Source organism: Panthera onca, chromosome C1, assembly GCF_046562875.1.
Source record: "Panthera onca isolate mPanOnc1 chromosome C1, mPanOnc1 haplotype 2, whole genome shotgun sequence".
NCBI lineage: Eukaryota > Metazoa > Chordata > Mammalia > Carnivora > Felidae > Panthera > Panthera onca.
In genome coordinates this window covers 215106424-215176423 of record NC_138346.1, presented here as the reverse complement: position 1 = coordinate 215176423, position 70000 = coordinate 215106424, and the positions used below count along the sequence as shown (strand labels likewise).

At 52.0% G+C, this 70000-nt stretch overlaps 2 protein-coding genes across 7 annotated transcripts; one reads left to right on the top strand and one right to left on the bottom strand.

The window, feature by feature from the left end:
• The first annotated feature begins 7322 nt into the window (after nt 1-7322).
• On the top strand, nt 7323-27369 carry CA6 (carbonic anhydrase 6). The gene is made up of 8 exons (XM_060625018.3): nt 7323-7442; nt 9324-9503; nt 17039-17187; nt 18118-18210; nt 21593-21662; nt 23749-23906; nt 24831-24954; nt 27000-27369. The coding sequence occupies exons 1-8, from the start codon at nt 7364-7366 to the stop codon at nt 27098-27100; spliced, it is 954 nt and encodes a 317-aa protein (XP_060481001.3). The 5' UTR covers nt 7323-7363; the 3' UTR covers nt 27101-27369.
• A 13768-nt stretch (nt 27370-41137) lies between these two features.
• Nucleotides 41138-67615, bottom strand: LOC132672758 (solute carrier family 2, facilitated glucose transporter member 5-like). 6 transcript variants are annotated; one of them, XM_060625103.3, is made up of 13 exons: nt 67460-67615; nt 62282-62369; nt 54318-54416; nt 53630-53790; nt 51035-51159; nt 46598-46750; nt 44306-44431; nt 44025-44212; nt 43824-43934; nt 43246-43347; nt 42579-42654; nt 41976-42103; nt 41138-41869 (listed from the first exon to the last, which is right to left on the bottom strand). In XM_060625103.3, exons 2-13 carry the CDS (start codon nt 62309-62311, stop codon nt 41666-41668), a joined length of 1503 nt encoding a protein of 500 aa, XP_060481086.1. In that variant the 5' UTR covers nt 62312-62369; nt 67460-67615; the 3' UTR covers nt 41138-41665. The 6 variants fall into 6 exon arrangements, with proteins under 6 accessions (XP_060481086.1, XP_060481085.1, XP_060481087.1 ...); XM_060625102.3 differs by lacking the exon at nt 67460-67615 and adding an exon at nt 62464-62816; XM_060625104.3 differs by lacking the exons at nt 44306-44431; nt 67460-67615 and adding an exon at nt 62464-62816.
• Nucleotides 67616-70000: the final 2385 nt, after the last annotated feature.

Genomic DNA, 70000 nt, shown 5'->3' with positions numbered 1-70000 from the left:
GACCTGAGCTGAAATCAAGAGTTGGACTGAGCCACGCAGGCACCCCAGAGCATGTGACTCTTGATCTTGAGTTAGTGAGTTTGAACCTCATGTTGGGGGTAGAGTTTACTAAAAAAAATTTGTTTTATTTTCTTTTTTAAAAAAATTTTTAATGTTTTTTTTTTTTGAGAGAGAGCACAAGAGAAAGACAGAGAGAGAGAGGGAGAGAGAGACCAAGCAGGGGAGGGGCAGAGAGAGAGGGAGACACAGAATCCGAAGCAGGCTCCAGTCTCTGAGCTGTCAGCACAGAGCCCAACCCAAGGCTTGAACTCATAAACCGCAAAATCATGATCTGAGCCGAAGTCGGATGCTTAACTGACTGAGCCACCCAGTTGCCCCTAAGTTTTATTTTCTAATGGTCTGTTGCTGTTCTATAGAAATACAATTGCATTCTGTATACTGTCCTTGTATACATCAACTTTGTAAACTCACTTACTAATTATAATAATATAGCTTTGGATTTTGGATTGTCTATGTATCCAGTATGTCATCTATGAATAGAGAGTTGTATTTCTGCCTTTCTAATCCCTAAAACTTTCCCTCCTTCCAGGAGAATTTTAATATAATGTTGAGATAGCAAGTATCCTAATCTCTTTCCTAATCTCAGAGGGAAACTTCTGATATTTCACCATTAAGTACAATGTTTGTTGTAGAATTTGCTGTAGATATTCTTTATCAGACTGAGAAAATTCCCCCTTTTCCCTTAGTTTCCTAAGAGGGTTTTTTTTTTTTTTTTTTTTAACCATAGGTGGATTTTGATTTTCTCTTTTGGATGGTGAATTTTATCAACTGATGTTTTTTCTGCAGGTGTTGAAAGGCTTTTAATATCTTTTTCTCCTATTTTTTGTTACGTTGATTTCAAATGTTAAACTAACCCTGCATTCCTGGGACAAACCCAACCTCTGGTGTCATATTCCTATTTATATATCCCTGCCTTGGTGATCTCTGATGATTTCAAAGAGATTTTTCAAAAAAAACCTGTTTTGTCCAGCATTTCTAATTTTCTTGGTGGAAGTGTTGCTAAAAAATAAGTTAGGTTTCCTCTGCTGAAATGGAAAAAATCTTAAAGATTTTAAATGTCAGTGTATCTGTGATGTCCTCCTTTTCACTCTTCGATCAATATGGCAGAGGCTTGCAGGGCACAAAGCAAAAGACTCTATATTCCTGCTGCAGAGACCCCCCCCCTCCCCCGCACGCCAGATTGTGACTCAGGCCAAAAGGTGACTCCTCTGTCCCCCTTGATATACACCAGGGGGTGTGGGTCCTGCCCGCCCCTGGCAGATTGACCACATTGGGTCTTTGACATCCTTTCCTAAAGTGCTACTGTCACCTTTTTTCAGCTTACTGGGTTGCTGTGCTAATGCAACCAGCTGACTCTGGTCATATCATTGTGACCATTAAAAGCTCAGGGAAATGCCTGGCCGTAGGCATTCTGTCAACAGACCGGCTATTGTCCATCTTGCTCCTTAACAGCCCCCTCCATTCCTGGTGTGTTTCATGACCTTGCTAATTTTTTTTAACGTTCATTTATTTTTCAGAAAGAGAGCGAGAGCAGGGGAGGGGCAGAGAGAGAGTGGGAGAGAGGATCTGAAGCGGGCGCTATGCTGACAACAGAGAACCAGGAGATCATGACCTGAGCCAAAACTGGCCGCTTAACCGACTGAGCCAGCCAGGCGCCCCATGACATCGCTGATTTATTACTCTGTTCTTTAGAGTCTAAATCCAGTTGTCAGCAGCTCTCAGGTTTCATTTAGTTTGGTGGGTCCCTACATCCTTCCTTGGGGTAGGCTGAATATTGCCTCCACAGGTATCTGACCCCTGGAACCTGTGAATGTCACCAAAGAGACTTGCAGATGTGATTCAGGATCTTGAGATGGGGAGATTATTCTGGAATTCTTGGGTGGGCTCTGAATGTAATCTCAAGGATCCTTTAAGAGGGAAGCAAGATCAAAGGAGGAAACAGGAGGTGTGATGATTGGAACAAAAGATTGGAGGGATTCTAGGAGGGAGTGCGTGCCTAAGGGTGGGCGAGGGAACAGATTCTCCCCTCAGAACCTCCAGAAAGGACCAGCCCTGCCAACTCCCTGGCTTGAACCCAGTGAAACTGATTTTGGATTTCTGACCTCCATGTCTGTAAGCGAATGCATTTTTTTCTATTTTTTTGTTTACTTATCTTTGAGACAGAGAGAGAGAGAGAGAGAGCACGGCAGGGGAGGGGCAGAGAGAGAGGGAGACACAGAATCCGAAGCCGGCCCCAGGCTCCAAGATGTCAGCACAGAGACCAATGGAGGCCTGGAACTCACGAACTGTGAGATTGTGGCCTGAGCCGAAGTCGAAGTCTGACGCTCAACTGACTGCACCACCCGGGCGCCCCTGTAAGAGAATCAGTGGATGTCGTTTTCGGCGCTGACTCCGTGGCAGTCTGTTACAGCAGCCACAGGGAACTGATTCAGTCGACGTACATAACCACTCACTTGGGCGTAAGGGGAGAGTCAGGCAGGACCAGTATAGATTTGGAATTACTTACTGACCGGTTTTGGGGCGGAGCTGAAAGACACATACCTGCCCTACAGAAGTAAAGTGGGGGTGACGTACATGAAAAGGCTATAAGCGAGACTCTGACCTGCTCCAAGGAGTAGAGGGTCCAGCGAGCAGGTGCAAATGGGAGAGCCGCTTCCAACAGCAGGTTCTACGGTGAGTTTACACAGACGGCGGCTCAGAATGTCGATGGCAAGCTGAGCTGTAAACGTTGTTAGGTATTTGGTTCCTATTTTGCTAATACCTAAGCTAACAGTAGAGAGGGGAATTTCCACTCGGGTTTTGGTCTGGGTGTTATTTTATTATTATTATTATTATTTTTTGATGTGGGTTCCTGGAAGAAGGGTAGATATGATGGAGGAAAACGCCTGTTGGTAGACACCCTAAAGGATAGACATTGAATTCTAGGGGAACGGATGAAATGGAAAATACCCTGTAAGATTGAATGTCTTTCTAGGGAGGCTGGTGAGAGAATGCATGGGCGTCCCTACTGAGTTGCGGGCGGATATGGCTGAATATTCTGCAAGAAGATTATTTAATATGACAATTTCGTTGTGTTCCTGCTTCACGCATATGGACATAGCTGGAAGTCAGAAAGGAAATAGAAACGTTTTGAGTAGTCAAAAACGATGTTTCAGGGGCGCCTGGCTGGCTCAGTCGGTAGAGCAAGTGACTCTTGATCTCTGGGTCATGAGTTCAAGCCCCACACGGGGTGAGGAGATGACTTAAAAAAAGAGTGACATAAAGGATATGCTACAAAAAACAGATGTTTCAGGGTTTGCATATCTTGGCTTTAGTACAGACGGTGGCTCCCGGCTCTCGGGTCTTCCCGTTCTTCTTGTGCATGTAATTAATCCTAAGATGTGCAGTCGTCTGATTTCTGGCCAGATCAAAAACAGTAAATGAGAAGCCAGGAGATGGGGGCAGGTAAACAGACAACCGTAAGAGGCGACAGCTGGCAGGCTATGTGAGCCGCGCTTCTTGCAAAAAATACACATATACACGTTGCCACCTCCAGATGCTCTTGCTGCCAAGCCCTGCTCCAGCCTCCCGGTCTCCACACTGTCCACCAACTACGGGGTTCGTTCCTGGCAGAGCAAGGGGCTTCCAGAGCCTATTATAGCCCCAAGTCTCACTCCTGTCCAGGTTGGCCGTGCCCTGGCCTCGTGAATGTTAATAACTAGAATGTCACTCAGGAACATCGGTGTAAGTTGCTTTCATAATTACGCTCGCTAACTTCCCCCCTCAATATCTAAGAAGGCCAGAAATATAACAGTTAGGGGCTGTGTCATGTAGGGAGAAGAGTCTCATACAGTTATAGGCCCAGTGGGCTTTAATATATTACAACTCAGGATAATTGATTTTCATATTAGTGAGCCTCAGTCATTAGGAAAAACTTAATTACATTTGGCTTGATCTGAGACGGCAGGCATGAGTGCGATACGTTTCGGAAGTTTTAATCCAAAATGGACGAAACGTGCTGGTACTTAGGCCGGATTGAGCCTTTAACTATCCAGAAAGTTCACTTGTCCAGAATGATTCGTTCTGCGGGATTCCAGAGCTGGAACTCCTGAATGAAATAAAATGATGGCCCTTCTGTGCTACCACAGGCAGAGCATGCATATTCTTGTGTGGCCTGAACCATTCTTCCATGCTACCCTTAGGCAGAACTGAGCATTGGCTCACCTGGGCTGACCACCCCTCCCTGCTCACCTGGGCTGACCACCCCTCCCTGCTCACCTGGGCTGACCACCCCTCCCTGCTCACCTGGGCTGACCAACCCTCCCTGCTCACCTGTGCTGATCACCTCTTCCTGCTCACCTGGGCTGACCACCCCTCCCTGCTCACCTGGGCTGACCACCCCTCCCTGCTCACCTGGGCTGACCACCCCTCCCTGCTCACCTGCGCTGACCACCCCTCCCTGCTCACCTGGGCTGACCACCCCTCCCTGCTCACCTGGGCTGACCACCCCTCCCTGCTCACCTGGGCTGACCACCCCTCCCTGCTCACCTGGGCTGATCACCTCTTCCTGCTCACCTGGGCTGACCATCCCTCCCTGCTCACCTGGGCTGATCACCGCCCCCCCACCTGGGCTGACCACCCCGCCCTGCTCACCTGGGCTGACCACCCCTCCCTGCTCACCTGGGCTGACCACCCCTCCCTGCTCACCTGGACTGACCACCCTGCCCTGCTCACCTGGGCTGATCACCGCCCCCCCGACCTGGGCTGACCACCCCTCCCTGCTCATCTGGGTTGGTGGTGCTTCCCTGTTTACTTGGGCTGATAGCACTTCCTTGCTCACCTGGACTGACCACCCCTCTCTGCTCACCTGGGCTGACCACCCCTCCCTGCTCACCTGGGTTGGTGGTGCTTCCCTGTTTACTTGGGCTGATAGCACTTCCTTGCTCACCTGGGCTGACCACACGTCCTTGCCTCTTTGCCTCCGTGGGTCTCCGTCATGGAGCTGTGGTGGCACCGAGAAAGAACAAAGCTCCTTTCTCATTTTTGACATGATGTTGCGATGAAAATGGCACACCTGTCAACTCATCTCAGACAAGCCACTCAAACCAAAGGCCTAGAAAAACAGGAGTTTAGAATAAGACACAGCCTTGATGAGCCGGAGACGCAGTTGGATGAAGGCAGAAGCAAGTTCAGGGTCGAATGCGACACACGAAAAACGCAAATTAAAATGACACCAAACCAAAACAAAACCCAAAACAAGCAACAGGCTTTGCAAATACCAGAAGGCGGAAACGCATGTTCAAAGTCAATGGAAAATTTCATGGTTGAAGAAGACAGTGAGTTAGAGAGTAGGCAACAGAAGGGACCCTGTCTGTCTGTCGACTTTGCCATCGCAGCGGGCTGCACAGGAGAGGAAGGGACCCTCTTTCCGCAGCAACGCGCCCTCGTTAGCAGGCGGGTCCTGGCCGGTGCGATCACCGTGTTAACACAATCACTCACTCTGACCACCTGTTGTCCACGTTAGCCACCTGCACAGATTCCCGGCCCACCCGGCTCTTGCCCGAGCCAAAGATTCGGAGAAACCAGGGCAGGGATGTACGTCTGATGGGTGAGTGTGGTGTGCGCTCCACGGTGAGGTTGCTGCGGTTGCAGACTGGCAGAGGTGGCTATGCGCTTACCACGAGGACTCTGTGGGGCAACAAAAGCGCCTGGGCCCCCTGGGCGTTCCTAAGCGCTAAGCGACAGGGGAACCCGCGGGAAATGGAGCTGCGGGTAAGAACAGACACTCCCCAGTTTCCCAGCACCGGCTGTGGACACCCGCTCCTTTCTCTGAGCGGTCCCCGTCTCCTCACATGGCCCCGGGCCCCTTCCTCCCTCCCCCCCTCCGCAGGTCGCCCCTACCCCTCACTCAGCACCCCTCCCCCCTGCCTCCCCTGCTCTGGCTTCGCACCCCCAGCTGCCGTGACCTCTCCGACTCCCTCTGTGCTCCTTCTTGCCCAGAGCCCTGCTTCAGTTTCCCAAGAAAAACACTCAGAGCCTCGGTTTGTGATCTTCAGCGGCTACCCTTGCGGTCTTTGGCCCAGGTGGGGTCTCATGGGACCTACGAGGTGGCCCTCTCGACGGGGCCGGACGCGACTCACTTTGTGGCGACTGGAGCGTGGGTTTCCAACCTCTGAAAATATGCAAGAAAGTTCCATGAAGTTGGGGCGGGGGGCTGAGTCCTTCACTTTTACTTCCGGGTCCCTCTCTGGCAGGCCGGCCGGCCATCCTACGTCACTTTCTTCATATATGGAGGGGTCTGGTAGACAAGGTAACCAGGCCTAATTCCCGCTGCCACACTGCCGTCTGGCATCCCTGGCCCCCAGGGACAAGGGCGCGGAATGCTCTTGTGGGGGGCTGGGGGGGGGGGTTGGCTCTCCTCTGCAGAACAGGACGGACCCTTGTACCTGGCCAGCAAGAGGGGACACTGCCTGCCCCGTGCGTGGGAAACGCTGGCCTGTCAGCAGGTGTAAACTCAGAAGTTTCTCCCTCAGCCAGTTTCAAGGACGGTTTGCCCAAGTGGACACTTGGAGGGGTCAGGCGCTGGGCCGATCCAACACGCGTGGGTGTGACCGAGCACACTGCAGCCGTCAGGACAAATGCTCCCCACGGAGACACACGGACGCCCGGGCTAGCGCGAAGGCCCGAAGACACACACGGGGACGTGGCCTACGGGTGATCCGAGCGCGAGCAGGAGGGCACAAGGGGCCTCCGGGTAGGACTCTCAGGTCCACGTCCAAACGTGGAGGGGCTGGCGGGGCCTCCAAGGTCTGCAGCAGCGGCGGCCTGTGTCGACCGCCGAGGAAGGGCAGGAAATACCAGGCGGAATCCGGCTGGGCTTTCCCGGCCCTGGGGATGGCCCTCACCCGTTCCCAGAGCCCCGCGTGCCAGGAGCAAGGGCACAGGAAGTGCCATTGTCCCGGGAAATCCTCCCCATCCTGCTTCCCTCTGCCTTGGGCCTTTTCCCTCTCCTGTGGTGGCTCATCCACAAAGGGCGCACTGTGTGGCCCTTCAAGTGAGTTGTCATAAGTTAGGGCATTGAACAACCAAAGCCGTGGGCTAACCGCTCATGGTGATGACGCCAGCGGGGATCGGGCAAGGTCAGGCCACACCACCTGGCCCAGTCAACCAAGTCACAAGGGCCATTGTGGGAAGGCGTTATTGTTTTAGTGGGTGCAGCGGAGGTAGGTCAATCAACCAGACTCGGTAAATTGTTATTGACAGTTTCCGAGTGTTTGAAAGAAGAGCGTCCCCTGCATCAGCTTGATTCCAGACCTGCGGCTCCATGGCGGCCTTCCTACCCCTGCTGGCTCTGCTCTTCTTGGGGGCTCGGGCCCAGCATGGCTCCCAGTGGACCTACTCAGGTAAGCCCGCGCCTCGGGGGCTGTGCGCTTCCTCGCTACCCTCACCCCTGCTGGGGTTGCCCTTCAAGGCTACGGAGAGCACCCTGAACCCAGAACCCCCGATTAGGACAAGAGGAATTTGCTCTCCCTTCCCGGACCCCCACATCGTCTGCAGGTGCTTTGCCTGAGAACCTTTTCCGGCCACAGCGCTGGTTGGAGAGCCCTCTGACTGCAAAGCCCTTTGCTCTCTCCGTCTCTGCATGTGGAAAATGAAGTTGTGAGGGCTCCCTGCGGCCTCACAGAGGGTGTGAGGGTTTGCGAGAGCTTTCTTCGTGGGGAGCTCGTGGTAGGAGGTTCACCCAGAACATCTCCACTTTACACAGCCCCCAGGCTGCCACCTCCCAGTTGCCGTGGGCCTGCTGAGACCCAAATCTGCACATCTGGACACGAAACGTTCCTCCCACGGGGCACTGAGGAGAGCTCCTGCCCGTGCCCCCCCTTTTCTGCACTGCACCGAGGGATGGGGCTCTGGATGGCCTTCAGGGTCGCTGGCGGACCCACTCTGCACACGGTGCCCCCAGCTTCAGGCACAGGGGGAAGCATACATTCGGGGTGGATGTATGTCTGTTAAGTCAAGGGGAACGGAATTAGGGACGTCATGGGAGGCTCAGAAAGTCCACCTTCAGAGGGCAGAGCGACCCCCTCTGACCAACCGCCCCGCTCTGGGGCAGAGAAGTCCCCGGGCTCCTTGGTACTCGGGGTGGTTCAGAAGGACAAGCAAGGGGGAGAATTCCAACAGGCAGGTCTTGTCCTTCCCAGTCTCAGCCCAGCCTCTGAGACTGGGGGCCTTCTGGAAAGCCATCAGGGGCTCAGGAGCGCTTGGGGTGGCTACTTCAAATGCCTTTTGGGAATACTCAGAAAGCCACAACACTGCTAGGGACAAGGGCCCCAAAGCCTTTTGATTCATGTGGTGGGGGAGGGGGGCTGTGCCGGGGACCTCTGGCCGTGATCTTGGCATCCTGCCTCTAGGAAAGAATTGCTTAAATATTGGTTTATAGTATTAAATAAAGAGCAGAGAAATAAAAACTTGACTTTCCTGTATATTGCAAAACCAAGAGGCTGGGAGCGGCCCCTGATGCAAACGGCTTCCTTAAGACAAGCCACGCCCCCGCCCCCTGCAGCCACCGGGTGAGGTCGGGAGAGAGCCTGGATTCCCAACTGCAAGTGGGCGGGTATGAGCAGGACCCACGGGGACCCCCCTCCCCTGGCAATGACTAGCTTTCTTCCTTCTCTCCCCTAGAATTATTACCCACCTCCAAAAAGATACATTTCCTTACTTTGATTTTTTTTTTTTTTTTCCACCTCATCACTTTGGTCATCTTTGAACCTGATGCTTTCTTTCCCTTCCCGCCCTGAATCCGTAGAGGTCTTTACCATCCTGGGACCCAATGACAGGGGTTGGAGCGGGGAAACAGGTGGGCGGTCCTGCAGTGGGGGGAGGGAACTGCACTATTGTTGGGGGAGGGGAAGGAAAACTGTGCCATTGGGAGCAAATGGAGAGAGGACCCCTAAAGTAACACAGCAATGCCAAGCCCAGGGAGACTTCCAGAGCATTTATTAGTGTATTCCCATTCCAGGGGGGAACTAAAGCTATATAATAAAGACTTTCATTGTTTTTCTAAGCCCTGACTCTCTTCTCGGGGCCAATGACTGAAACAGGGGAGGAGTTCAAAGCCCCCAGAGACGACTTTGACGATGCCCCTCTTCCCTCCTTCTGGAGGCCAGGCTCTGCTTTCGAGAAGGCAGACCTCTGGCCTTGATCCTGGCCTCTTGATGGGCGGACCCTGCTGTGAACTGAGCCCCTCAAAGAGCTGTGACCCCTTTGGCTCTCTCCTGTCGCAGAGGGGCCACTGGACCAAACACAGTGGTCGAAGGAGTACCCCAGCTGCGGGGGGAGCAGACAGTCACCCATCGACCTGCAGAGGAGAAACGTTCAGTACAACCCCTCCCTGAAGGCTCTGAACCTGACAGGCTACAAGTCCCAGGGGGGCCAGTTCCCCATGACCAACAACGGCCACACAGGTAAGGGGCAGGTGGCTGGCTGCGGTCCACGGGCGCTGGGCAGAGGGAGCAGGTGCCAGATGATAGGGTGGCCCACGCGGAGATGTAGCACAGGCTGGGAGCTGGGGCCATGGTGGGGCCGGGGGGCGGGGGGAGGGTGGGGGCTCTCCCCAAGCTGCACAGCAGGGCCTCTGTCTTTTGCCTCAGCTCCTGGCTGGCTCCTTCTTTCTGCATTAGCCTCTCCCCAAGCTCACTCTGGCCCAGCCAGCGAGAACTCCAGCCGATGGAGACAGTGCTGCTGAGGCCACTGACCCGCCTGCGTGTTCTGTTGATCTGTGCGCTGGTCTGATTTTCCATATTTCCTGTATTGAGTCTGATGGGCCCAAAATGTCTGACAATTGGGCCAGTCAGTATTTCTCAGAGGTTTAAAAAGGAAGAAGCTTGGGGCACCAGGGTGGCTCAGTCGGTTAAGCGTCTGACTTTGGCTCAGCTCGTGGTCTCACAGTTCATGGGTTCGAGCCCCATGTCGGGCCCTGTGCTGACAGCTCGGAGCCTCGAGCCTGCTTCAGATTCTGTGTCTCCCTCTCTTTCTGTCCCACCCCTGCTCACACTCTGTCTCTTTCTGTCTCTCAAAAGTGAATAAACATTAAAAAAGATTTTGTTTAATAAAAAGAAGAAGGTTTTGTATTCTATTCCCTTCCAGGAAGGGGGTGGAGGTCAGACAGGAAAAGTCTGGCCTGAGTCTTGGGGACCCCCACTTCAGAAGCCTGGACTGGACAGCTGTAAAACCCATTGCTTTCTGTTTACTGAACACCCTGTTTTGATTTTCCAAGGGGGCCCATCTCCTCTGAGCCTCCCACCCCCCACAGGGGGCATCGTTTGGGGTGGAGGCCAGAGGCCTTGGGAGGCCGAAGGACTTAAGGTTATGCAGTCTCTGGTGGCTGAGCCAGACCCAGACCCTGGAAGCCTGGCCCCTCCCCACATCCTCCTCGGACACCTCCCCTCCACCTTCCCCCCCCCCCCCGTGCTGGGCCAATTTACTGCCCACCCGCTTAGGTGCATGGGTCACAGGACTTATATCTCCTGTTTGCACAATTGAGAAGATAAACCAGCTGCCCTTGATGAGACTGGTGAACACAGGAGAACACAGGTCTGTGAAAGGCCTCGGGTACACGTGGCCTGGATCACTGAACTCCACAAATAATTCACGGAAGCCTCATTTTATCATTAATGACAAGCTCCTGCTTCCAGAGTTAGCTCTGAAGCTTCCAGCAGGTTGGCCACCAGGAGCTTCAGCTGCTCTCTTTGCCCTCGATGAAGAGGGGACACAGGTGGCAGCTGAAGGCAGGGGAGAAGCTTGGTTGACCCACCAGGATAGCCAGCCAGGGGTATCGCGGGATCGAGCACCCCCGCTGGTACCTGGGCTGTTCCTGCTACATGCCTGCTGTGCAGGGCTCTGTGCTGGGGATCCGGGAGAGGGGAGGTGTTAGAAGACCCCAGCTTCCCAGGGCCTTGCGGTGACTGGTGGCTTCCTCCTCCCGGTTTGGAGAGGGCCCTGGGCCTTCCTCCGATGGACTGTGCCGGGCTTTCTGGAAGCTGGAGGCCTGTAGGGTCCCCAGGCTACCCGACATCATATCAAAGGTATGGGAGCGCACTCACAGCTCACATCACTTAGATTTTTTTTAACGTATTTTGGAAGATTTTCAGAACTCTTTACAATTGCTTATACATTTTCAGCAAGCTCCAAGCTTCAAGAGTTCTACGGAAGGAAAAAAAACCCTAATCGACAAATTTTCAAATTTAATAACATTTGATGAATAAGTTTAACAGTAAAGGTGGTATGATATACTTAAACAGTTATTAATTTGGGGCGCCTCAGTCGGTTAAAGCGTCCGGCTGTGGCTCAGGTCGTGATCTCACGGTTCGTGGGTTCGAGCCCCGTATCGGGCTCTGTGCTGACAGCACAGAGGCTACAGCCTAGAGCCTGCTTCAAATTCTGTGTCTCCCTCTCTCTCTGCTCCCCCCACCCCCTGCTCATGCTCTGTCTCTTTCTGTCTCTCAAAAATAAATAAACATTATAAGAAAATTTATTAATTTTGATTTTGTAGGGTTCTTTTTATATCTTGGACCTAAGATATGAAATATAATATCTTAATATAAATAAATATATATATTGTATGTATGATATATGTATTACGTATAACATGTTATATATAATATAAATAATATTTATATAATTTATAAAATATAAATTATCTATATTATAATATAAATATAAATGTCCTGATCTGAGGTTTGTCTTCTATATTTATATAGAATTATATTTGTAAATAAATTATTATATCTAGATTATATTTATACTACAAATAATACAAATAATAATTGCTATAAATAATAAAAATATAATGATAATAATGATAAATAATTATAATAATGATGATGATATAATAATGATAAATAATAATGACATAAATAAAAATATATTTATATATACATATTTTTTATAGACTTCATTTATTTTAGGGCAGTTTTAAGTTCATAGCAAAATTAAGTGGAAAGTACAGGGATTTCTCATGTATCCCCTGCCCCTACATAATTGTCTCCCCCATTACCAATATCACTCACCAGAATGGTGCATTTTTTTTCCCAAGGATAAACTGACCTTGACACATCACAATCACCAGCAGTCCATAACCTACCTTAGGGGTCACTCTTGGTGTTATACATTCTATGGGGTTGAACAAATGTAGGATGACATGTATTCCTTATGATAGTATGATGTAGTGTTTTCATGGCCCTAATTACCCTCTGTGCTCTGCCTGCTCCTCTCTCCCCCCGCTGCCGTCCTTGACAACCCCTGATCCTCTTACTGTCTCCACAGTTTCGATTTTTCTAGAATGTCATGTGGTTGGAATCCTACAGTGTGTAGCCTTTTCAGATTGGCTTCTTTCACTTAGCAATGTGTTTCCTCCGTGTCTTTTCATGACTGGATCGATAGCTCATTGTTGTTTTTTTTTTTACCATTGAGTAATGTCCCATTGTCTGGATGGACATCTTGGCGTCTTTCAAGTTTCAGCAATTATTATGAGTAAAGCTGCTATAAACATCTATGTGCAGATGTGTGAACATAAGTTTTAACTCCATTGGGGAAATACCAAGGAGCATGAGTACTGGACTGTATGGTAAGAATGGGTTTAGCTTTGCAAGAAACTGCCAAGCAGTCCTCCCAAGTGGCTGCACCGTGTTGCATTGAGTGAGTGAGCAATGACTTCCTGTTTCTCCACATCCTACCAGCATTTGGTGGTGTCGGTGTTCTGGCTTATGGCGGTTCTAACAGGCGTACAGAGGTACCCCATTGTTGTTCATTTGTGTTTCCTTGATGACGTACAAGGTGGAGTTTCTCTTCACAGGACTTAGTTGCCATCTGTATATGTTTGGTGACGTGTCTATTAAGGTCTCTGGCCCATTTTTTATCAGGTTTTTTGTTTTTAATTTAATTATTTTATTTTATTTTATTTTATTTTATTTTATTTTATTTTATTGTTTTAGAGACAGAATCTTAAGCAGGTTCCATACCCAGGAACACGGGGCTCGATCTCATTCACAGAATAGAAGTTTTGGATTTTAATGGAGTCCAGCTTATCGATTATTTATCTCATGGATCCTGTCTTTGGTGTCGCCTCGAAAAAGGCATCACCACCCCCATGGTCATCTAGGTTTTCTCCTGTGTTATCGTCTAGGAATTTTATAGTTTTGCATTTTACATGTAGATCTGTGGCCCATTTTGAGTTAACTTTGGTGATGGGTGGAAGGCCTGTGTGTAAATTCATTTCTTTGCCCGTGGATATCCAGTATTTCTGACACCATTTAACGAAGAGACTCCATTCTATTGTCTTTGTTCCTTTGCTAGAGATCAGTTGAGTATATTTATGTGGGTCTATTGCGGGCCTCTCTATTCTATTCCATTGATCTATTTGTCTATTCTTTTGCTAATACTACCTTGTATTGATTATTGGTCCTCCAGCATTGGTCTTCTTCGACATTGAGTTGGCTATTCTGGGTCTCCTGCCTTTCCATGCAAACTTTAGAATCAGTTTGTTGAGAGCCACAAAATAACTTGCTGGAAATTTGACTGCATCGAATCCATAGATCACGTTGAGAAGAGCTGACACCTTGACAACGTCAAATGTTTCTACGCAGGAATATAGACTATCTCTCCCTTTATTTATTCTTTGATTTCTTTCATCAGAATTTTTGTAGATTTCATATAGAGATCTTGCACACACTTTGCTAGATTTATATGTAATTTAATGTTGGGGAGTGCTAACATAATTGGTATTGTGCTTTTAATTTCAAATTCTACTCTGTATTTACATTTTTTAGAAGTTCATTTATTTATTCAAGTAATCTCTACACCCAACACGGGACTCGAGCTCATGACCCTGAGATCAAGAGTCGCACACTCTTCCAACTGAGGCAGCCAGGCCTATATTTACATTCTTATGTACCTCACCTTTTATTATTAGAGTCAACAGTCATAAAATTATATGCCAGTAAAAAGAAATTGAAAACACGCTTGGCTATGGAAACAACCTTAAATTGCTACAAAAGTTTCTAAAGCTCATTCTCACTTTCTTTTTTTTTTTTTTAACGTTTATTTTTTTATTTTTGAGACAGAGAGAGACAGAGCATGAACGGGGGAGGGTCAGAGAGAGGGAGACACAGAATCGGAAGCAGGCTCCAGGCTCTGAGCCATCAGCCCAGAGCCCGACGCGGGGCTCGAACTCACGGACCATGAGATCGTGACCTGAGCTGAAGTCGGAGGCTTAACCGACTGAGCCACCCAGGCGCCCCTCATTCTCACTTTCTTTAGTCGTGAACTAGCTACAGTTGGAGGACCAGTACTCACTGATTAATATATGTATCTACTTATCTTTATCTCTATTTTTTAGCCCCCCAAATATATATTCCTAGGCTCAAGAAAAGCTTACAGGCCTGAGGCACTGGGCCTCTAGTCTTCAGTGGGAAAAGCAACACTGTCCTCTTCATAGGTACTACCAGTCACTCTGTTTGGTAGGCTCCTTCAGGGGAGGATGATCTCTCATTCTTCCTTCTAGCTCAGTACGTGGCACAGAGCCTGACGTAGATCAGATGCTCCTGAGGGGAAAAGACTTCCGTGCGAAAGGACAAATCCCCAAGTCGGCGCCCACGAGTGACGCACGGTTCTCAGTAGGTTCTGACTTCCTAAGGCTGCGGGGAGCAGGGCTGGTTTCGTCGTTGGAAAACAAAAACAAAAACCCCTTTCATTTTGAAATAGTTTGAGACTAGAAACATTGCAGAAATAGTACAGAGTTCCCATATCCCCTTCTCCCACTTCTCCTAATATTTAAAAAAATGTTTGTTTATTTAGTGAGAGAGAGGGAACGCATGTGAGCAGGGGAGGGGCAGAGAGGGAGAGAGAGAATCCCAAGCAGGCTCCACGCCGTCAGCTCAGAGCCCAAGTTGGGGCTCGAACCCACAAACCATGAGATCATGCCCTGAGCCTAGATCAAGAGTCAGCTACTTAACTGGCTGGGCCACACAGGTGTCCCCCCACTTCCCTTGATATTAACATCCTAGAAACTTACTACCTTGAAAGGACATGATTAACTACTTAGATGGACCCATGTGAATTTCATCCCATTCTCATCGATGTCCTCTTTCTGGCCCAAGACCTAATCCAGGATGTCACATTCTACGTGGCCGTCATATGTCCTTAGTCTCCTCCAACTGGGGTCGGTTCCTCAGTGTTTCTTTGACCTTCGTGGCCTTGACCCTTGGCTGTCCTTTCTTGAGCACAGAAAATGCTCAGATCACATGGCTTTCCTGGCCCGGTAAGAACCTGGTTGAATTAGTTTCCAGTAAAGAAGAACAACTTTTGCTAAAAGTTACATCGATTTTCAGAATCTGGAAAGTTCAGCGAGTTGATTTTTGGGGACACAGGTATTTGGTCTCACCTTTTCAAAGGTGCAGGGACATGCTCTGAGTTGCTGCCATTTTCTGATCCAGCCTGTGTGATCCTGTTGATAAAACCTGAGGAGCAAAACACTCTGCGAGGAATCGTGTTTTGGGGAAACATACGTGTCGGGAACTTTGGTATTGCTCACATGGGGCTAACTGGCCAATTGGAAAGCTCTGGCCTGGTCGTCTGCTTTCCAATCTCTCAGCAGATGACTTTGTACGTCTTCTTTTGTTTTATTTATTTATTTTGAAAATATTTTTTAAGAGTTTCTTTATTTTGAGAGAGAGAGAGAGCTTGAGCACGAGTGGGGGAGGGGCAGAGAGAGAGGAAGAGAGAGGGAGAATCGTAAGCAGGCTCCACTCCGTCAGCATGGAGCTCGAACTCACGAACCATGAGATCATGACCTGAGCCGAAGTCAGACACTTAACCGTCTGAGCCACCCAGGCGCCCCTGTACATCTTCTTTTAAAGGCTCTTCTGTTTTTTTTCTTTTCACACGAGGATTGATTTGGAGGCAGGCCACATTTTAAGCACTAAATACAAAGTACCTGCTCTGCCCAAGGGCATGTGAAAATCTTTGGGGCCAGATTCCAGCTTTACAGCATGTGAACTTAATCACAGCTCCCTGCTGCTTTCGGCAATTTGGAAGGAAAGAAGGGGACATTTGACAGACATCAAACACCTAATCTTTCCTCTTTTTAAAAAAAAATTTTTTTTTGAGAAAGAGAGAGACAGAGCAGGAGTGGGGAAGGGGCAGAGAGAGAGGGAGACAGAATCCGAAGCAGGCTCCAGGCTTCCAGCTGTCAGCACAGAGCCTGACGCGGGGCTCGAACTCACAAACCTTGAGACCATGACCTGAGCCAAAGTCGGAGGCCCAACCCACTGAGCCACCCAGGTGCCCCAGATTTTCTTTTCTTTTTAAAGTGTATTTATTTTGAGAGAGACAGAGAGAACATGAGCGGGAGAGGGGCAGAGCGAGAGGGAAAGAGAATCCCAAGCAGGCTCCGTGCCATCAGTCAGTGCAGAGACCCATGTGGGACTTGAACTCATGAACTGTAAGACCATGACCTGAGCCGAAACCAAGAATCAGATGCTCAACCGACTGGGCCACCCAGGCGCCCCCAGGATGAGGATTTTAAACACCTCAGCCCAGCCTCACAATAGCATTCTGGGTAGTAAAAGGCATGAAACTAGTCTCAAGAGGCCCCCCCTTCCTATACCTACACTGTGGGGAAATTCCAAGATGGTCTAGAAGTGGAGAGTGGAATTCTGGTTTCTGTGCCCACTGGCCACGTTTATTCAGGGCCTCCCCCCTTCCCCGGGTTGACAAGCTGGCCCTGCCCCTGACCTCTGGCTCTGGGTAAGAAGGTGTGTGCCTTCCCGATCTCCCATCCTGCCCTGTGTGCCAGCTGCCTCCTCCCTGTGGGTGACCCCGCTCACGGCGTTCTAAGCCACCAGAGTACTGGCTTGCCCCGTGAGTAGGCAGGTGGCCAGGGGAGCTCCCTGACCGGCGCATCCCCCTCTCCACCACTTGCGGCCTTCACTTTCTCCCCCAGTGCAGATCAGCCTGCCCCCCACCATGCGCATGACGGCCGCCGATGGCACCGAGTACGTAGCCAAGCAGATGCACTTTCACTGGGGTGGCGAGTCCTCAGAGATCAGCGGCTCCGAGCACACCATCGATGGGATCAGATATGTGGCCGAGGTACTGTGAGGACCCGGGCCGGGCCCTCTTTCCCTCAAACCCCACCGTCGCTTTCCTTAGCCAAAAAGACTGTGTCCTGGTGACAGTCAAGTCACTATAAGGTTGACTTGATTTTTCATTCATTTGTAACTATTCACTGATGCTGTTCTGTGTCAGCGATTCAGGCAGGGTCCCCGGCTCACGGAACCTACAGCAGGGTAGAGGTTTACAGCCCACAGGATGGGGCCAGCCTTCTTTGGTTTCAGCCCAATTTTTTTCTTCCTTTTTTTTTTTTAATGTTTTTTTTGTGGGATGTGATCTTTAAATTTTATTGATTGATTGATTGATTGATTGATTGCATAAGCTGGGGAGAGGGGCAGAGGAAGAGAGAGAGAGAGGGAGGGAGGGAGAATCCCAAGTAGGCTCCATACTCATCATGGAGCTGGACACAAGGCTCAGTCCCATGACCTTGGGATCATGATCTGAGCTGAAATCAAGAATCGGACTCTCAACCCACTGAGCACCCAGGTGCCCACGTTTCAGCCAAATTTCTAGATTTTCAGGGCTCTCTCTCTTGTGTAGATTTGTCCTGAGGATGATTACAGGTTTACAGTGTCCTCCAGGGCAAGGTGATTCATGCCCTCTCTCAAGAGAACCCACACGAGCCCTTTGGACGTTACCAGCTTGTCTGCTTGGAGGGAGGTGGGGTCAGGGAAATGCCCTTGAGTTGCCCTTGAATTGATCTCCCCTGATCCCACTCATGCTCTTTCCATTCTTGGAGAACTTTCTGGTCTTGGTAGATCTCATACCCCGATGAGGGAAAGTCAGAGTTGTTCATGTGGGACAGGTTGAGGCCTCGGGTGGAGCATCTTTCTTTTCGCTCCTCCCTGAAAACCTGAGGCATTTGAAGTCTACACGAACTGCCCTTGACTTAGCCTTTTTTTCTCACAGGTTCATATCGTTCACTACAATTCTAAATACAAGAGCTATGATATAGCCCAGAGCGCACCGGATGGCTTAGCTGTGCTGGCAGCCCTCATCAAGGTAGGCTGAAACTACACGTGTGAAGTCATTGATTGGTGTCCAAAGTATTAAATGTAGACAAAGGGTCTTCCTTCCAGCCCCTCCTCATCTATTTCTAAGCTCATCACTCTTGGAAGCACTGACTCAATGAACATCTACCCTTTTCCAGCCCTTGCTTACAGTCAGTGTTCCTTTTGTGTCACCAATCTTGGGGACCTTGGATAAGTCAGACAAATGACTTAAAAGACCTAGGATCACAGCACAGTTGACTAGACATAAACTGGTCTGATGGCAAGAGGAAACCAGCAACCTGCCAGATAAAGGCAATACCTCTGCTTTTCTCAGAATGTCTGGAGGTCAGGACTTGTGGCTAGGTGGCAAGAAGTGGTCAGTGAATTCAATTTCCACCCAAACAAGTATTAAGTTGGATGAAATTGTCAAAAACAACCATATCCCTGCTCTGGAAGTGGACCAAAGGAAAACAACAAATTGAGGCATTTTTTCTGTGAAAAATGGCTAGAATTTTGAGTAAGAACACTGGGGCCATTCCTATCCCCACCCTCCAGCTTGGTCAGAAAGGTAGGTTTGGTTTTTTTATATAATTTTTTAAATGTTTACTTAGTTTTGAGAGAGAGACAGAGTGTGAGTTGGGGAGGAGCAGAGAGAGAGGGAGACACAGAATCTGAAGCAGGCTCCAGGCTCTGAGCTGTCAGCACAGAGCCCGATGCGGGGCTCGAACCACGAACCATGAGATCATGACCTGAGCTGAAGTCGGATGCTTACCGACTGAGCCAACCAGGTGCCCCGGTCAGAAAGGTAGTTTTATTGGGGCAGGCTGGACAGGAGAACCAGCAGCTTCACTGCCTGGGGGTGAGGGACTCACCTGACTTGGAGTAGAGTTGAAAACCCATGCCCCAGGGCATTATCAGTAAAAGCAGCAAGCTTGATAGAAAAGACAGAAAACAGAGGGAAATTTGCAGCTCTGGCAGTCTGAGGGTGTAGTCCTAGTTGGGGTGAGTGGTAAGTGACAGACTAATCAGAAATTTAATGGGAGATCCTGGAAATGAGAGAGCCACAGAAGGCTGTGTAAGCTTCCCAAGATGGCCTGAAAGTAAAGACTGAGGCTGACCTGATGACTGGCTGAACTTTGAATGTGCTTCTCAAATCGCACACAGATCCATCAGCAGAGGGTGCAAATCTTCTGGGCCCGAGGGGTTTGAGCACAACCTCTGCTACAATCGTGGACTGACCACAAAGCTATGCCGATGCTAGGTGGTCCCTAGAGACCCCAAGGAATCCAGGCTAAATATAAAATTTAAGAACTGAGCAGAAGTGACGCCTGGCTGGCTGAGTTCATACAGCATGCGAGTCTTGACCTCAGGTTCATGAGTTCAAGCCCTGAATTGGGTTCTATGCTGGGCATGAAGCCTACTTTAAAAAAAAAAAAGGGGGTGTCTGGGTGGCTCAGTTGGTAAAGGGTCTGACTCTTGGTTTCGGCTCAGGTCATGTTCTCACGGTTTCGTGAGTTCCAGCCCTGTATTGGGCTCTGTGGACAGTGCAGAGGAGGGATTCTCTCTTTCTCTCTGCCCCTCCCCTACTCATGCTGTCTCTGTCTCTCTCAAAATAAATAAACAAGCTTAAACATTTTTTTAAAAAAAGGAAACAAGTCATTGGAAGGCCATGGAATGACTGTCAACCAGGAATTGTATACCCAGCTAAACATCCTTCAATAGTGAAGTGATACAGAGACATTCCCAGGTAAAGAAAAACTGAGATAATTCTGAAGGAGTATTACAGAAAATCCTTCTGGCTGAAAGAAAATGACATAAGACAGTAACTCAAATCCACAAAAAGAAATGAAGAATGCTGGAAATGGTAAATATGTAGGCAAATATAAAAGACTATATACATGTATTTTTGTCTTGTCTTTAAAAAATTTCTTTTAGGAGCACTTTGGTGGCTTAGTCGGTTAAACATCTGACTCTTAATTTCAGCTCAGGTCGTGATCTCACGGTTCGTGGGTTCAAGCCCTGCATCAGGCTCTGTGCTGACAGTACGGAGCCTGCTTGGAATTCTCTCCCTCTCTCCCCCCCCCCCTACCCTCCCCCTGCAACTCATGCTGTCTCTGTCTCTCTCAAAATAAATAAACTTAAAAAAATTAAAAATTAAAAAAAATGATTGTTTAAAGCAATCATTATACTACTTATTGTTGGGTTTATGATATATATGGATGTAATGTCAATGACAAAAATGGGAGAAATGGTGGGAAAGAAATAGAGCTATCTTGGAGCAAAGTTGCTATATTTTACTGGAATTTAGTATTAACCTGACACAGGCTGTGATAAGTTAGGCTGTATATTGTACAGTAGTTTCCCCATCCTTGACTTCGCTTTCTGAGGTTTTAGTTACTCATGGTCAAGTGCAGCCCAGAAGTGGATGTTACTCCTTCTGATGTATCATCAGAGGGTCAACAGTAGCCTCCTGCTATGTCACCCTGCCTATGTCATTCACCTCTTTCACCTCGTCACGTAGGATTTTATCATCTCACATCATCACAAGAAGAGTGAGTGCAGGTACTAAGATATTTTGAGAGAAAAAGACTACATTACAGGGGAAGAAGAATCGATCAACACCACTGACTGAAGAGAACCATTGAAAATTCACCTTTTTCACCAGAAGCAATTTTTCTGACTTCTTTTTATAGATTTTTAAAGTTGATTTATTTATTACTTTGAGGCATGGGCAGAGAGAGAGGGAGAGAGAAAGAATCCCGAGCAGGCTCTGAGCTCTCAGGGCAGAGCCCGACTCAGGGCTCGATCTCACAAACTGTGAGATCATGACCTGAGCCGAGATCAAGGGTCGGATGCTTAACTGACTGAGCCACCCAGGTGCCCCAGCAACTTTTCTGACTTCTAAAAAGTCAACACCCATACAAAAAAAATAGCGACTTGGCAGTGGGCAGAATCGGAGCAGCTTTCCCGTGGACAGATGACTGTCCTCGGCTCAGTCACAAGTCTTGAGGATGAAGAAGGCAGCACATGAGACCAAATCCTGTTCACCACAGTGAACCCTCCTGAGGTTGACCCTGCCCAGAGTCACTGGGGGTATCGTTACCCCCATTTCCTGAGGGCCTCACCCATCACCACCGAGAAGCTCTTTCTCTGGAAGTTGCCAAAATCCTTCAGCCTGTGTCCCTGGAAGAGACTAGCGAGCCCAGGCAGTTGGTGGCAAAGAGCAGCCAGATTATCTGTCCCAACACAAGTGGGCACATGGATGAGCTGCCTCCTCCTTGCCCTTGAGGCTTGTCCAACCCGCAGGGCCACCGAACGGCTGGGTGGGCGGAGACCGTACCAGATGGAGGTCCCTTCTCCCTTAGATCTACCACTCTGTGCTTCTCCCACAGGTCGAGGATTACGGTGAAAACACGTACTACAGCACCTTCATTTCTCAGTTGAACAACATCAGGTATCCAGGTGAGGAAAGTCAACAGCGGCCATGAGGGCACAAGGTGGGGACAGGGTGATACCGGCAGAGAGGGTGGCGCGCGGGTCTTGCCAGGGGAGCGGCCCCTCCCTGGGCAAGGTCCCTCGTCCCAGCAATTCCCACCATTGGCTCAGGCTGTGAACACCTCCGAGAAGCCTCTGTTCATATGGTCTGCCTGTTGATTCCCGCCCTTGGAGGCTCTGGATGGCCAGGGTGCCACTCGCCAGGGATGTCTTCTTAGTGGCTCTCACCTCTGGCCCCGGCTGGTAGTGACGACCCTGGGCACTAGAGACAGGTCTTTCTTCGCTTCAGGCTGAGAGACACCTCAAGAGTGAAGTCCCTCCTTGTCAGGCCTGGACACACAGACACGCAGCACTGGTCTCCCTTTCCTCTGCCTCCAGAAGGCAGAATCCTTGTCCGAAGGGCCACCTACCCCTAAAACCTATGACCCGAGCTGCGACCATGTCAGCTCTGGTGCCTTGGTTCTGTGCTTCTGACTTTGACCACGTCTCCCAGACTCCAGCTCCCTGACTTCAGTCCTGACCTCCTGACCCCCAATCCACAGGTCTCCCGTTTGCCCTCCTGTCACCCCTCGTGCCTTTGATCCCTCTTTGCCCGGCTGAGATCCCACCACGGCCAGGATGCTGACAGGCCCCGCATCCTGGCCCCTCCACCCCTCCATGGGCTCACCTGACAAAGCTCCAGACAAGTCCCGCCTACTCAGAGCCTGTAGCCAAGTGGCTGGATGCAGCTGGACAGACACACAGACATCCGACCGCTGCCATTTTTATTCGTGGCTGCAAAGATGAACATGTACTAACGTGACAGTCAGACACTCACCTTCTTCTTTTTTAGGGTTTATTGTTTTTGAGAGAGAGGGGTGGGGAGGGGCAGAGAGAGAGGGAAAGAGAATCCCAAGCAGGTTCTGCACTGTCAGTGCAGAGCCCGATGTGGGGCTCGAGCTCACAAACCATGAGGTCGTGACCTGAGCTGGAACCAAGAGTCGGATGCTTAACTGACTGAGCCACCCAGGCGCCCGTATGTTTAATTTTTAAAGTATTGTTTTCCATAGCAGCTGCGCCATGGTTCTGGAATTCTTGACTAACTTGAATATATTACGGTTATGAAACCAAATCTACGTGCTAGAGCCCTTTAGAAGGTTGTATCTCGAAGTCTTTCCAATAAGACTAAAATTTAGAATTCTTTCACTTATTCACGGGGTTGTGCACTGCTAGACTCTGAGGTCTTGGTTTAATGAGCCTATTTATGTATATATAAAAACTAAACTCTTTGCCATTAAAAAAATGCAAAATGGAAAGTGAAGACAATGTTAAGCTCAGGGGCTCAGTGTCATTGACACGAACGGAAGAGGGATTCTCTAGATGCTGTGAGGGGTACGGATGCTGGGGAGTCTTCAGACACCCTGCTGAAGCCCCTCTCCCCACTGAAGCCACACCCCAACTGTGGCTGAGCTTGGTTCTCAGATTGTGTGGCAGGATGAGCTCAGCACCGGCGCCCAACGCGGGGCTCGAACCCACGAACCGTGAGATCATGACCTGAGCCGAAGTCGGACGCTCGGCCGACTGAGCCACCCGGGCGCCCCTCTATCCACCCATTTCTAAGCGAGCCCAAACCAAGAAATCTTGAGAATTCTTACTCAGAAACCCCTAGCAGTCGTGATTAATTTCTTTCCTTTATCATAAAGCGTATCCTCTGCTCAGCAGTGGTGATGGCAGTTCACACTCATCGGGACTTGCCTACGTGAGAGTTCGATGGCCCCCTTGACCCTCACCGCAATCCGACTGAACATTCCCTTTCCACAGATGAGGGAGCAGCTTTTGAGGAGTCAACGCCCACTGGTGCCACTCATCCGGGAGGAGACATCTGAGTGGGTCTCTCCCCAGAGTCTTTGCTCTTCCCTTCCAGGAAGCGAAACTGGGGGAATGTCTCCAACGATCAGTTTCTGTGTTCCGCTGAATCGGGGGATTCAGACACGGACAGGTCCGAGCCGGAGCCGTCGACCCCAGGGGCACCAGGACTCCCTAACATTCCGTTGTCTTTTGTCCCCTCCATTAGGACAGAGCACAGTTCTGAGTGACCTTGACATTCGGGACATGCTCCCCGAGAACGTGCATCACTATTACAGCTACAAAGGGTCACTCACCACTCCTCCCTGTACTGAGAACGTCTACTGGTTTGTGCTGGCAAGTCCCATCATGTTCTCCAGGGCACAGGTAACGCATGGCATCACCCCAAAAAAGTCTCCCCTTTTGACTGCCTGGCTGACGGGCGCGCTCCCCTAAATCTCACCTAACACCAACACCTGGGCTCCTATGGTGCTCTCCATGCACAGGGCTACTGTCCTCACCTGTCCCGCCGTGGGCGATCTCACTAGAGCTGTGGCGGAGATGGACAAGTTGAGGGGCCAGGGAGACCAAGGAGCCCCGGTTGAGGTGGCAAAAGGACGGGGACTGGACCCCAGGCAGAGGAGAAGAGCCGCATGGAGAAGGCAAATATTTACTGAGCGTTGCTCCTGCCGGGTACTGTTCTAGGCCCTTGATAGACAAACCCCCGTTTCCACGGGCTAACGGTCCAACTTCATAAATGGCTTTGTGCAAGGACAGTTTCACCGTTAGCTCGTCTCCATGCTCACACACATGCAGCCGTCTGGGGAGAAGAGCCGTATCCACCACCTTCTGTTCCCCAGCATAGCGCGGGTGCGTCGTAAATATTTGTTGGGTTAATTAAAGCTTTGCAGAGGCAGAGCTGGCGTTTCCTTCTGGGGTGATGTCCCTCCTCGGGAACAGATATTTCTTTTTCTTAGACTTTTCATTTCCCCAATCCAGGAAAAGGTGGGATACCCTCTTCAAGGATACCCACCCACAAAAATCTGTTTACTGCTTTCCCTCCTTTCGACTGGTGACCAAATAGTCCTCGAGAACAATGAAAAGAGATTGTTGGAAGAATGGATGGATGGACGGATGGATGGATGGAAGGATGAATGCTCTCCCTGCCACGTGGCAGGATTTGAGATCTTCTCACACCCACTTTATGAGGGCTATATAAATAAATCCAAGCTCTGGTTCCATTGCTAATTATACTCCTTTAAACTACCCGGTAGCTCTTCCCCTCCATAATCCACTTCATGTGGCCTACAGGGTTGGAAGCTAAAGAATTCCATATTGGATCACCAGAACAAGACCCTCCACAATATCTACCGCATGACCCAGCCCCTGAACAACAGAGTGGTGGAAACCAACTTCATGAATCTCCCCAATGAGCGTAAGATCAACTTTTGTTTATCGTCTGCAATTTTTTCAGTCCAGTTGTCTTCCTTCTCTGGGTGGACCCATCTCGTCTGGCAATAGTAGCGGACGGAGCGTCATCTAAAAGGCAGGAGGCTCCGATGGGCCAGTCTATGAAGGGCATGGCCAGACACAGTAGGAGGACTAAGACGCTTAGCAACATCCAGACACTCCCATAAGAGCGTAGGCTCAAGGTAACCTTATTAAACACAACTCAAATTATTTCCCTCATACCTTTATCTTGGCCTGTTCCCAAGCCCATCCCCAACTCCCACACATTCCCCCAAGGTGGGGTTAACTCGGGCACGGATTGTTTACTACATTTTCTCAGGGATCACACCCCAGACACCAGGGTGCCGGAAGAAGGCATGATCAGTCCAGCCAACCTGGGACCCTCTAACCCACCGGGTCAGGCTTCTTGGCTCACCTCGTTACTGTGGTTGCAAGAATGCAAGTATTTCGCAGTTTTCCCGTCGCTATTTTGTCTGTTTCTCTGTAAAATGGTGCTGAACTATTCCCATTCCCTGAATTCATGGCCTTTGTAATCTATGTCTCCTAATGAATACTGAAACCTTTATATCCTTCGAATAGAATTGGTCTCCAATCAACATTGCCTACTCAGTATTACCCCAACTTTATTTTTAAGTTTATTTATTTATTTAGAAGAAGAGAGAAAGAGATAGAGCATGAGCAGGGAAAGGGCAGAGAGGGGGAGAGAGAGAATCCCAAGCAGGCTCCACACCTTCAGCGCAGAGCCGGACTCAGGTCCCGAACCCACGAACCATGAGATCATGACCTGAGCCGAAATCCAGAGTCGGACGCTTAACTGACTGGGCCACCCAAGCGCCCCACTATTACCCCAGCCTTATATGTATCTTTCGAAACTTGTAAATCTCCTTACACGCTCTCCCCTCCCACCAACAAAGGCCCCTTTTTGATTTTGTCTCCATCTTTCCTTACTGGTTCATTGATTGTTTTCTCTTGCACTGGTTTGCCCCTCCAACAATACTGACAGAGGAAGAACGACACCAGTTATAATATTTTCCCCCATATTATACTATATATGATATTAACGGCACCAATTCCTTTTTCCAAAGGGTGGCATCCTCCTTAGTAGGGCCGAATACCAGCAGCCTAGCCAAGGGGGGCATAGACCCACTCATCTAACTCCTTGTTCTAATTTTGCCGTGTTCCCATTTTCCCTAATAAAATGGTACGTGACTCTTGCAACGGGCACATGCAGATTGTATCGTTGCCCACATGCTACGTCTCACATGTTCTTTCCACGAGCGGGGAGTGTCCTTCCAATGTACCCTCAGGAGGGAGCTCAGACGTTTTACATCCTCGCCTCTCTGACCGAGATGCTGCCGTTTGCCTATGTGTCCGCTGTGCCCACCCTTCTGAGACTGGCTATTTAGGATTATCACTTCAGCTCCCAGTAGAGAGTAAGAAGGCTTCTTCCCCTGCCCCCGACCAAGAGACTTGAACAACAGCCCCCCTTTGCTGTTCAGAGAAGAGAACCGCTGTCACGCCCAGCAGTGGTCTCCAGTCAGCCCAGTTGTGTCACCCACCTGACACCTCGTAGTTGTATCTGATCTCACCCCGATGGGTTACCATGATCAACCCACCAATGAATAATGGCCCGACAAAGAAGGTCAGTTACAAAAACAAGATAATGGCCAATAGAGATGTCTCGAAATTCATTTACTAGAAAACACCTCTGTCCCCTTAGGGTAAGGGCTCCTGGGCATCACATGAGAAACCAAGGTCCGTGAGTTAGAATCCCCTTCGACATATCACCCCTCAGATTCTGGCAGCTCACAAGCCTAAACTCAGACACAGTGAAGATTGCCAGAAGCCAATGGGGTGGGAACATGGAGGGCATTCTAAGGAACCAGACACCCTTCCCTAAGTGCACGTGTGGGGAATGGCATCTGGCTGTCCCACGTGCTGTTTTCACGAGGACCGCCAAAGGTTTGACCTTTTTTGTGTTAACTCTTCTTTTTATGGGATATATTCTAGGTTCTGAGTTCCAGCTTTACCTAACCAAGCTTGACAATAAGCTCAAAAACTTGAAGAGTCTTCTTGAAAAGAAGAAAGCGAAGGAACACCACCAAGAGTAGGGAGCTCGAAGTGTGCGGCGTGCAGGACGAGGCGAACTTCCGCTGAGCCCACGACCCTGCCTGGCTCCGAGAAATTCCGTGTCCGGATCGCACCCTGCCCGAGGCACCTGTCAGGTTTCTGAGTAAGGTGGGGGAAACCATCGTCCCCGAGCGGAGGTGACGTGAGTCAGACGACACCGAGGGGAACTGACTGGAATAGAAATGCGAAGGGATCGGGGCGCTAACCACCTTCCCACCAAAGCCTGCAGGTTTGCGTAAATTATGAAGCAGCCCAAACTTCCGTGTGGGACTTGGGTGTAATAAAATAACTTTGAGAATTTGTCATTTGAAAAGTTCTCTTTTCTATCCCTTTGTACCACGTCGAGTACCCCTCCCGTGCCCTCCCCGCAGGGACACGGGCGAAGGGACAGAGATCAAGGTAGGAGGGATTCCGGGACCAGGATTAGGAAAAAGGAAAGAGTCTTACCTTGGGGACTGCTAGTGGGGAGGTCTGGAGCACTGACTGTGATGTGTGAGCAAAAGAAAGAGCGGGCAGGGAGGGGGCGGCAGGGGGGCTCAGTCGGTTAAGCATCCGGCTCTTGACATTAGCTCAGGTCACGATCTCACGATTCGTGAGATCGAGCCTTGCCTTGGGCTCTGTGATGACCGTGCAGAGCCTGCTTGGGATTCTCTCTGTCTCTCTCTCTCTCTGCCCCTCTCCTGATGGTGCTCTCTTTCTCTCTCAAAATCAGCAGCAGCAACAACAAAAGAGTGGGGGAGGAGAGGGGAGGGGAGGAGAGAACCCCTCCCCGCAGATCTGGTCCTTTCAAGTCCACTGGTGGCCGGGCCTTGCCACTAGACGGGGTTTCCAGTTCCAGTTCCAGTTACTATCGTGTGGGATAATCGCCTGTCCTGTGAGCCGTGGTTTGAGTGAATCCATGCATGTTCTTCAGTGAGACCCCTTTCTCCCGGCTCACTCTTCAACGCCAACCCCCACCCAGCCCCCCGCGTTCTTCTCCACTCCTTCCTCCGCTCTCCTTACTACCTTTGCCCTTGCACGCTGTCATTCAGCACGGCCTCAGCACTTCCTGACTTCATTTGCCGCTCAGGACCGCCCTCAGTGAAGCCGCAATTCCCCCAGTTTACTGAAACAGAAGCCGAGATGCAGGACGGCCAGGGGACTCGCCCAAGAGCAACCAGATAGAAGACAGTAGAGCCGGGATCTAAACCCAGGTCTCCTGCATCCAAGTTGCTTTAGCTACAGAAGGCTTCCCTTTCACTTCTACAAGCTTGTGAAGCACCTGCCATGTGCCAGGCGCGGGGCTGAGAGCTGGGACACAGAAACGGGGTGGGAGGGGTGTTTCCACACCGGGAGCTCGAGTCCAGTGAGCAGGACATTTAACTGACCGGTCACGCTCTCCTGGGACAACGGGTTACGGCCTCCTCCCCAGAGGGGCTGGTACACACCGGGTTGAAGGGCCTCACCTGGAGGGCCCAGCGGGAGAGCTCACGCTAATGGGACAGTTCGGTGTGGACGGAGGAGCAGGTTCAAGGGGAGCTGCAGGGTAGCGGTGTCGCCGGGAGGTCGGGTGCGCTGGGGCCTCTGTGCCACTACAGCGTTCTGGATTTTCTCCTGTGAGCGATGGGTCGCTGCGGCAGCCTGTCCAGCCAGGAAATGGCGCGACGGATGTGATCGGATTCGTCCTGTCCCCCAGAAATGAGGGTCTGCGATGAACTGGAGACGAGACAGTGAGCCATACAGCCCAGGGGTTTAGCTTCCTGTCGGAAGAGAGGCTTACGTTTCCTGTAAATGAACACGTAAACAAACAGGATTACACATGTCTGTCTGTGCTTGAAAACACGGGGAAAAGGAACCAAAAGTGGATGACAATGGTTACCGAAAGGGGAGGCAGAAGAGGAGTGGGGGACAGGGCTGGAAGTCGGGCTTTTCTGAGTGCATCCTGTTCGGTAGTGTTGGCTTTGGAACCTTGGGTTTCACATTAATTACAAAACAAAATTAAATGTTAAAGATGTGTTTAAATCCCTAAAACTTTTTTTTTTTTTTAACGTTTATTTATTTTTGAGACAGAGAGAGACAGAGCATGAACGGGGGAGGGGCAGAGAGAGAGGGAGACACAGAATCGGAAGCAGGCTCCAGGCTCTGAGCCATCGGCCCAGAGCCCGACGTGGGGCTCGAACTCACGGACCGTGAGATCGTGACCTGAGCTGAAGTCGGACGCTTAACTGACTGAGCCACCCAGGCGCCCCTAAATCCCTAAAACTTTGTTAAGACGTAAAAAGATAGTAACATGATCAAATAATTGCACATTGAGTTGGTGGCATACACAGAGAGGAATTTTTCCAAGTTATTTTTATTTTTTATTTTATTTTCAAGATTTTATTATTTAAAAAAAGGTTTAACGTTTGTTTTTGAGAGAGAGAGAGAGCACGAGCCGGGGAGGGGCAGAGAGAGAGGGAGACACAGAATCCGAAGCAGGCTCCAGGCTTTGAGCTGTCAGCACAGACCCCGACATGGGGCTCGAACTCACAAACCGTGAGATCAGGACGTGAGCCGAAGTCGGACGCTCAACTGACTGAGCCACCTAGGCGCCCTATCAACTGACCTTTTTACAACTTTTCTGGAAACTGTAAATATTATTGTTTAATTGTGCTCTTGCTTACTGTGAATTGATGATTCCAACTGTTTGCTATTACAAACAACACAGAATAGGAACCTGGCTGAATTTAGTTTAAAAACTAACACAAACCGAAACACCCGAGAAAAAAACTGAAAAGGCTTCAGACGATACTAATTTCAGGTTAAGGTTATTTCCCTCAGATGGTCGTTGTGAACGCAACTGAATTGCTAGGGTTAATTTTGCTCTCCCTAAGTTTTCTCCTGGGAGCCGCAGAGGCTCCAAGGGCACATTCTAACCCAGTGACAGAGAATCTGCTCCTCAAAAACAGCCACAAAGCCAGCTGCACGTTGTCAGTGAGAGAGAGAGAGAGAGAGAGAGAGCCGTGGGCGGCCGCCCCCTCCAGGGCAAGACCAGGCCTGCCTGGGAGCAGAAGCATGAAGTCCTGGAAATTCACGGGGCTCACGAGCCGTGGTAATAAAATATCCCTTAGGAACAGCCTGTTCGCTGTTCCACGGTGTTCTCAGTGGGTGTGCCTCTCACCAGAGCCGGAATTTTCCAAAGGGCCTTCTGTGTTGGTGCCATTTTGTGGAAATCTAAGGAGAGCCAAGGTTTTGCTGAAGATGGTTGGGAGGGCTGAGTAGGCGGGTTGTGTTGGCAAAGGAGGTGCTGCCCCCTAGTGGCCCCTGTGGGGATGGCCGGGTCTGTGCCCCAGGGAACCTCGGAGATCTACCCTTCCCATTTCTCACATTGGTAAACTGAGGCACACAGGACCCATAAAGGTCTTGTGGTAAGTTACAGGCGTATCGGCAACAAAGAGCACAGCGCATGTCCTGGAGCTGCTGTTCTTTCTCTCACGGGAAGGTGGGGATTGCATGGGCCGTGGTCCCTCCTGCCTCCACGGCCTGCTTTTTGAATCTCTTGCTTGCTTGCTTTTGAGAAAGAGAGAGAGACCACGAGCAGGGGAAAGGCAGGGAGAGGGAGAGAAGGAGAACCCAAGCAGACTCCGCACTGTCAACTTGGAGCTCGATGCGGGGCTCGAACCCACAAACCGCGAGATCGTGACCTGAGCCAGAGTCGGACGCTTAACCGACTGAGGCTCCCAGACACCCCTTCAAGATTTTATTTTTAAGTCATCTCTGCACCCAACGTGTGGCTTGAATCCACAGCCCTGAGATCGTGGATCGCACAATCTACCGACGGAGCCAGCCCGGAACCCCTGAAGCACATCTTTCTTAGAAGCCGACATAGACGGGCAAATAGAGCCTTGGCCTGGGAAAGAAACAATACCGGATGGGACCCTTAGCCCTTGTCAAGAACAGAAGTCCCCACGTTCATGGAGGGGGCTCTGAGGCAGTGTCCCGTTGCCCGCCCGCAAGAACGAGGGTGCTGTATGCTCAGTTCCCCCTGCGTCCTGCCCCCGTGGTATCCCCTCCCATAATACAGTCTCGGTGCCCATACGATGCACATCGAAGAACAAGGAACAGAGCCACGGGGACGTTAAGTGACTTGTTCCAGGTGCCTTGGATACGAAACAGCAAAGCAAGATCTAGAACCTAGGTCTCCTGTTTCTCAGGCCAGTGATCCCTCTACTATATTCCCGGCTTGAGCGGACTTCGGAGGGCTCCTGTCAGAAGTTCACCCGTCCCGCTCGGAGAGCAAAGCACTCAGACCCTTCCCTGCCCACCAGTCTGTGCAGGTTCAGAACCTGAAAATCTTTCACTCTGAGGCTCCCGTCAGGATAACGGGAATGATGGTGAAGACGTTATTCATCAGTGGGGTTCCCTTCCCTCAAGGACATGGCTTAGGGATGGACTCTGGGGACAGAGGGTGGCTGAGATGGCAGGATCTCTTAGACATAAAAACCACCACACCTGAATGGCAAAGTGGGCGTAATGTCTGACCCGCCCTCCCGGAGGTGCCCAGCAGATGTCAGGACGGGACCAGCCAGAGCACGCGGAAAGGTGTCTGCCCCCCACACACGATGCATTTAATCTTCTCAACAATCCTGCGAGGTAGATACAAATACTATGATCCCATTTCTCAGTTTGGAAGATGAGACGGGCAAGTAACTTAGCAGGATCCAAAGCTATGCTGTCTGGCCCCAGAGCCCACGCTGGAATGTGCTGTCTTTGGAGGTGATGAACTGCCTGTCAATGAAGGCATTCAACCAGAGTCTTGACAATAGTAGGACGGATGAACAAGGAATTCCTACGAGGGACAGACCAAGAGATAAAGTCCCTTTCAGTGTTGAAATCCATGATCTTAGGAACAGGCGGGCGAGGCTAAAGCAAACCTCTCCTGAGTGGGCTCGTGAAAACATCCCCCCCATGTTCACACGGGACTCGCCAGGCAACTAACTGACGTGCAGGCTGGTTTTCTAGAGACTGGCCACCAAGTAGGCAGTGGGGGCCTGCCTGGGGGACCCTGGCCCCATAACTGGGGGACTGCTCTTCAGAGCCCAAACCTCGCTGGCCGTGCAGTCGGCCAGCCCCGAGACCTCTCCTCCAGCCCTTCCGGATGTCCAAGAGCCGTGCTAGCCTCAGGGAAGCTCAGGGCAGTGATGAGACCGTCACCGAGGTCCCAAGATCTGCGACTGTGGAGGTTCAGGCGAGGCAGTGGCCGCCAAGCCTGGGCTTCTGGAACAGCCCAGTCACTCTCGGTGAAGTTCAGAACAGCACAGCCCAAATTGCAAAGAAGCCTGGATTACGGATAATTACACAGTGCATAATTCAGCATAATTACAATATGCTGAATGTTTTCTTCATTCAAGCACACAACATATGGCAGGTTGTTAATCAGGTACTTAGAGCAAGAGGTCTTATGGTCCTGCTTCAACAAAGAATTAATTTTCGGGCGCCTGGGTGGTTCCATCGATTGAGCGTCCAACTTTGGCTCAGGTCATGATCTCACAGTCCATGAGTTGGAGCCCCGCGTCGGGCTCTGTGCCGACAGCTCGGAGCCGGGAGCCTGCTTCGGATTCTGTGTCTCCCTCTCTCTCTGTCCCTTCCCTGCTCACCCTCTGTCTGTCTGTCTCTCTCTCAAAAATCTCCCCTAAGATCTTGGCTCACGGCCCTTCCTTCCTGGGAACCTTGGCCTAGGCATCCTTCCTCGTCTGCAGACCCACATCCTTGTGGCACCCGGGCTTTGGCATAGAGGTTGCTGTGTAAACCAAGCAAAGTACAAAGCCCCGTTCTTCATTCTTGCACGAGACACGAGACCGGGGCCTGCGCCGTGACTCAGCCCGAACCCCAAACCTCAGAACGACCACACTGGCGAGGCCGCCCAGGGAGAGGCTGCAGCTGTCACAACTTGGGGCCACGGTTGCCTGGCCGTGAATCACACCCCGGCGACCGGCCCCTGTTCACCACCTGCCAGAAGTGCTGCTGAGGCAGATGCTAAGTACCGCCAAGCACTTTGCTCTCAAAGGCTGGACGCGGCCACGGGGTGGATGACAGAGGCGATGCCCTTCTGAGCAACTGACATGGAGAGACATCCCGAGGAATTCAGGGACTTGCTTTTAGGGCATGACGTCTGTGCCTGGGGGGGGGCGCGGGGGACTAGACATCAGGCCTCTTGATTTCCAAGATCACACCAGCTCCCCACCACACGCACGCTCGCCAAGAGACGGTGTGGTTTAGGTGAGGGCAACACGTCTCCTCTTGACCAGCCGTATCTGTTGACCCGCAGGCCGGCCACCGGCGACCCCCACAAGCCGCCCAGAGGAAACGTGGACACCGTGCAAGGGCACAGGAGCAGCACGGCCTTCGTGTCCATGAACGTGGTGTCACTCGAAGTAGGTCTCGGTATAAAATGTCAAGACCTGGAAAACGTGGCCCCATCTGCAGCCAAGAGCACTGGGCAACTCAAGAGAGAGGATGAGGTAATGTTCTCAGCTGCCCCCGGTCACTTCTGCCGATACCCCCCCGGGAGACAATGGATTCTCTGCTGAGAATAAAACCACCTTGGGGTGAGGTGAGGAACCAGACCCCGGGGAAAAGTTGCTAAAAAGTCACTGTTAAAAAAATCCACTTTGCAGACACAGGGCGCCCGGGTGGCTCTGTCGGGTAAGCATCTGACTTCGGCTCAGGTCATGAGCTCACGGTTTGTGAGTTCGAGCCCAGCATTGGGCTCTGCAGCGACAGCACAGAGCCTGCCTGGGATTCTCTCTTCTCCCTCTCTCTCTGACCCTCCCCCTCTTGCTCTCTCTCTCTCTCTCTCTCAATAAATGAACTTTAAACAATCACTTTGTAAGAGATGGAGACAACGTCAGAATTATTGTTACTAACCGTGGGGCCTCAGGCGAGCGATACTGCCTCTAGGAGCCTTACTTTCCTCATTGGTTACAGAAATAATATCTAGAAGAGAATGTGTGAGCATACCATGTGATACAGTGGTGGTGCATTGCACAACTGAGAAAGGCTGTTGTCAGTATATTAACATACACTATGAGCAAATTGTGCGGTCAGTGCCTCCTATAAAGCGATTGTGAATAAAATATAACTACAAACGAACGACATTGTGAAAGCAGAGCAGAACTCATATACCCAAATGAATGGTAATAGACATTAGGTCCTGTCTTTGCTCTTTCCGGGACTTTCTCCTTGCAATTTACCGCCCCCCCCCCCCCCCCCCCCGCCGCTGTCTGTCCTGCATCGCTGGTCCTTCCTTTTTTTTTTTTTTTTACTGCATACTCCCTCTCAGTGTCTAAACATGACTCCTGCCCTATAAAAACCTAACACGATTCCGTCATCTCCCTTCACTAAGCTTCATATTTTGTCTCCTTGTGCCAAAAGCTCCTTCAAATAGCTCTCTGTCCTTGCTGTCTTTCCTCTGTCCCACCCGTTTCTCCCTTGAACCCACTCCAGCCAAGCTTTTGTCTCCAGCTCTCACCTCTGCTGCTCTTGTCAAGGTCATTCGTACCCTCCGAGAGGTCAAAGCCATGGTCGGTTCTCGGTCCCCATCTTGACTCATCGGCAGGGGTTGTCCCTTCCTCCTGACTCATATTTCTTCCTGGGCCTTGGGGACACTCTGCCCTCAGGTTCTGCCCCCCCCATGACAAGGATCCCTTCTCCTTTTCCTTTGCTTTCCCTCACCTCCACCAAGCCCCAAGCCGGGAGCTCCCCAGGTGCACCAAGGAGGAGAAAACCACTGTCCACCATTGTCCCCAGAAATGGGGAGTCTTAGAAACCAAGTCGGGCCTGATTGTCTGGATGTGTTATGTTTCTCCTGGGTTGTTTCTCTGTCTGCACTTCTGCTTATACATCTGGACTAATTATCCATTTGGAGGAAAGAGTCAATTAAAATTTTTTTCTCCTTTTTTTTTTTTAATGTTTATTTATTTTTGGGAGAGAGAGAGAGACAGAGTACGAGCACGGGAGGGGCCGAGAGAGAGAGAGACACAGAATCTGAAGCAGGCTCCAGGCTCTGAGGTGTGAGCACAGAGCCTGATGCAGGGCTTGAACTCACCAACAGTGAGATCATGACCCGAGCCGAAGTTGGATGCTTAACCAACTGAGCCACCCAAGCGCCCCTTAAAAAGAATTTTTTTTAATACAGCCTATTTCTTTCTTTTTTTTTTTAATGTTTATTTTATTTGTTTTGAGAGAGAGAGAGAGGGAGAGAGAAAGAGCAAGCCAGGGAGGGGAAGAGAGAGAGGGAGAGAGAGAATCCCAAGCAGGCTCTGAGCTGACAGCAGGGACTCAATTTCACAAACTGTGAGATCATGACCTGAGCCAAAATCAAAAGTCGGACGTTTAACTGACTGAGCCACCCAGGTGCCTCCAGTCTATTTATTTCTAATTACCCTTAGTAATAAATAAGCCATTAAACACTGAACACAGGTGCTTATTTCAGAATTACTCTATTAGCTAAAAAAAAAAAAGGGGGGGGGATGATTACATAAATTATGACAAATCACCTGATTGGAAGGCTGGGCTCCATTTGAAAGGAGAATTAAGAACACACTAGACTTTCAATTAAAGGCTGTAACAAGAGATGAAGAAGGGCTTTATATGATAATTACAGGGTCTATCCATCAGGAAGAGCTAACAATTACAAATGTCTATGCACCGAATTTAAAAGCACCCAGATATATAAAACAATTAATCACAAACATAAGCAACCTTATTGATAATAATGTGGCAATTGCAAGGGGACTTTACTCCGCTTACAGCAATGGACAGATCATCTAGACAGAGAATCAGTAAAGAAACAATGGCCCTGAACAATGCATTGGACCAGAAGGACTTGACAGATATATTTAGAACTCTATATCCCAAAGCAGCAGGATATACTTTCTTCTCGAGTGCACACGGAACATTCTCCAAGATAGATCACATACTGGGCCACAAAACAGCCCTCAATAAATATAAAAGAATTGAGATCATACCATGCACACTTTCAGATCACAATACTATGAAACTTGAAATCAGCCACAGGAAAAAGTCTGGAAAACCTCCAACAGCATGGAAGTTAAAGAACATCCCACTAAAGAATGAATGGGTCACCCAGGCAGAGAAGAAATTTAAAAATGCACGGAAACAAATGAAAATGAAAACACAACAACCCAAACCCTTTGGGATGCAGCGAAGGCAGTCCTAAGAGGAAAATGCATTGCAATCCAGACCTATCTCAAGAAATAAGAAAAATCCCAAATATAAAGGAGAATTATGAAACGTACATAGAAGGGGGCGCCTGGGTGGCTCAGTCGGTAGAGTGTCCGACTTCGGCTCAGGTCACGATCTCGCGGTTCACAGGTTCGAGCCCTGCGCCAGGCTCTGCAATGACAGCTCGGAGCCTGGAGCCTGCTTCGGGTTCTGTGTCTCCCTCTCACTCTGCCCCGTCCCTGCTTGCATTCTGTCTCTCTCTCTTTCAAAAATAAACATTAAAAAAAAATTATTTAAGATAAATAAGCATTGTTTAAAAGAAAAGAAAATTCCAGAGGGACGTGGAAACACGTTGTATACGGTGTGTGTGTGTGAAGCGACCCAAGCAGAAGGCACCAGCGTGCACAGGTGAACCAGTGCTGAGGGCGCACCACAGGGACAAGACCCTAACGGTCTGCCCGCGACAGCTCAGGTGGCTGTGAACGGTCTGTAAAGGGCTGTGTTTGCTCTGCGGCGCCCCGCGTCCCTTCCAAGGCCCGGAGTCGGTATCTGTTGGGAGAGGCACGTGTCTGTGACCCCTGCTGGCTGGGCTGCGGCCCCAGACACTCCGTACCCGAGTCATGGAGAGCCCGGGTAGCCTGGGCCAGGCTTATTCCGCGGTGAGGGGATGGCGTTCCCTGTTCCCGCTCCCATTGTGCTCCCCTGATCTGCTTAAAGCGGATGCCCCCACATGTCTGTATTTTAGACCCCCCGGGGGAGGGGGTGGTCCTTCCACGGGAGAAAGGGAGTGCGCGCAGCCACACGGTGCTCCAGGGTTGCGGGTGGGTCTGCTGGCCAGCGGGGGAAGGACGCAGGACAAGGGCTGGCTCTTGTAGGCTGTCCCCACCCTCTCTTGTACCACCTGAGCCCGCTGTGCCAGTGGTCTGTCCTCAGTGACCTTGAATCACACTCTGGTTTCTCCCTTGGGTGGCACTTACCTGCCTTTTCCCGTTGGGGGCACAGCTGGGCCACCCAGGGAACAATGAAATACACACATTCAGGTTTCTACTAACTTCTTCTGTTCTGCTTCTCAGAATTCTCCCAGCCCGTCCCCATCAGCTTCCTGCGGCTGTTCTAACCAATCACCACAAACCTAGCGGCTTAAAATAACACAGATTTATTACCTTCCAGTTCTGGAAGGTCAGAAGTCTGAGGTGGGTCTCCCTGGGCTAACGTCAAGGTGCCAGCAGGACTGCGTTCCCTTCTGGAGGCTCCAGGGGGATATCCGTTTCTTTGCCTTTCCAGCTTCTAGAAGCCACCTGAACTCCCCGCTCGTGGCCACTTCCGCCATCCTCAAAGCCAACGACGTTGGCCTGAGTCTCAAGCTGCCGTCTTCATGGTTCTGCCTCTTCCCTGTGATCACACGGATCCCTCCTGGACCGTTCAGAAAATCTCCGATCTCAGGGTTGGCTGATTAGCGGCCTTAATTCCATCTGCTGTTTTAATTCCCTTTGCCAGGTAAAAATACCGCATTCATAGTTCCTGGGGATTCGGACAGGGACACATGTGCGGGGGCGTTATTCTGCTGACCACAGTTACCTTTCGGTGAGTCCCTACGGACTCTTAAGTGCTAGTCGAGTGCTAGTCCGCCAGCTACTGCTGCTTTATCAGCTGGTTGAACATCGTACTTCGGGCATGCTTCTTCCGGTTGGCCCCAGTGCTCACGGTCTAATCACAAGGGTTAAACTCCGTGTGCCTTCCCTGACTTTCTCTGAGTCGACCCCAATCACAAGTCAACTCGGTCGGCGGCAAAGTCAAGTCAAGTCGATGGCAAAACCAGCCTCCTTCCATGCCGTTCCTTGCGCTTGAAACATCCTTCCTCCAGACCACGGGACAAATGTCACCTCCTGGGGACGTCTCCTCGGGGACCCCTCACCCCTTACCTGCCGCGCTCTCAAACTTTACCTTGAATACTCCCTGCGATAACTTTAAGTATTTGTTTACTTATATTTTTGACCATTAGATCCGTTATACCCAATGCCTGACACACAGTAGGTGCTCAACAAATACTTGCTGAGTGAATGTCTTCGATTCATGATGTGCACGCCGCTCTCTTCCCTGCTACCCTTCCAAGCGCCTTATCCTCTATTCCTGTACGAGCCTCACCCGTTCCTGAAGGCTCGGCCCATGGTTTACCTTTTCCCCGAAGACGATTCTGGCCCACAGTCATTCATCCAACATTTATTAAGCGCCAGCAAGGGCCACTGGGGCTGCTCAGCTGATTAAGACAAGGCTCACAGCAGACTCAGAACCAGACGCAGCAATCTCCCCTTCTGTCCCTTTTTACCACGGGGCAATGTGGTTTCCATCCTCCTGGCTGACTCTAAATTCCTTGCAGACAGAAGAGGCCGTGTGTGCGTCGCTGTGCTGTGCCCGATGCGGGTGACAGACCCGAGTCTCCCATGATTCCACGACGAACCCCGCGCACATGAGGGTGTGACGATCACAGGTCCTTATCTCCTCACTCTTCCTCTGGGGACCGAGGAGCCAGCCCTTAAGGGGACAGACTTTCAGATGGCAAAACCCCGCCCCACTCCCATTCCAGAGTGGGATTTCAGACTCTGTCCCACAAGCCCTCTGTCCCAGAATCCCAAGCAGGCTCCACACTGTCAGCGCAGAGCTCGACCTGGGGCTCGAACTCACGAATTGTGAGATCAATCAGGAGTCCGATGCTTAGCCGACTGAGCCACCCAGGCGCCCCCATCAGTCACTAAGTTTTGAACACAAACCTCCAGTGTATGCATATTTATTTTTTATAAGTTATGTATACGTACACGTCATGTGATAAAACACACACTCAACCAGAAATTGTGAAGGGAGACAGCAAGAAATACAGTCACCCTGTTATCCACAGGGGATCCACTCCAAGACCCCAAGGGACATCGCGGACAGCTCTGAACCCTGGATACACTGTTTTCTCCCATGCATACATACCTATGACCAAGTTTAATTTGTTAATTAGGCACAGTAAGAAATTAACACAATAATAAAGGACAATTATGTCGATATACTGTAATAAAAGCGATGTGATTGTGGTCTCTCTCTCCTGAGTTCCAGAGCCATATGGCTGACATCCTTCTAGACACTTCTAGGTTTTCAATAAAACACCTCCATCTCAACATGTCTTCTCCCCAAACCTCCCCACACCCTTTACTCCTGGCCCATTGGGAAGCCGGCAGGGGGCCAGGTGCCTTACTGTGGGGGCCAAGGGTCCCTAAACCCAACAGCTCTCCCTCTGAACTCTCCCTGGCATCTTGGCCTGACTGCTGCTGGCTCTGCAGGGACCCCCTTGTTTCTTACCAACTGGCCCCCCTACCGAAGGCTCACCGGGTCCTTATTACTGCCACACAACTCCCTCAGACTCGGTGATCACCCCACGCCTGTGTTATCTTCAGGAAGAAGATGTTAGCTGTCAGCACGGAGCCCGACGCGGAGCTCGAACTCACAGACTGCGAGATCATGACCTGAGCCGGAGTCGGGCGCTTAAGCGACTGAGCCGCCCAGGTGCCCCTCCTCCTGTATTTTGTAACCCGTGTAAATACACGTGTCTGTAAGTGTTCCTATTTGTAGCCATCCGTGTTTATAGCAAACTGAACGTGACCTCATACCAGTATCTCCAACGCTCATTTATGATCACGTGGATCATCCTAGACTCCTTATCTTGGCTTATCTGTAACCTCCCACCATCTGCCATCCATTTACTGAATTGTTTAATCGCAGTTGTATATGAAGAGTGGTCTCTCGCTGCATTTTACCTGTGAGTTTATTTGTCCTCAAGACCGACGCTCATTCCCAAGCACTTAAAAATAACCGCGGAGAGGGGCGCCTGGGTGGCGCAGTCGGTTAAGCGTCCGACTTCAGCCAGGTCACGATCTCACGGTCCGTGAGTTCGAGCCCCGCGTCGGGCTCTGGGCTGATGGCTCAGAGCCTGGAGCCTGTTTCCGATTCTGTGTCTCCCTCTCTCTCTGTCCCTCCCCCGTTCATGCTCTGTCTCTCTCTGTCCCAAAAATAAAATAAACGTTGAAAAAAAAAAAAAAAATTAAAAAAAAAAAAAAAATAACCGCGGAGATAATGCAGGCCAGCCACTGATCGAAGCACCACACGCCTGTTATTTCAATCCCATAGCCACGTGAGACACTTGTTCTTAGCTCCATTTAATGGAAGAGGAAGCTGAGGAACAGAAAAGCTGAGTAAGTACCCACATTGCACCATTACTAAGCGGCAGGACCAAGGACGTGAGGTCCAGCCTCCCCCAGGCTAGAGGTTCCTTGATTCACACATCCGGCTGCACTGCCTCGGTGGCGAGAAATTCCGTGACTGTTTCCCGCACCCCCTTCCCACACAGGGACACAGTGTGGTCCAACCACAGCAGCGAACTGTTTACTTCTCCTCTAAGTGATTTATTTAGCTCATCACCTGAGGGATCCCCATTCCACCCCCACAAAAGCTGCTCCCGTCCCAAGCACCCCCAGCGGCCCTGGGTCTGCCTCCCTAACTCCCCGGAGCAGGGAGCAGATCTCACATCCTACAGGTGGCCTCACCATCTCAGCTCCTGCTTCTCCCCTTCCAGCAAATACTGTCTGAGGGCCTCCTGTACGCCAGGCCGGGTCCAGGCAGCGGGATTCCGGGATAAGCAAAAGTGGCCAAACTCATGCTCTCAAGGGGCTGATGCTCCAGCAAGATCGAACTGCTCAAAGGAGCAGGGACCCCCTCACCCCCGCACACACACCCCTCCCGCTGCCTTCTTCCACCTGCTCACAGGAAAGAAGCATGTCTTGGTAAAAGGGATCATATGTGTTTTATTGAGCATTCAGAGGCAATGCCATTCACTGCCCTTCAGCAATATAATCCGGAATTAACAAGCTCCGACTCCATTGAAGTCTCCATAGGGACCTGCTTCGCAGCTTCTCAGACATCACACTTTCCAGGACTGGTGTTTCTGGAGACGGATCGGGCAAGAGGAAGAATTCCCCTGAACGCAGGCCTCCGGTCCCCAGAAGACCCACGGATTTCAGAAGAGGTGTTTCTCTGGCCGGATGTGATTCTTTCCATCCCGCCACCACACTAATGATTTTTGTCGTGAGAGCCGGCGTTATCAGGACCTGACGGCTAGCCCAGCGCGGCGAGGGGCGCCTGCCCCCCGTGACTCGGGGTTGACGGCGGTCATCTGGAGACAGACGGCACAGCCCCGGTGCCTTCCACCCCGGACGGCGCCTGGTCCCGCACGTTCACGGCTATTGGCTGGGACAAAAGCCCGGGAGGGAAGCCGGCGCAGACCCGCTCAGCAGGCTCCTTCCCTCGAGTTACTGCCCCCGAGTAGAGGGTGGAAATTCCTCCAGTTCCTCTTTTTCCGGGCGCACCTCTGACACCTTATTCATCTTGGTGAAAATCTGATTGATCTCTATGAAGGTCTTGGCCTTGGTCTCGGGGACCACCAGGAAGGTGTAGATGGTCGTGAGAAGACAGATCACGCCGAAAATGACGAAGCTGTAGGCTCCGAGGCCCACCTGTGGGAAGGGCAAGTGGGGCTCACCTTCTCCAGAAGCTTCTCCCTTCACCGCGTGAGGATTTTGTGCAGGGGGCAGGGGGGGAGGCAGGGCGGCTGGCACTCACTTGGACGAACGGGAAGATCAAGCCCACCGTGAAGTTGGAGAGCCAGTGCACGCTGCCCCCCACCATGAAGGCGGCCGGCCGGGAGGACTGCAGGAAGGTCTCCGTGATGAGCACCGCGGGGACGGGGCCTTGGGGGGCAGAGGGGGAAGGAGGAGGAGCTGTCTCCTCTGGAAGCAGGCAAGCCCGCCAAGGGTCCCGGAGGCCCTGCCGTGCGCGGGGCGCCCGAGGCATCCGGCCCGAGGAGCGGGGTGTCTCCGGGACTCCTGGGCTGGCGGAGAAGCAGCGCGAGAAGGCCAACGGCAAGAATATGGCACCGCAGGTGACATCCTGTGATGTCCCTAAAAGGGGCCCGGGACCACCGCAAGGCTCTCTATGCCAATCGCACGGGGTAGCCTGTTTCAACCCACACGGCGAAGGCCGCTTTAGCACCGTCACTCTAATAACCCTCTGAGCAAACCCCTGCGCGACAGGAAGGCAGGGGGAGAGGCCATTCTGGGGCTGCATGAGGCCTCCAAGGAGCCTCTCCAGGGGACCCAAGCCAGAAGTTTCTGGTTCAGGAAAGGAGGAGACAAAACCAGGGAGAGCCAGCTCTAGGGAACATACTGGGCCCAAGGGCGTGTCCCACGACGTAGGCGATGATGCAGGCGATGCTGACGTAAGGCATCCAGGATATCGTGTCCTGTGGGGAGAGGACATTGGATCACACCTGGCAGGGCAGAGACGACCTGGGTGGGGCATCTTGGTCCCCAGGGGCTGTGGCCGGGCCGGGCAAGGAGGGCACCTGGCTCCCCAGCAGGCCGTGCCACCCGGATGCATCTGGGAAATCGGCCGGAAGTGGGCAGCGGGCTACTTAAAATCTTTTTTTTTTTTTTTTTTAACATTTATTCATTTTTGAGAGAGAGAGAGAGAAAGAGAGACAGAGCATGAGCGGGGTAGGAGCAGAGAGAAAGAGACAGACACAGACTCCGAAGCAGGCTCCAGGCTCCGAGCTGTCAGCACAGAGCCTGACGTGGGGCTCGAACCCATAGACCGCGAGATCATGACCCGAGCCGAAGTCGGACACCCAACCGACTGAGCCACCCAGGCGCCCCGGCAGTGGGCTACTTAGACGTGGAGGCTCCCAGGGGGGCCCAGGGGGCAGATGGTCCCCAGGCGTCTGATTCATCGTAGTTGCGAAAAGATCATGTTGGTCACTTTCCTTACCATGCGAGTGAGGGCTCAGCGGACGGACAGGGCTCTCCAGCCGCCACCACACCCCCCCCTTCCTCACCTGCAAGGCCAGGGCCACCGTCAGCACGCAACAGGCCGTGAAGCAGACGGAGAAACCCAGAAGGAGCAGGAACCTTCGCCCCAAGAGCTCCACCACGAACACCTGCAGGGGAGGGGGCGGAGGGCAAGCAGGGAGGCTCAGCAACCCCGCTAGACAGGAGGCCGCACCCCTGCTAGAGCCGCCTGCGCAGGAAGTCCTCCGCCCGTCTCCCAAACCCCCCTTCCGAAGGGGCAGCTGTGTGCCCGCCTGCCCGTGTGTCTGCCCCCCAGCAGGCCACCACCCTGCCCAGTCCAGGGCACAGGTAGTAACCACACATGGGACAGATTGGGGAAGAGCCACCTCACACGGCGGAAGCTTCCAGAGTGGAGGGCAGGGGGTCTCCATCTTGGGGGCGGGCACAGGCTGCCCCCCTCGCCCCCTCCGAGAGACAGGCTGTCATCTGACAAGTGGCCCGGAGATGAGGAGACCAAGAGGCACGTCACCACCTCAGATCTGGCTCTTTCCTCAGCTAGGAACCCCCCCCCCCAACACACACACACTCAAGATGCCCTCGTCCTTGGTGGCTGTCGGGGACTCACGGCACAGACGGTCATCAGCACGTTGACGGCCCCGGTGCCCACTGTCACGTACTGGACGTCATTCTCCTTCACCCCCGCGCTCAGGTAGATCTGGTCCGCGTAGTAGTAGATCTGGAAGGCACCCCAGAGGCTGGCGGGGTGCTCGGGGCCCCCTGTGTGACGACAGAGCCCCGCCCAGCCCCCCCCCCCCGGCCCCCATACCGCGTTCACCCCCGACAGCTGCTGGCCGCCCATGAGGACGATGACGGAGATGACCTGCCACCGCAGGGACCTCGTGCGGAAGAGCTTCAGCACGGAGACGAAGCCCACGGCCCTCTCGGCCTCGTCCTCCTGCCGGATCTCCTCCATCTCAGGGCCCACGTCGTCCCAGCCACGTAGCCTCTTCAGCGCTAAGGGAGGGGAGCAGGGGGCGGGCTCAGGGGACCCCAACTTCCCGGAGCAGAGACGCCGTGGCCTCCGCCCCCTGCACGGTGGAGCCTTACCGGTTTGGGCAGCTACCTCGTCCTTCTTCTGAATCAGCAGGTACCGGGGGCTCTCGGGGAAAAAGGGTAATAGTAGGAGCTGGAGAGCCGCGGGGACCCCGGTCACCCCGAGGAGGATCGGCCAGCCTGCAAGGAGGCCAGTGCCCAGGTGAGAGCTGCCTTCGCCCCTCCCCAGCCCCTCCCGCCCCGGAGCCCGGCCGGCCGCCCTGTCCCCTGACTCGACACAGAGCTGACGACACCCCACACCGTCCCGTGCTCTGACACAGCGCCCTGAATATGCGGGGCCACCAGGACGCCTGGTCCGGCAGGGTCGGAGCGGCACTGGTCACAGACACGGAAGCCGCAAGCAATGCCACGTCCACAGCACAGAGGGGCCACAGAAGCCACGGCGTAGCCATACGATAGAAGTCTGTACAAACCACGGCGGGAGCCCATCCCCGAAACTCAGTGTCCGGTGCAACGATCTACGCAATGGGGTCCAACTGGATGAAGTCCAGGAGCGGAAAATTAACTCTATCTTTGCAAAAGGTGGTAAAAAAAAAAAAAAAAAAAAAAAAAAAACCATGGGGGGCGGGGGCGGTGCAAGGATGCGATGATGGTAACCGTCAGCACGGTGGCCCCCTGTGGGGGTGGGAAGGCCAGGGCTGAGGGCCGCAGCAGGCCTCCCCCTTCCCCTGCGGACTCTTAACCCAGTGTAATACAGGCGTGGACTCCGACCTAAGGCGATGGCCCCGTCACCCCCAGGGGGTCTCACTCCTGATGTGGGAGAGGAATAAACAAAGAAGAGCCTCCTGTGTAGACATCATCTTTTCCAGGTCTTGTTTCGGCCTCTGACGCTTCCTCCTAAGAACACACGCCATGCGATGAGTTCAACTTCTGCCCTGCCCACCGCTCTGCCGGCTGGATCCTCTTTTTCCTGATCTCCTCCCCTCCCTTGACTCCAAATCCAGGGCCCGGCTAATCCCGGACCCTGTTTCCATCTGCTTTCCGAGAAGACCGGGACACCCGTTCTCAACCTCTGCTCCATGACCGCCTGCCTCCTGTGCCAACGTTCTCTTGTGGGCTTCCTTCCTTCCTTGTTCTCTGAGCATCTAGCAGTATGCACGTGCCAGGAGTTGAGCTGGAGAATAAGGCCAAGCCCCGCCCTCCACACTGTGTCCAGAGGAAGGACACCGATGACAAAATGGTCTCCATAGAGGATGGAGGGACAAATGAAACCCACACATTTGCGGTTCCTGAACGTGGCAGGGAGATTCCACAGGTGTGCCCCGTCTGCCCACGTCTGGAAGGCTGGTCCTACTCCCTCCGTCGGGCCTGCTCTGAGGCCCCCCTCGCTGGGCACACCAGAGAGCACTTCACCGACACCGGGGCTCTGAGGCTGCCCTGGGTCCTGCGGGTGTATAGGTGACATCACTGGGAGACAGGAACTTAGCCCCTGCCCTGGTCCCCGCTCCTTACGAGGGTGATTGGAAGGAAGACAGTGGTCGTTTCATGTGGAGCCCGGCCCAAGCCACCTGGATTTGTGTCCTAATGAGACCTTGGACCTGGTGTCCAACCTCTCTATGCCTCAGGTTCTGCATCTGGAAAACGGGTATAATGATAACACCTGCCTTACAGGACTATTTGGAGGATTAAATGGACTTCATCGAAAGACTTGGTGCCTGGCCCACCGTAAGCACTTTGTATGTTTTGGCTGGTGTTACCATTAATGGGGATTGCGAGACCAGAAGGGGGAGGTCATGCAGAAGCAGTGACAGTTACCAGTCACCATGCACTTATGGTGTGCTGGGCCCGGGCTCCCGAGGAAAGTGGGGAGGCTCCAGAGTCAGGGTCTAGAAGGGGTACCGGCCCTGAGACTCACCATTTTACCCCTAGGGGGCTCCCTCTTTCCTGGTCTACAGAGTAGGACCGGCACAGGACCCCCCACCCTCCCAACCAGGCAGCAGCATGCTGGGAGGCTCGAGTGAGGCCTCAAGCACACTGGCGGTGGTCATTACCATGCCTCGGGCCCCTCGCTTGGCCACCACGCAAGCCAAGAGAAAGTCAGACAAAGACACTTCCTGCTCACGCTAAAGCCCCCTCCTCTGTGTCCTAGGAGGGACTGGAAAATATTAGCCACATGGGCCCCACCACCTTGTTCGGGGCCTGTTCTTTGCAAATACCACACCAACACCATGGGGCCAGGGCAGTGAGCCAAGGACACTTGCCTGGACACGACTGGAGAGGAAAGAGCAGCCCACAGAAACGTCCAGGCAGAAAGAGAGATGTGGTCCAGAGGCATCTTGAGCTTACCTTCTTCGCTCGCGAGGAGGCTCCGAAGGCCGAAGATCTGAGCCACGAGGATGCCGATGGTGATGAAGAGCTGAGGCACCACCCCGAGGCCCCCCCTCAGGTTTTTAGGGGCCAGCTCTCCCAGGTACATAGGGACAACATTAGAAGACAGACCTGGCAGGATTGAAGTGAAAACACCGTCAGGAAACATTAGTCTGACCGGGACAGGCTCTGTCTTCAAACACATTCATTTTTTTTTTTAATGTTTGTTTCTGAGTATGAGCAGGGGAGGGACAGAGAGAGAGAGAGAGAAGGAGGCACAGAATCTGAAGCAGGCTCCAGGCTCTGAGCTGTCAGCACAGAGCCCAACGCGGGGCTTGAAGCCACAACCCATGAAATCATGAGCTGAGCTGAAATCAAGAGTCAGACGTTTACCAGACTGAGCCAGCTGGGCCCCCCGATCTTTCCTCCTAACTGGCTTAGTCCCAGGGAGGAAAAGCCCGGGTGTGGTCTGGCACCCTCTCCTCTCTGGCTCCTTAGGGGAATCTGTTAACACAAGGCCAAGGACCCCTGCCCAGCAGCTTCACCTTCTGAGAAGGTATGTTACATAATAAACTGATGCACAGAGATGCCCACAGACGTTGAAGCACACGTTCTAGCTATCAGTAAGCATTACACACTGACACGTCATGGAAAAACTACAACCCGGGATTTCTGCAATACCTATGCTATTTCTAAACCCCCAATACTTAAACTTTTAAGTTTTCTCATCTTTCCGGAATCTGACCCTCTTAAAGGCAGAACCTAATTTTATAGGCTCCAAAGCACTTTCATATATATTGTCCCATTTAATTCTCCCAAAAGCCCGAGAGACTGAGAATCTTGGACAAAGGTCAGGTGGGTCATTGCTGGGATTGTACCGACTCACGCTGGGGCTCAGAGGGACGGGGGTCTGAGAAGGCTCCGGCCACAGGGAGGCCACGGGAACAGTGTGGGGCGCTTGGAGGTTAAGAGCTGCTGGTAACAGGAGGGTATTTGATGACATCCAGTTAGGAGGGAAACTTCTGAGAGCCAAGCATTGAAGCTTTGTGATTCTGCCCAAAGATACCTGCTTAGTGTTTTAAAAGAGGTTCGCTGTTCACCAATTCTTTCCAGTTGTCACAGCAATATCAGCCCTTAGAAGTCTGGTGGGAGGGGTGGGGGGGAGACCCCGAAGGCCTAGTGCCCACAGGGCTGGGAAGAAGCAGGGGCCCTTGAGGGGCAGGCTCCATGGTCACCACTCAGGGGTCAGGGGGCAGGGGACGCTTCTCAGCGGCAAGTTCTTTTTCACTTGACCAGGGACAAAATTGAAAAGGCAAACCTCAGAAGGTTTGTGAGAGACGGGGTCCCCTTCCTGCCGGTGGGAAGCAATCTCTAACCTGTCTTAAAAGTGGCTCCACTGGTGGGGCGCCTGCGTGGCTCAGTCGGTTAAACATCTGACTTCGGCTCAGGTCACGGTCTCACTGCTCATGGGTTCAAGCCCCACAGGGGGCTCTGTGCTGACAGCTCGGAGCCTGCGGGGGATTCTCTCTTTCTCCCTCTCTCTCTCTTTGCCCCTCGCTGATCCCTCAGGCCCTCTCTCATAAATAAATAAACAGACAAACTCCACCAGGCAACACCAGCCTCTATGTTCTGACAGAGTCAGAGAAAGCAGCTTTTACATTTGAAATTCCTTCCATGAAAGCAGTTGGTCTTCTGGCCACACAAGTTGACTAAAAGCCAGTGAACTCTGTCTCAAGTCCTGCTCACGTCTGTTCCTGCGCCCCCCTTCTCGCCACACTCCCTTTGGGGGACCAGCTGCTCCCTTATTTTTTAGGGTGTCTGAGCAGCAGCTGCCGACTCACACACCGTCCTGAATTTCTCAGGAACCGTGCGCAAGAATTCACTGCGAATGGATTATGACTCCGTCGCTTCTCCAAGGGGGATCTGAGGACCTAGGAAACTCCCGACACCTTTTCAGGGGGCCTCTGAGGTCAAAACCATCTTCCAACAATCCTGAGATACTGCCCTGTATAGTGCCCACACGGTGGAGTGTTCCAGAGGCTCCCCGCCGTGTGAGGTCACGGCCAGCAGAACACAGAAGCAGGTCTGAGAAGCCAGCCGTCTTCTATGAGGCGGGACATTAAAGAGCTTTGCAAACCCGTGAAGCAATGCCACCCTTCTCGCTGAAACTCTTTGTTTCAGAATATACGCCTATTTTCACAGAGACGTGTGACGGGCTTATTGTTGCCGTTTAGATGAATTAAACGAACATTTCTTGGCTGCAATTTGTAAATGGTAGATATTGGCCAATACAACCCACACGAGCAAAAGCTCTTCGGGGCCCTCAATAATTTTAAGAGTGTAAAAAGGTCCTGAGGCAGCAACTCTTTCTGCCCATGGGTCCTGTCCCTGTGCTATAATAAAAACACCTAAGAGAAAGAGAGGGAGGGGGAGGGAAAGGAAAGAAGAAAGAAAGAAAGAAAGAAAGAAAGAAAGAAAGAAAGAAAGAAAAGAAAAGAAAAGAAAAGAAAAGAAAAGAAAAGAAAAAAAAGAAAAGAAAAGAAGATCCTGAGGCCAAAAAGTTTGAGAACCACGGACTTAGAAGTAATGCTTAAGAGTAAAGGTTGGGGTTTTGGTGATTTGTTAACTATTGGAGCCTAATATCTCCCTGTGGGAACCATCTCTGGGGTGCTGGACGGTCAAGAGAAAAGTGCCTGCCTGCACCTGTCCACTGCCGGTGACTTCCAGGAATCGTTTGTTTTTTCTTTCTTTCCTTTTTTAAAATGTATTTATTTTGAGAGCGTGAGAGAGAGGGAATCCCAGGCAGCCTCTGCTGACAGTGCAGACCCTGACGCTAGGGCTCAAACTCACGAACCGTGAGATCATGACCACGATCGTGAGCCGAAGTCAAGAGTTGGACGCTGAACTGAGCCAGCCAGGCGCCCCGGAATCGTCTATTCTTTATTAGCAGAGCCCCGCTGCAGGGGGAGGCGGGAGGCGGGAGCAGGGCCAGACCAAGGCGGCAGAGACCCATCCAGGCACTCTCAGGGAAAGCAGTAGGGCGACGCTTGCCATGGGGCCCATCATTCCCTCCGGGACATGACCTCTTCTCTCTTCAGGGAGGCTGATTTCCTCTTTTGTCCCCCAGCCTCGCAATTCCTTGCCATTTCCCCCGACACCGGGCTCCTCGCCCTCTCCCCCACCGCCCAGGAGGGCCAGCTGAGGGGTTTGCGGACATCAGGCCAAATCATCCGCTCATCCCGTCCCCGTGTTTGGAGGCAGAAAACGAGAGTTGGTTGCCAATGCCAGGGCCGGGTGCAGGGTTGCTTGACGAGGCGCCCAGGATGCAGCCCTTTGGGGGCGCCCGCCCTGAAGGTGCACGGCCCCCGAGGGCGGGTGTCCCACTTGCCCCCTCCAGCCCTGGGAAACACAGTCTACAAAAGAATGCCACGTGGGGGGAAGGCCACAGGCGTGGCTTTAACCACATCTTTTCGGTCGGAAGGAATCACGGGGGAGTTTTCTACGACCACCAGAGTGCGGCCCGGGGGGCCATAGCTCTGGAGGGTTTGCAAAGCAGCTCCGGGGGTTACGAGACCAGAGACTCAGGCGAGTGAGTGTTACCCTCTTCAGCAGGTGGACCCTAGAGGAATAGGTGAAAAGAACCCCTAAAAATCCTTCTGCAAACTTCACGTTCCCTCTAGAAGGTGACAGGTTGCTATCATTAACTCTTCTTGGGCGGAGGGATTCCTACATTAGATTGTTTCTCATGCGTTTTTGACCACGACCCACGGTAAAAATGGGGAGACACGTTTAACGTTGCAACCTGGTTCTCACCCACGTATACGGATAAGTCACCGAAACAAGTTTCTGAAGACCACCCTTGCCCCTACTGCACACGACACGGTCTACACTCTGCCTAGAAAAAGAAAATGCTGGGGCACCTGGGTGGCTCCGTCCGTCAAGCATCTGACTGGTGGTTTCGGCTCAGGTCATGATCTCACGGTTTGTGAGTTCGAGCCCCGCTTCGGGCAGGAGCCCCTCCCCCTCCCCCAAATAAATAAATAAACTTAAAAAGAGAAAAAGAAAAGGAAAAGCTGCTCACTAATCAGGGGCACCACCCACTCACTGGCCCCACCTATAGCTGGGAAAACACGGAGATAGGAAAGGAAAGGAAAGGAAAGGAAAGGAAAGGAAAGGAAGTGCCCTTGCGAACAGGACTCTGGATTTCTGTCTTTCACAGAACAGCTCTCTTTGCAGGAAGCATCACAGCGAAGCTCGGTCCCTTGACTGCATCTGAGAAGCGTCGGGACAGAGGAACAGCTCGTGTCTGTGTGCTTCAGCGGTTCCAGAACGATCCAGACCCCGGAGTCTGCCCCCGCCTCCCCCTCCTCCTCGATTATCCTGAATGACAGAGGCGTCGCACGTAGCACCATTTACCTGCACATATTCCCACCAAAAGTCTGGACAAAATGATCATCTCGAAAGACCCGGCGACCTTGCTGCACCCCATTAAGACGGCAGGCACTATGGAAAAGATGTTGTTGAAGAGCAAGGTCCCTTTCCTGCCGAGGACAAAATCTCAGTTAGTTTGGGTTAAGGGTTCAGCTGTTGTCTTTGCAGATGTTCGCCAAGGGTCTGCCCGGCTACAGCAGTGGCCTTTGCTGCTGTTTGACGCTGTGATGGAGACCGATGGAGGTCAAGTGCACAGCCTGCGGCGGGAACATTCTTTGTGGGAGCCAACGGCAATGACCACAGTGCAGAGCACGTCAGCGGTGGGGAGCAGAGGAAGAGGGCCGCCTGCTACGATACGCTGACGGGTTCCGGAAACCATACACTCGCATGATTCTAGTGTAATCCTGCGGCCCAGATCAGGGAATGACATTAGAAGGATCGCATAGGCCAACCCCACTTAGACCACATAGAGGGAGAAGTCCTAAACGAAATAGTAGCAGATCGAATTCAACAGCATATATGCGAATCTTTCAATGTTAAAACGCCACACCAGATAAAACGCCAGATCTCCCTGCGAAACACAGAATTGTAACATTATTTTTAGAACTATAGAAGGCTATCCGTGGGACTCCAGGTAGGGAAGGCCGTCTTCAGGCGCAAAAGTCAAGAACCGTAACCGAGAGTTAAATCTGACCACTCGAACGTGTGAAAAAGATACTATGGATATGATTAAAAATAAAGCAACAGATTAAGATACTTGCCTGAAATAACAGTTACTCGGGACATGCAGGGGGGTGAAATTTCCTCCCAGCTGTATAATCTTGGGTAAATTACAGCATCTCTCTGTGCCTTGTTTTCTCATTTTGAAAAAGGAGATGATGGGGCTTTTGTAGGGATTAGGGGAATTAATAACCCTGAAGTCAACCCATCAGTCAACAGTTAGTTGCTACGGCTATTTCAGGAACAGGTTCTTCAGAAAACCACATTCATCACATTCTTTTTTTTTTTTTTTTAATGTTTATTTTTTAGAGAGATAGAGTGCGAGCAGGGGAGGGGCAGAGAGAGAGGGAGACACAGAATCCGAAGCAGGCTCCAGGCTCCAAGCTGTCAGCCCAGAGCCCGACGCGGGGCTCGAACTCACGAACCAAGAGGTCATGACCTGAGCCCAAGTCAGATGCTCAACTGACTGAGCCCCCCAGGCGCCCCAAAAACTTATCACATTCCAAAGCAGAAAGCTGGACAAGTGACTGTCCGTTGCCTCCGTGGACCAAAACGGTAAGTCCTTCACTCAGAGGAGACTTGTCCTGCAGATCTGTGACCTCATTTGATGTCCTGGTCCCCGGGGCCCCTAGGGAGAACTGTTGAGTTCAACACCAACCTTCCAGGAAGGCCTTAGGATCTTAGATTCCCAAACCAGAGGTTGTATGTTGCTAGTTTCAGACTCTTTTTGAAAAATACTGGAGAAGGCACTGGGTTCTGGCCTTGATTCTCAACCTAGCAAGATCTGTGGTGAGAAGAGATCTTACCTGGCCGGCGTCTGTGTGCTCAGGGAAAGGGCTGGTGGGGAGGAGCTCTTTAATAGTGTTCATAACAAGGCCTCTCTCTCATGCCCATGGAATTTACACAAGGGGGTGTGATGTCTTAAGGACCTTTTTTTGGAATCAACTACGGAACGAGAATCTCTAATGTTTCTGGAACTGGGGGCAAAGATACAAGCTCAGCCCTTGACATCCAGAACACTCACGGTGAGAGGTGTCCTGGGTCTACAGGATTTCACAGTCGAGTGCCTGACATTAATCTCAGCCATTTCAGGGTTTTACAGGCATTTAATTTGGACCCAATTTAGCCTATTACTTGATCCCGAGGTGAAAGAACAGAGTAGTGAGTTTGTGTTAGTTTGGGAGGCAGGGCTTAAGAACACTTATGATCTACATCAGGATTGACACCTTGGCCATATTATCTGGTGTTTGACTCTTTTAAAGGCAAATAAAAAAGGGGGCGGGGGGGATGCCTGGGTGGTTCAGTCGGTAAGCGTCTGACCCTTGGTTTTGGCTCAGGTCACGATCTCACGATCTGTGAGTTCGAGCCCCGCGTCCGTGCTGACAGCACGGAGCCTGCTTGGGATTCTCTTTCTCCCTCTCTCTCTCTCTGCCCCTCCTCCGCTCCCACTCACGTACACCCTCTCTTTCAAAGTAAATAAACTTTTAAAAAATCTTTAAAAAAATAAAATAAAGGCAAAAACAAAAAACAAACGAAGAGGGCAGAACTTGTTTTTGGTTTCTGGTAAGGAAAAGACCCGTAGGGCAAGAGAACAGAGAGAGGGAGTTCTGACCTCCCAAGCACTTTCTGCTCTTTCTGGGTCTGCCCCGGGATTCTGACACCCATCGCTCCCACTTGTCGCTCTGAGACCCTGCTGCGTCCCCAGGTCAACATCTGGTCTTCTTAAGACCATGTGAGACATCAGCAATCATCACAGCGGTTAGTACCTAGTTTTACAAACAGACGATTTCAGCTTGAGGCCTGCGTTTTAAACCGATGGGGTCTGGGAGCTACAGGAGTTGGAAATGCACCTTTCCTTACCTGCCAAAGTTATTCACCAGGGGGCCGACCATGAGGGACCCGACGAAGCCTCCGAAGGGAAACATGGACACGGAAACAGACCACAGCAACGTCAAGGCAAACTCCTCCATGTAGTCATTGTTCCGCTCATAGTAGGTCTTGTTGTAAAACGTTTTCATGAACTGCAGAACAAAAGCAGAGCAGAGCGCCCGTGTGCCTGGACCCGGCTTTGCAGACGGAAGCGCCTACGCGGTCAGGCTGCCCGCTGGATGACCGGGGCCCAAGACGCCAACACCAGTCGGGGGAAGAAAGGGAGTAGGGACCAAGCAATTAGCAGGGGCGCCCGCGGGGAGGGCTGTCCGGGCCTCCGATGTGCACGCGGCCCAGGATGTTGTTAACTCCAGTCCTCCGGTCCTTTGCATGACCCCTGACCCTCCAGACTCGTCTGGGGAGCACGAGGCCGCAGAAGACCAGAGCCCCCAGCCGCACCCCCGAGGCCAACCCCGGGGCACCCAGCCAGGCCTGGCGCTCCATGAGAAGCCGAGGCCGGGGCCGGGTTCATCCCCAAGGCCCTGGGCCGTGCGTCCCTGTTACCTGAAGACCCACTGTGTGCACCAGTGTGCACTCACTACCACCTTGGTGGCTGCTCCAAAAGCCCCTCCCGTTTACAGGGGGTGGGGGGCGTGTCTCATGCACCCCAACGACCTACCTGGGCAGGGGAGTTAATGACGGCCACGTTGTACCCATACTGGAAGGATGACCCAAAGGCAGCAATCAGCGTCGCCAGGCCAAGCACAAGCGTCAGCCTCTGCGGGAGGAGAGACCCTGACTTAGGTCACAGAAAGCAGCTGCGGTTCATGAGAACCCCTACTTTACCCTGAAGTCTTCTAGAAGGACGGGAGAGAATCCGAAGATCCTGAGTCTTTCGAGGGCGCCCTGTGCCTACTCTCTACTATCTAACCTGGCAGAAAAGCTTCCCTCCAGGTTCCTGGGAGGCTCAGTTGGTTAAGGGTCTGACGTTGGCTCAGGCTCACGTGAGTTCGGGCCCCGCGTCGGGCTCTGCGCTGACGGTGCGGGGCCTGCTTGGGATTCTCGCTCTCTCTGCCCCTCCCCTGCCAGTGCTTTCTCTCTCTCTCTCTCTCTCAAAATAAATAAATAACCTTAAAAAAAAAAAAGATTCCCTCAACCCCAACACTTAGGGCCAGGTAATTCTTTGCCCTGGGGGGCTGTCCTATATGCACTGGAGGGCCATCCCTCCCCTACCTGCGACAACCCAGAGTTCTCCAGGCACTATATATGTCCCACTGATTGGCCGGAAGGGGGTGGGGGGATGAGAATCGCTAGGTCAGAAAGACCCGGAAGGGTCATTTCCTCCAACACTGTAATGTCTGAATTGTTTCCTTAACATTCCTGACATGTGGCTGTATTTGCTGACCGTAGCAAATGCACTCAGTACTGCCTTAAACACAAAGTCCCCTAAATATCGGGGAGGAGAGAAAGGGAAAAAAAATTTTTTTAATGTTTATTTACTTTTGAAAGAGAGAGAGAGAGAGAGAGACACACGAAGGGATGAGTGGGGGAGGGGCAGAGAGAGGGAGACCTAGAATCTGAAAGAGGCTCCAGGCTGTCAGCACAGAGTCCGACACAGGGCTTGAACTCATGAACCGAGAGATCATGACCTGAGCCGAATTCGGACGCTTACCCGACTGAGCCACCCGGGTGCCCCAGAATGGGAAAGTTTTCATCGTTTATTTAGGGCCTCTGATTAACTTCCTTTAGCCTTTGGACTTTTGCTGTAACAGATGAAAGGCAGGGTGAAAAAATATATACATTTTTAAGTTTACTTATTTATTTTGAGAGAGACAGAAGGAGAGAGAGAGAGAGAGAGAGAGAATCCCAAGCAGGCTCTACGCTGTCAGCACAGAGCCCGATGTGGGGTTTGAGGTCACAAAAAGGTGAGACCGTGACCTGAGCTGAAATCGACCGCTGACGCTTAACCGACTGAGCCACCCAGGCACCCGGGGAAAACATTTAAATACAGATTTCTGGGGCCTCTCCCACACATGCATTCTGTGCTAACAATTCCCCTTTCACCCACGAGGAAACTGAATACGCACAGAAGGCAATCTTTTCGACGACCAGAGGAAGGTCATTAGCAAAGTCATGGAAAGCCAGAGAAAACTCGAAGTGAAAAAAGCTTTTCTCTTGGAATCTACAGGTTTCTTCTCGCACGTGTCCACTGCCGCTTTCCAGCTTCATCGCTACAGTCTTCAGTTTCCTCAGCTTCCAAAGGAGGGTCATAACACTCCCTCAGAGCCGTCGCAAGGTGTAATTACGAGAGCGGTTAGCCGTGGAGGTGAATCCACTGACTGGGGCCTGGATGGGGCTCTCGGAGGCGGCCGCTGAAGCACCTTCACGCACGTATTCCCACGGAGGCCCAGTCCAGGGGACACGTGCCCTCCCCGCCACCGGCAGGGCAGGGCCTCAGGTCTTCCTCTGGGTGGCCTCCCCGCCTAATCCAAAGAGGGTACCAGCTCTGCAGAGGGGTAAGTGAGGACCAGGGCAGGCAGAGAGCCGGTGGTCACTCCTGCCTTGTTGTGGTGCTCTGGGGAGCCCGAGCTGGTTAGCCCTCTGCACAGCAGGAGCCCCCAATAAATGAAACCTCACCCTCCTCCTCCCCCCACCAAATGGATTGAGGAATGGCTAATTCAGGAGCGCCTGGGTGGCTCAGTCCGTTAAGCACCTGACTCGATTTTGGCTCAGGCCGGGGTCTCAGGGACTATGGGATTGAGGTCTGCCAGCGCGGAGCCTGTGTGGGATTCTCTGTCTCTCCCTCTCTCTCTGCCCCCTCCCCTGCTCACTCGCGCCCTCTAATAAACATTTTAAAAGACGGTTAATTCAGCAGAAAGTTTCCGGTAAGCCAGGTAAGAGCCATGGGCTCTGGTTTCCAGTCTCCCTTAGTCCCCACCATCCCCCGGAGCCGGCGTGGGGCACAGGTGACAAAAGTGGGGGCGATGGCACCCAGGAGAGAAAGCGGGTTCCAGGGCTTCTGCCGCGCTGTCCTGTGACTTCTAAAGGCAGGGGGTGCGCAAGTAGGCACATGCACGCGCAACCCCCCCACCGGAGACGCAGGACAGAGCGCTCTGGGCACTCACTCACTTCAACATGTGGAGCATCCAGACAGGGTTCTAAGTGCTGGGGATACAGTGGAGAACAAAACAAAGACCACTCCCCTATGACTGTTCTATTGTTTGATTTTGTGGCAGGGAGGGAGGAAGGGAGGAAGGAAGGAAGAAGAGAAAGAAAGAAAGGGGGGGGAAGGAGGGAGGAAGGGAGGGAGGAAGGAACGGAGGGAGGGAGAAAGGGAGGGAGGGAGGAAGAAGAGAAGGAAAGACAGGGAGGGAGGAAGGAAGGGAGGGAGGAAGGGAGTGAGGGAGGAAGGGAGGGAAGGAGGAAGGAAGGAAGAAGAGAAAGAAAGAAAGGGAGGAAGGGAGGGAGGGAGGAAGAAGAGAAAGAAAGGGAGGGAGGGAGGGAGGGAGGGAGGAGGAGAGAAGGAAGGAGAAAATTGATAAACAGTTTTCCTCTTTAATTCTCTTCCAGGTAAACGATGAACTAGAAACACAACAGGCTTCCCTCATTCTGCCAAGTGAACTCTCGGCCACTTCCCACCTCGATGGGTCCTACGGTCTGGAGTCCTTGGCCAAGCGCTGCCGGGGGGCTGGCTGGTGCCCCAGAATGGGGGATGCTGGCGGGCACCGTGGACAGTCTGCGGCCCGACTGCCTCCGTGGGGTCCCAGTGAACGTGACCAGGAGGAACGCGGGTCGCAGATAGAATCTCTAAGCACAGAGCCTACAGTTTAACATCTAAGGTCCATCTTCCTCCTCGAGTTCAAGACGCGGCCACATTCTACAGACCCGTACGGGTCAAGGGGTTCCCCTCTGCGGAAACAGCAAAGCCATTCCGGGAGGTTCTCACTGACCTTGCCGGTCCGAATGCCTTCGTTCGTTAAACAAAGTGGTTGACAGCTGACCGTAGTCCAGGTGCCACGCCAGTCTGGTGAGCAGATCAGCTGCCCTCCAACACCAGGGTCCAATGCGGAAGGCAGACGTTTAAAAAAATACATAATAGGGGCCCCCGGGTGGCTCAGTGGGTTGAGTGCCCGACTCTCGATTTAGGCTCAGGCCATGATCCCACGGTTGTGGGATCGAGCCCCGCGTCGGGCTCTGTGCTGACGTGCAGTCTGCTTAAGATTCTCTCTCCCTCTGCCCCTCTCCTCTGCTCTCACTCTCTCTAAAATAAAAAAACTGGGGCACCTGGGTGACTCAGTTGGTAAAGCGTCCGACTTCGGCTCAGGTCATGATCTCATGGTTCCTGAGGTCGAGCCCTGCATAGGGCTCTGTGCTGATGGCTCAGAGCCCGGAGCCTGCTTCAGATTCTGTGTCTTCCTCTCTCTCTGCCCCTCCCCCACTAGCACACACGCAGGCGCTCTCTCTCTCTCTCTTTCTCTCTCAAAGATAAATAAACATTAAAAAAAAGTTAAAATAAAAAAATTTTTAAATAAATAAAATAAACTGGGGTGCCCGAGTGGCTCATTTGGCTAAGTGTCCGACTCTTTTTAAAAAATAATTTTTAATCTTTCTTTATTTTTGAGAGAGAGAGAGAGAGCGTGAGTGGGGGAGGGACAGAGAGAGAGGAAGCCACAGAATCCGAAGCAGGCTCCAGGCTCCGAGCTGTCAGCACAGAGCCCGACGTGGGGCTTGAACTCATGAACTGCAAGATCATGACCTGAGCCGAAGTCGGACGCTCAACCGACTGAGCCACCCGGGCGTCCCACGTGTCTAACACTTAGTTTCAGCACAGGTCATGGTCTCATGGTTCATGGGATTGAGCCCCACAGGGGGCTTTGCACGAGTGGGTGCAGAACCTGATTGGGATGCTCTTTCTGTCTCCCTTTCTCCACCCCTCCCCCACTGGCATTCATTCTCTCTCTCTCTCAAAATAAACACTTTTCTAAAAAGGAAAAAATAAAAATACAAAAGTACATAATAATTGAATAATTTAAATGAACTGTAACTTTACCATACTAAGTGTAACTGTAGTGAGCTCTACAAAGAAAAAAAAACACAGCGCCCCCTCCCTAGTCTCAGCAAAGGGACTATATTTAAAGGCGTGGAAAAGAAAGCCAGGGTTTAAGCTTTCTTTCTTCTTCTTTTTTACTTTCCAGGAGGGAGGGAAAAAAAAAAAGACTTAGCACTGGGTTAGATTAGGGCATGAGGGAGAGCAAAGGATTCCAGGTCCCCCAGCAGCCTGTAAAAATGACGCATGGCCCGGTGGCCTTCAGACATGAGCCGGGGGGTTGGGGGGGGGGGTTCTCCTCAGAGGCCAAGGGGAGCCATGACTCAGCTCTGCTTTCTGGAGAAATCCCACATTCCTCACGCCCATAGTGAGCTGGCTTCCTGTTCCATAATGCTGAGTACCTTTTTGAGACTTAATAAAGTAGCCACCTTCGAGGCCGGTCCTCCCGGGGCACAGTGTCATTCAAGGCCACTGAGAAAGGGAGCCCTGCCCAAACGGGGTCCCTTGGGGATTTCCTTCCAAGATCCGTTCAGTAATCTCTGTTAGAACGCAAGCATCTCCAGAAAAGTTAGCTCCTATGAATTATTAACTCTTTGAGCCACTTTCTCACACTCCTGATCCCAAAGTTCAAACAGAAAGTGGGGCTTCGGTGGTGAGGGGACAGAGGAGAGGTGCCTTGTCCTGTGGCTGTGGTGGTTTAGAGCACAGTGGGGGCAGCCCGAGAGCCTGGGATCATCAGGTCCTGTGCTCCCGCGGCTGGCCGTGTGGCCTCGGGCCGGTCACTGAACTTCTGTGTCTCAGCTCCTTCACCTGTAAAATGGGGACAATGATACTCCCTCCCGCATAGGACTGAGGTGAAGAATGAAGGAGTTCTAAGGAAATGAGTTCTAAGAAAACCACGTGGAGCCCCGCCTGGCTGGTAGAAAGTGCCACCCACAGGTTTGCTATCATTATTATGAACAATGATAGACCCAGAGGGAAGTTCCTATGATGCTAGATGTGTTGTTGATGGAGGCACGTGCCCACAAGGATGTGTTTACAGGGCGCCTGGGAAGTTCAGTCAGTTAGGTGTCTGACTCTTGAGATCAGCTCGGGTCATGGTCTCATGGATGGTGAGTTCGAGCCCAACACTGGGCTCTGTGCTTACAGCATGGAGCTTGCTTGGGATTCTCTCCCTCTGTCTCTCTCTGTCTCTCTCTCTGTCTCTCTCAGCCCCTCTCCCCCATGTGCTTGCTCTGTCTCTCTCAAAAATAGATAAATAAACTTCGGGCACTTGGGTGGCTCAGTCAGTTAAGCTTCCGACTTCAGCTCAGGTCACGATCTCACGGTTCGTGAGTTCGAGCCCCACGTCAGGCTCTCTGCTGTCTGCATGGAGCCTGCTTTGGATCCTCTCTCTCTCTCTCTCTCTATCAAAAATAACATTAAAAATATTTTTAAACTATTAAAATAAATTAAATAAATAAATAAACTTAAAAAAAAAAAAAAAGAAAGGACACGTTTTCCGTTTCTAAAACACTTGGCATATTTTTTTTCCTTATCTATTTGTTCCCCCCTCCAGGCCAAGAGTACTTTTTCTGTGCAGAAAGTCCTTGATGCACATTGGTCAGATTCTGGTTTTTTCTCTTTACATATGAGGAACCCAAAGGCCACTGAGGTCATGGTCACACAGCCAATGGGGGGGGGGCGGGGTACAGAAAGCTGTACCCCGCCCCCCACCCCCCAGCTCAGTCCGCACAGCGCCAGCTTTCTGCAGGCTTCCCCGGGCTCCTGAATCCCCCCTGGACTTCACTTAAAGATCTGCGGGTTCTTGCAAGCAGCCATCAGGATTCTCAGGAAACCCAGCACGCGTCCTGGCTTTTGTCCAAAGGGTCAGGTCTGCCCTCAGGCAGCCGGGAAGGGGACACTTTCATCCCCCCTGACACTGGAGGGGCTTCCTTCCTCCCAGGGGGCAGGTGGCTATAATCAGCCCCGACCTTTTGCATGTGACCGTTTTAACCATTTCCTTTCAAGATGGATTGCTGCTTTTCAGGGCCCACGATGCAGGGGCATTTCTGTTTTTCTGCAGCCTCACGTGGGGGGACCGTCAGGCAGTGCACCTCTCTTTGCGGAGAGGGCACAGATCACACCAGGGTCTCTCCTGACTCCCAAGCCCCTCCGGCCGTGTTCCCTCATAGCCCCTTTCCTATAAAATAGAGGGGCACCGCGCCTGAGAGGTCTAACACTTTCTTAGTTGCCCCGAGAGTCCACCAAGGTCCACGCGAAGGCACTCAGTAACCTCGAAAGCTCTCTCTCTCACGGGACAAGAGCACTCCTGGCATCTAACGAGTGGAGACCAGGGATGCTGCTGAAAATCCTGCCTTACGCAGGCCCGTCCCCCGTAGCACAGAATCATCCGGCGTCAAATGTCATTAGTGCCCTGCTCGAAAGGATGATCGAAAGCAATAACATTTATGGGGGAATCACTATGGGCCGGGTAATTTACATGCATTACCCCATTTCACTGTTCCCGCAGCCCTATGAGGTGGTATGGTTATTATCCCCATTTCGCAGATGAGAACACTGAGGCACGGAACAGCGAAATAACTTGCCCAAGTTCCCACAGCTAGAATAGGATGGAACGGGAATGAAACCATCTCCCGAACACGCTCGGAACCTACAAGCTTCAGGGCGTGCTCCTGACCTGCCTGTGGACACGGTCTTCCGTCCAGGACGGATTAAATAATAACTTGCACAAATATGTGCCTCTGCCTCCATAAATACAAGCAAATGCTGCTGTGATGAATAAGACACAAATCCTTTCAAAGCATTCATAATACATTCCTATTATCTTTCTGTCGTTATGCATTTTCGTCAATCGAGGAGGGAGTGGGGCGGTGCTGGGCTGGGGGGGGGGGGGGGTGGAACGAGGTCCAGAAAAATCTGTCTCTGAAACAAGGGAATCTCCACTGCAGATTTGAATTCGATTCGGGTCTTGCACGGTCTTTTCCGAGCCCACCTTCTTCCCACGCTGGCCCAGCCGTGCGACTTGCTGAAAAGCCCAGTGAAAACCTTCTGAAGCCCAAATCAAAAGAAATCCAAAATCAGGGCCGCCTGGGTGGCTCAGTCGGTCAAGCCTCTGACCAGCTCAGGTCACGATCTCGCAGTTCACGGGTTCGAGCCTCGCGTGGGGCTCTGTGCTGACAGCTCAGAGCCTGGAGCCTGCTTCGGATTCAGTGTTTCCCTCTCTCTCTGCCCCTCCCCTGCTCACGCGCTGTCTCAAAAATAAATAAACGTTTAAAAACAAAAAGCCACAAACCATGTACAAGGGCTTTTGCTGCTGGTTTCAGAATCCCTTCACCTCCAACTTTTAAGGGTAAGGCAGTTGGGACAAATTAACTCTTTGCGTCCCTTCCGTTTGGTGACGGGGGCTTTTCAAGGCTGTTCCAGTAGAACGATCCCCAAACAATCTCTAAACTGAAATGTCTCTAAAGCTGGCCGCTAGTCCCTGTGCAAGTGAACTCTGAGGGGCAGGTTCCCTCCAATGGTCCACCCCCCCTACCCCTCCAGCAACGCTGAGCAGACTGTTCTAAGCTCCTTCCGCGGGGGGCCCCGCTTACCCTTTCCTTCTTGGCCGGAACCTGCTCCATCCTGGCCCTGAAAGTGCGGCTTGCCCTTTACTTCCTTTCCGCCAGACTAACAAGTGCTCTGAATGGAGACAGAAACATTCTGGCTGTACTTTGGCCGCCAAGTCACAGCCAATAGCCTGTTTTTTTTTACTGCCAGCCCGACACAGAATAACCCTTTCAGGAGTCCCGACGTGCATCTTCTTTCCCCTTCTTTCTAAATTCAACGTCTGGGGTTTAGCTCAGCAAGACGGTGCCCCCCGCCCCCGCCTTCCCCGACGGCAGGCACAGCCTTCCCGACGGCGGTTCTTCCTCACTGCGCAAGTCTCCACCAGGAGGCTCGTGATGCGAGGCCGGCAGGGTTATTTCTGTCACAAGCACACGGAAAGCCACCGGCCCCACGCCACTCCCGGTCCCACGAGGGCAAGAGATCGGGTCACAGGAGGTTTCTCAGAAGCGGTCCCTGAAAGGAAGCCTGCCGCAAACCTCTCCGAGAGAGAGTCAGCTCCCGCTCGAATACCCAGGCCACGCTGGCTCAGAGGGTTTCGGTTCCTTTGTAAGGAACCGAGTGTGTATGATTCGAAGTGTGTATAATCATTACTGCTCTAAAGGCAGTAGATAGTCCGGATGCCTTTGTCTACAGGGCAGGGAAAGTGAGTCACAGCTGCTGCTGTGGGCCCTCCATGCGTGACCGAGGCCGCGGCCAGACCCCGTGCTCAGCACGGGTGCAGCTTCCGTGGAGCGAACCAGGACAAGGGGCCAAGATCCGGAGCCGAGTCCCACGTGGCCCGCAGGCTTTCGTGTTTGCAAGATATATTCCCCGTTTTATCTGCTGTGGGACAAATGCAGTGAATTCGGCCATTCCTTCCCCTGGTGCAGAAATCAAGTCAACCGGGAGGCCTCTGTGTGTTGGGCACTGTTCCTGCATCAGTAGCAAACTTGGGAATTGTGACCAGGGCTCCTGCATGCAGGAGACGGGGGGGGGGGGGGAGGGGGTGACTGGAGGGGCCTCCGTGTGTGTGGGTTGGGGGGGGTCCCTAAGCCCCCCTCACAAGGGAGGATTGGCCATTTCTTCCCCACAATTTCACGTCCTGTCCTTTCTTTCTGGATCATAGCCACGGTTTCCAAAGAAGGTTTGGCAAGACCAGAGGTTTCCAGTCATTTCAAAGAGTTTTGGAAAATTCTCCAGAGAAAATGCACCTTAGGTGGGGGGAAAGAGGAGGAAGGATGCAAGTTGTGCAAAGAAAGAAACGGGCCGCAGTTTGCAATCCTGGCTCCTGGTGAGGCCCAGCCGCCCCTTGCCCTCCTGCGCGCTGAGCAGCGGTGGCACGGAGGTCCCTGTGCGGCTCCTTGACCTGCCCAGGTCGAGCCTGGTTCCTGCGGGTCCCCGGGTTTTGTGGGCACAGTTGGGTGTCACCAACGCCCCAGCACGGCCTGCGGAGGGGCTAGTGGCCAGGCCGCCCTTCATCCAGACCCCCCCTTGGGCTCGAAGGCTCCAGGCAGGTGCTGTGTCTCTGAGTGGTCCTTCCCCGACCTAGGCCCAGCAGCCTGGGACCTCTGGTGGCCGTCTCGTTCCCCCCCGCCCCGCCATAGAGGGGCCCTGGGCTCCCAGGATCTGGGCACTCAGACAGGGGACTGGCCCAGGGGTCAGAGGCAGACCCCCCTGCCTCAGGCTGACTTGGGGTGTGTGGCCTAAACTGCCCGCCCTGCAAGTGGTCTTTGTGGTTTTCTGAACTCTGGGTGGGGGTGGGGAGCCTCACTCCCCCTGCCCAGCCCCGGTCTGGGACCAGGAGAGGAACCTGCCACTTGAAGCCTATTTTCGCCATGGGTTTAAAATGACAGTAATGAGCAACACTGATTAATCCATTGTGTATAGATATTTCCCAGAAAATACGTGTTTTGAAACTACCTCGAAGGAGAGCTAAGGAATCACATTTTAAGGGAAAGGGGACAGTTGCAGGGCCATAGTGGGTACTGGTGGGGCCTCTGACTCTCTCCCCCATCGTCCCTAAAGGTTGGTTCGTCACAGGGAAATTTATTAGGATTTTATCATTGAGGGAGAGAAGGACCCAAAGCCAATTTTCCTCTTTCTCAAGAAACAATGTGTATGTATTATTATTAGGTCTCCTCTGACCTCTCTCGACACAGAAAGTACTCGTCAAGGATTCGGGCCTCAGATCTCAGTTCCCAAATTATTCTTATTCACATAAAATGTAAATGTTAGCACACAATTTTTTTTTAATGTTTTTATTTATTTTTGAGACAGAGAGAGACAGACCATGAGCAGGGGAGGGACAGAGAGAGCGGGAGACACAGAATCCGAAGCAGGCTCCGGGCTCCGAGCTGGCAGCCCAGGGCCCGACGCGGGGCTCGAACCCACAAACTGTGAGATGGTGACCTGAGCTGAAAATGGATGCTCAACCGACCGAGCCACCCAGGCACCCCCGCCCTGTTATTTTTATGTACCACATAGAATGTGGGGTTCTTTGGGAACAGGTGTCAGCATCACAGCAGAGATGTCTGCGTGTGCCTCCGGGGGTACAAGACGAGGCCGTCTACCAGGTGTAGTGTGTATGGGGCTTGCTTCCTGGAGGGGCGGGAAGGGACCGGGTCGGGTCCGTGCCAGCTTTAGATAAGGAGTAACTAACAGGTAACCAGCATGGATCCAGCCATCCAGGTGTTCCTTGGCTTTGCACAGGGCATTCTCGGTGCCGTGAGGGGAGGTGGGAGGGTGGTCCAGTCTGTTCACACAAGACTTCGAGCCCCGGGCCCAGGGGGGCCAACCGCCGCCACCCGTCACCTCTGCACCGTGGGTGGGAGGTGGAGGGAGAAAACTTACCCGGATCCAAGTTACCTTTCTCGCTCCTTAAGCCAATTCTGAGTTCTGATATGGAAGCTGGCTCAAGATGCTATCAGGTGTCCCCAGGGCGGGGAGGCTGCCCATCACACTCGGACACGCCTGGTGAATAAACTTGAGACTTTACAAGGTTCCTATGCGTTCTTTCCAAGAACAGAATTTGACCTTGCTTATCAGAGCTCACGTGCACAAAGGGGTGTGTCCCCCAAGAATCACGGGCAGAAAGCGTGAAAGCCAGGTCCCGAGACTCCTCACGGACCCAAGTGGCTTCTCTTGCGTGTACGTTACCGTAGGTAGACAACTCTTGATTTTGGGGGTGTTTTTGTGTGTTTTTGTCTTTTGGGTTTTATTTTCTGGTTTTTGTTTTTTGTTTTAGCTTGTTTTTAACGGTCATAAAAAAAATAACAAAGTATCCCATTTAAAAAAAATACTTTATTTATTTTGAGAGAGGGAGAGAGAGAGAGAGAGAGAGACAGCGCACGTGGGCAAGGGGCAGAGAGAGGGAGACAGAGACTCCCATGCGGGCTCCACACCGTCAAGCACGGAGTCCGACTGGGGCTCGAACTCACGACACCGTGAGATCGTGACCTGAGCTGAAACCGAGAATCGAACACTTAACCACCCGAGCCAACTCGGTGCCCCCCCAATTTCCCAAAGTACACTCTTCGCAAGCCTCCAAGCCATCGCGCAACGTGAGAGGAGCCAGGCACAAAAAGGTACACGTTAAACAATTCTGCTGATTGGAGAAGCCCCGACTAGGTGAGTCCCTAGAGACAGAAAGCAGGTGGGTGGTTGCCAGGGGCTGGGGGGAGAGGGAAATGGAGAAGGACGGCTTAATGGGGGTGGGATCTCCTTTGCGGGTGGGGATTAAAATGTTTCAGACCTAGCTGGAGTCGTGGTGATACAACCCTGCGAACGCGCTAAGTGCCACTGAATCGTGCACTTTAAAAAGGTCCATTTGGGGGGCACCTGTGTGGCTCCGTAGGTTACACATCTGACTCTTGATTTCGGCTCAGGTCACGATCTCGCGGTCTGTGAGTTCGAGCCCCGCGTCGGGCTCTGTGCTGACAGCTCGGAGCCCGGAGCCTGCTTCGGATTCTGTGTCTCCCTCTCTGCCCCTCCCCAGCTCGTGTTCTGTCTCTCACTCTCTGTCAAAAATATATAAACATTAAAAAAAAAATTTTTTTTTTAATGTTAATTTATATCTGAGCCTACTTGGGACTCTCTGTCCCTCTCTCTGCCCCTCCCCGGCTTATGCACAGGCCCTCTCAAAAATAAATATTAAAAAGATAAATAAATAAAAGGTTAATTTTGTTATGTGAATTTCACTTTAATAAAAAGGGAATACTGAAATATCCTCTAATGATCTAACAGCTACCGTTTAGTGACCTCATGTTAATAAGGTTAAAGGATAACTTTCCCAAGAAAAAGTAAAAACCTACGACTCCTGTTCAGACAAAAAAATAAGCACGTGTTCAATATTTGAACCCGTTATTCAGGGGCCCAGGCAGAGGTTATAACTGGTTCTTAAGAGGATCCAGAAAAGCAGACACATTTATAGACCAGGCATGTTGAAAGGAATTTGCAAATGGATCTAAAGTGGCTTCTAGGGAGGGAAGGAAGTCAGGGAACCTCCCCCCTGCCAGCATTTGTTTGGGGGCCGTAGGGCAATTATTTTGTGTCAGCATCGTTATCAACAACTTGTAGAATCGTAAACTCCCAGGCAGTAGGAAGGGAAGAGCTCTGTGGAATCAGGAAGTGCGCTGTGATATCACCACTTTCCCTGCCCCCCCCCCCCCAGCTCATTTCCCCCTCCAGAGTTTGAGATCGGCCTTGGTGGGAGCATCGCAGGCATCGGCAAAGGCTATAAATCAACACCCCCCGCCCCCGCCCCGTCCAGTCCCCTCCGTTTGGACACTTACAGCACCTCCGTGGGATCTAGTACCATGTGACCCCCCAGGGCCAGAAAATGCATCTTGCAGCTCCCACCTGGGATCCTGAGGCACACGTTATGGAAGCCAGCAGCCCTACAGGGGGTGCCCGGCCACTCGAGGTCCCCTCGCAGCCCAACCGCGCGACCCCCAGCCCCCGCTCTGGAAGCCCCCGGAACCCGTCTCCTCCAGGCTTTGCTAGTTTATGGGCAGGGGACAGCCACACCTGCAGGCTCTCAGGCCCCACCCCAGAGCCCCAGGTGGTTCTGCCCTCCAGAACATCAGAGAAGCACTGCTCTTCGGATAACCAGCCCGGAGGCTTCCCGCATCCGGCCAGGGCAGAGTCACCCTCTGGCCTTGCACGCGCGTCCCCGGGGCTCTTACCTCGTGAGGCCACTCGGCCAACTTCAGACAGCACTGGGCACCTTGCCGTGACTCCCCACCCTTGTGTCCTTGCCTTCTGCTTTTCCTCTGGGGCTGGTGACAGGCTGCAGGGAGGTCTGCTCGCTGGTATTTGGTTGTCCCCAGTGCAGGGATCAGCCGATCCTGTCCCGTCCACCAGGAACAAGAAGGAAAGCTATAGAAGGGATTCGCGGAAGGGAGGGTCTGTTCCGATCTCCGGCCGGATAGTCTTGAGGAGTTCTCAAATGCTCGCTGAATAGGGGCCGCCCACCATTCCTTCCCCCCAGGGCACCTCCGTCGGTTGACTCTTGATCTTGCTCAGGCCTTGATCCTGGGGTCATGGGATCGAGCCCCCCGCACCCCCCCTCACCCCCATCAGGCTCTGTGCTGACAACGCAGAGCCTGCTTGGGACCCTCTCTCTCTGCCCCTCCCCTGCTCACACTCTCTCGCTCTCAAAATAAATAAATAAACTTAAAACAACAACAACACTCCATCTCTGAATTTTCATCTCAGATGCCGGCTAATCCAAAGCTGTGATCATCGAGATCCTGATGCCTGGCTGGCTCCGTTGGTAGAGCATGCGACTCTTGATCTCAGGGGCATGAGTTGGAGCCCCACGGTGGGCCCGGAGATTGAAGAGGGAGCATAAAGCACGCTGAGAGCGAAGTGCAAGCTAACAACACCCCACCCCCGCACCCTCCACCCCCTCCCCTGCCCCAGGTGGGACATGCGTGACATTCCTCAGCTGCCCAAGGACAAAGGACCGAACACAAGTGGTTGAACTGACAGAGATCACAGGACCTGAGTCTCCATCAGTTTGCAAATCTTCGTAAATTACAAGAAAAAGGCACTCTTACCAACAGTCTAATGTCCGGAAACCACAGCCCCAACATCACCTTCCCCTCCGTGACGAGGTGGAGATCAAAGGCGAGAAGGAAATGCAGGGAAAATTAGGTTTCCTTACAACCTGCAGCCCATTGACAAATACTCGAGGCCAATACAGAATTTAACATTTCTTCAGGGAACCCCCTACTGTCTTAATGTTAATGCTTTGCTAAGAGGGAAAAACAACCTTAGCTTGACAATAGCTAGGCCTCCAGTAACCTGTGAGTTTTTAGCATGTGAAAATCCCTTTAGGAAACTTCCTCTTGACCTTACCTCCCCCAACTCCAGAGTATATAACCAGTCTCTCCTCAGGGTCCTGGGGCAGCTCTATCCTGCCCACGGGTCCTGTCCCGTGCTTTAATGAAAACCTTTTTTGCACCAAAGACGTCCTCACGTCAAATTTCATCAGTTTCTTGATCCCTGCCCAATCGAAGTACATTGAGAGACCCACCTAAGCCACACTTCAACAGCACCACCTAATGTCCCAATGCTGCCGCTCTCACCCTGAGATACAGTAAGGCCCTGTCACAAAAGTACTCTTCTTTATCCTGGTCTGCAACCTGTGCAGCTGGCCAGGGCTTTATGTTGAGAAGGGCTACCTCATTTGGCCCCAAACCTAAGCAAGAGCTCAGTGAACGCTAGTTATTAGCTACTAAGAACGTCCGACCTAGTAACAGTAGGCAAAGCCTTTCTTCATGGGGCCTGGATTCTAGACTCTTCTCCAGGAAGCGATTCTGACGGTTTTGTTGTTTGTTTTGGACCCACAGGCTTCATTCAAAAAACAGTCCGCCTTTCCCCCAAAGCTTCTCACTTTCCAGATGTGAAAGGCTTAAGCTCCAGGCGCGTGCTGGGCTGGCCCTGATAGAGGCCCACCCTGTGCCAGGAACAGGGCAGGCTCTGGGGGAACAGGCCAGAAGAGTAGTATCTGCAAACACTGCTTGCCAGAGGTCTGCTTGGAAGGCCTGGCGCAGACGCAAGTGCCCTCTGGGCAGAAGTGAAGGGCCGGACGGACGGGAAGAGGAAAAAAGGATTTTCCAGGGAGAGGGAACAGCATAGGACAGCATGGAACAGCACTGAGAGGTTGTGATTGAATAAGGAATATATATTCGGTCTTCGTCTCAGCCCTGGTGATCCTAAAGTCCTTAGAATTTCCTAAGTACTGAGAGTAGAAAAGGCATATTGATGTCCATGGGATGACTTTTGGAAAAGCCCCTAGGTAAGCTAGGGATGAGACTGGGATGAGATTCAGTCCCGCCGTTGACTTCCTGGGAGCAGAGAGGGGCTAGAGAGTGAATTAAATCACGCATGGCCAATAATTTTATCAGCCATGTCCCTGTCATTAAGCCTCCATGAAAGCCCGGGAGGACAGGGGTCTGGAGGGCTCCTGAGTTGGTGAACATGCAGAGGCTTGGGGAGAGTGGTGCCCTTCCCCCACGCCTTGTCCCAGGAGTCATTTCCATCTGGCTGTTCCTGAGTTATATCTTTTCGTAATCAACCAGCAATCGAGCAAGCAAAATGTTTCCGAACCTGAGGATGGGGTCGTTGGAACCTGATCACAGCAGGGTGGTCAGACGCACAGGTGACTTGAGATTGGCATCTGAGGGGTGGGGGGCGGTCCTGCGGGACTGAGCCCTCCT

Bases quoted from the DNA above. Each gene is read 5' to 3' on its own strand.
- LOC132672758 (XM_060625103.3), bottom strand. From the start codon at position 62,311: ATGGAGCAGGTTCCGGCCAAGAAGGAAAGG. The intron at 44,432-46,597 runs GTAAGCTCAAGA...GCCTCCTTGCAG, and splicing joins CCTCCTCGCGAGCGAAGAAG to GCTGGCCGATCCTCCTCGGG. The intron at 42,655-43,245 runs GTGAGGAAGGGG...CTCTCCCCACAG, and splicing joins CGGTGGCCCTGGCCTTGCAG to GACACGATATCCTGGATGCC.
- CA6 (XM_060625018.3), top strand. From the start codon at position 7,364: ATGGCGGCCTTCCTACCCCTGCTGGCTCTGCTCTTCTTGGGGGCTCGG. The intron at 7,443-9,323 runs GTAAGCCCGCGC...CTCCTGTCGCAG, and splicing joins CTCCCAGTGGACCTACTCAG to AGGGGCCACTGGACCAAACA. The intron at 17,188-18,117 runs GTACTGTGAGGA...TTTTTCTCACAG, and splicing joins GGATCAGATATGTGGCCGAG to GTTCATATCGTTCACTACAA.